Here is a 72,089-nt window from a genome sequence, read left to right as displayed (position 1 = left end):
CTCTTTTACCATTGAGATATTGCTATAGGGTACGCTCATCCTGACAATTCAGGGATGTCAATACCTAGTACTTGCAATCTACATAAAATCCACACATGTAGAAACACATATATACTAAACTAAATAGGAAATGATAGGAAGTGGTGCATCATGTAGATCCTAACTAGTAGGTGACTATGACTCCCTTCTTTAACCACATCAAAAACATCATACATAAAGAAAATATATACGCACACCATACACATGCAGTATGAGGTAAGTATCCATAAGAAAAAATGTATAATAATCCATCTAACTAATCATCATCAAATTACTGACTTCACTATAATAATCATCATCAAGGTATAATCATGCATACATGAAGTAAATAGTACCAAGTTGCTTAGAGAAAGCATGTTGCTTGACCACTAGGTAGTTTGGAGTAACATAAATAAAAATTCTAAGGGCTTCCTCCCAAGCAACCAAATTTCCTTATGAAGCAAAAATATTTTCATAGTGGTAAACAAAATCTTGCAGGATGTCAAGGAGAATGGAGAGAACAGAATTGCCTTGTTTGATCTTTTTAATCCCAAAATTGGTATCACAGGCTCTAAGAGGCTGGAAGAATTCTTTAGAAGACTTATTGCCAACCTCCAACCAATGGAGGTGAGCTTTGATCTAAGCCCCTTGGATAGCATAATTATCTGCAATCTGTTTGTCATAATGAAGCTTGGCAAGCTGGATTTACAAATCAACATCAAAAGGGTTAAGGGTGACAACTTCAGAAGCTTTCTTGAGAGTCATGGTAGTGAATTCATAAGACCATCATCTGAAAACTACCAACTCCCACCCGTAGATGGGAAAATATCTAGTAGTTATGGTAACAATATCAATCCACCATTGAATCCATCCTATTTGAGAATGCAGACGTGGCTCCAAATTCTAGAAATGTAGGATATGAACAACATTGGAAGTATGCATCAACACTAATGTGTTCATGAAAAATTACATTCTGATAGCTCGTTAGGCAGCTATGTGCCAAGAAATGGTAAAATAAATGGGATATTGGTTTGATAACATTACATCTAGCAGAGGAATGATAAGTAAATCTAGCTCTGTAGAAAAGGAGAAAAAATATTGTGCAATAATCATAGCACAATCTAGACATTTTAAAATGTGATAAAGGCTAGTTCAAAAGTTAGACCAAGTGTGCCTAACCCCACTATGCTAGCGACAATTAGTATTGAGATCATAAGGGCCCAATTCATTATGTATGTAGTACTAGGCTTCCCTTTCCCCAACTATCCAATGAAAAGGAAAAATGTCATCTTTGTCACATGCCAACTCAACTATATTGAAATCACCACACATAACCCAACTAGTTGGAGGCAAGTTGTCAGCCATCCATCCCCACAATTGAGATCTTTCCTAGCATCATTGGAAGCATTAACATTAACTACTCCAAATGAATTATTGTTGATAGAAAGAAAAAGGAAAATTATTCTATGCATGGGGTTATACCTACATGAAATAATAATAGAATGAAGATGAGGTGACAAAAGAGTAACTACATCACCTCTACCAGTTTTGTGTTGAGAAGAAAAAATAATGCCATCCGGCCAAATGATGTGATATGTAGAGGAAAGCATGAAATCAAAAATTTTAACCTCTTGGATGTAAAGAAAATCTAAGTTACCAATTCTATGATGGGTATCCCTGACATAGTACTTTCTGGAGAGGTCTGTAAGACTTCGCATGATCCATGATAAAGAAAATGTAAAAAATCTTCCATATCTTCTTCTTCCTTGAGAGAGGAGTAACTATTTTCCAAGAAAGTTCAAACTTGGTTGAAGCCAAAAGGAATCTCTTTTGGATTGATAGCTCATCATTTCTCCTCTAGTTTCTCAGCACATTTAGGATGACTGTTAGAATGTCGCACATTCTAAGTTGTAATGGAGGAAGTAGAAAAAGGAGTGTGAACTACAATAGAACTAGTAGCCCTTGTGGCCACTTTGATACCCTATGAGATACTAGGGTTTGAAACTTGAGAAACACCAGGGTTTGATTCTAAAAAGTTATAGTCGACCCTACAATGGTTGGGGTTTGCACTCTTGTTGAAATAGGAGGAATCAAAATAAAAACCACATATGACTATTTAGGAGTTGAGGGAGTCTTGCCCTTGCACCCAATAGTAGTCCATTCTTCTTTTTGTTTCCCTTTTTCTGATTTGGTAGAGGCCTCCTTAGGCAAGGGTTTAACCTTGGGCATAGCCAAAGGGCGATCCCTAATCTTGTGTTCCACTGACTAGCACCTATAACAAGTGTTGTGAAGGTTCAAATAGAGCACCTTCTGATAGAATGTTTGAGAACTAATTTTTATCTCCATGGAATCCATGAGATCCTTGGAGAGAACAACCTCAACACACATACGTTTCTAAGGATGAACATTGAAAAAATTATCATGTTCTTTGGTAATAACTTTGCCAAGAATATTGGAAATAGATTCAATAAATGGTCAACATTGATCTATAAACTAAGATTTAAAAGTTTTATAACTTAATCCAAAACATAGATTTAGTCTCTGATCTAGGCAGAAATTGTGTGGTATGTGCTTTAAACCATTGAAATTATAAGAAAATTTATGCCTTAAACACAATTAATCAATTACGTGTTAAATAAAAATGAAAACTTAAAGAATTAAGAGAATAAGAAAGAGAATAAGGAGACACAAAAAAATTGATATGGAGTTTGTTTGGGTAGGACTACATCTCTAGGTCAGCTTCTCAATCAAGGGACTTCTTTATAAATTTTGCCAAGCAAAACACTTTGTTACAGAATCCAAGCTTTGAGTCATCATAGTCTCTTTCTTCTTTTACAATTGTTGATGTAAAATAACACCTTGTAAAACTCTTGCAAAAACAATTCTCCTCAAAAATTACAATATTTCTCCTAGAAAAATCTTCAAACTCCAATGCCTTTACAAAGGGGCCATCTCCCATTTAAATACATAAAAATTAGCTAAATTAGGTGACACCAAATTAACAACCTTGTAACTCCCTTTATATTGCAATTTTTTTTAAATCTTATCCCCATCTTATAAATAAAGGTTAGTTTTAATGAGAACCCTTATTTAAATAAGCTTGGTGGCTAAACACTTTGAAATAAGACAAGACATCAAACAATAATTAAATTAAAAAATAGTGTAATGATAGAGTATAATTTTGTGAGTTGGATGTTTAGAGGTTTGACCCTCAATATAACATGTAATATTTTCCAAATAATAGCAAAATCTCTCATACACCAAATTTTGAAATGGTATTTAAATTAGTAGTGCCTGCCCTCATTCACATTCTCTTGGAGACATTGTTGCTATTATTATTAGACTATGTTAGACTAGTTTTATGTTGATGGATTAGTAGCATTGTTTTGAGACTATTAGACATTATGTTATGGATTCAGTTGATGTATGATGAGATTACTTAGACTCTACATTTCATATGTGCATGATGATTATTACATTACTTTTAGATGATGATTACTTAGATGGTTTATTATCTCATGTGTTTTATTATGGATACTTACCCCATACTTGCATGTGTATGGTGTGCATGTTTTTTCTTATGTATGGCGCTTATGATGTGGTTAAGGAAGGGAGTCGTAGTCACCTGCTAGTCGGGATCTACACAATGCACCACTTCCTGCCATTGCTTGTTTAGCTTAGCATTATATATATTGTATGTACATGCAGGGTTTTTATGCAAGTTGCAGGTACCAGGTATTGACTCCCCTAAATTTCCACAATGAGCGTACCCTATTACACTATCTCAATGGTAAGAGAAGGGAGATAAATTCTCAAGTCCAAATCCCAAACCCTTAAACCATTTTTCCTAGAGAGGTAGGACAAGTATCTGGATATTTTACCTTTCGAATGTGTCAGATGACATAATTCATGATTTTTAACCCTTTAGACTAATTTTTTATGGTTGTTCTATGATGGGTTTTCATATTTTATCTTGGAGGTTTATGGTGAATTTTCTATTAATTAAGTCTTAAATAAATAGATTTAATTAATAAATTAATTATTTGGGAAAAATTAATATAATATCATGATCTTTGATATTTTGATTATAAATAATTAAATGAGAATTAATTGAGAAAAAGAATTAAATAAAAGAAATTAAAATAAAATAAAATAATAAAGTAATAAGTAAATAATAATAATAGAAGTTATAAAAATTAAAATAAAAGGTATAAGCTTGCCTAGGAGTAAATGCACATTTTAATTTCACATTTGTCAACAACACAGGGGTTACCGCACAAATTAAGCACATGGTGTCTACAACCTTATGACTCATCTATAAGGTTGGAAAAAGCTCATGCTTAGTTGTCAACACCTTCTAGTTGTTTCTAGAGACATTCTAGGTGCTTCCTGAGAATTCTTTATATTTAGACACTCCTAGAGGCTTAGGGAGAGCATTTTTGGGAGCGTGGTTGGAGGACTCAGGAATGTGGGAGAAGGAAGGAGCTTGCTCTATGGATTCTAAGGAGAAGTGATTTAGCATCAGTGTCCAGGTAGACACTTGTGGTTTTGCTTATGTTATTTCCACATCTTGCACTTTCTATCTTCTTCGTGTCTTCTAAATGCTTTCTGAGGATTTTGCATATCTTGCTTGCATGTTGTTGACATGGGTAGTTAAATTTCATATAAGAAATTTTCATATGCATAGATCTGAGAAAATTATGCAGCTAGGGTTAAAATTTTATAGCCAAACTCATTAGAAAATTATTGGGTAAATTTAGAGAGCAAATATTTTATAGAAAATTCTTAAAATTGGAAGCCCTTTTTAGAAAAATAATAATTTGTGTATATACATGTTTATATGTATTTTCAGATCTGCATACATATATATACATATACATATACATATAAATATACATATACATACATACATACATACATACATACATACATACATACATACATACATACATACATACATACATACATACATACATACATACATATATATATATATATATATATACATTTATATATATACATACATATATATGTATTTATGTTGAAGTATAAATCTCTGCATGTATATATATATATATATACATATATACATTTAAATATAATTATATATATATATATATATATTGAAAAATCAAATGATATATCATAGTGAGAAACTTATAAAATCGCATTGCGATTCATATTGAGAAAATGTTTTGAAAAATGTTATTATTAAAAAAAAAGATAATAATATTGGGGCCACAATTTGTACCCCATACTCTTGCAGGAGGCAGAGGCTTGTCGTCGTAGGACTGCAACGACAGGGGTACTATGTACCCGTTGTCGGCACAGTGCCCGCGACCACAGGTACTGTGTACTACAGTAGGGGGTTTAATTTATATTTTGTTTGTGGGTATGAATTATGACTTTTTAATATTGCAATGATATTATTATTATTATATGGTTATAATTATATATATATATATATATATATATATATATATATATATATATATATATATATGTATGTATGTATATAAGTAAATGTATATATGTTATTAATAATAAATAATTAGTATATTTTTAAAAAAATATTTGAATTAATGGATCATTTTTTAAAAAAGTTAAATGATCTAAAAGTATTAATAATAGCTTGTCAATTAAAAGTGGAGAGATATTAATAATTAACTTAATTAAATTTAGTTTAATTAAGGATAATCATTAGAATATATTATAAATCAAAGTTTTTTATTATTTTGATAATATTGGGTTCATTAGAATTTCTAATTGATTATTGGAATTCGATGGGGGTCATTTTCAAATAACGTTGATATAAACAAAAACATTAGAATAATTGGAAAATTGATTCTATAGTTATGAGAAATTTTAAACTAGTACATGGGTTAAGTAATAATTTCTCCACTCAATATCTAAATTGGAAAACAAAAACTGAGACCTCCACACTTAGTTCAATTATAAGATTTTAGAAAACCAAAACATGTGCTTGCATTGTGTTTACTCTATGCTTCTTGTTTTGGGTTGACTAGTGTTGACCAGTTATAAGACATCTACTAGAGGCTCAAGGGTTATGATTGTGATGTTATGATGATGTCTTTTGATTATGATCTTTATAAACCCAACCATGGTTATGTGATGGTATGCTCTATGAGATGTTTGTATTTACTAATTGTTAATGCTTTCTACTATTCTTGTGTGAAGCTAAGATTTATATGTATGAGACACTTGACTTAACAATTTTGAGTCATCAATCAATTATACTTGGGTTACTTTCTAGTCATTTGATGGAATTGAATTGTTATTTGATATTGATGATGTCATGTTGTGACATGTTTTGACTCAACCATTTTGGAGTCTTCGATTAGTATTATTTGAGATGCTTTTTGGTTGCTTATTACGAACCAATGATTATTGTGATTATCAGGGATACCTACAGTTGCCAATATAGAACTGTTGTGGTCATGATTATCTATGGATGCTTTTCTTTTTCTCATGGAGATTTGATATTTATATTGTGGATTATCTTTTGTGATTTTGAGATTTATAATTCTATGAGCTTAGAGTAGGTTATCTACTTGTAGTGATGAGAAGTGGCTTGCAATGGGGGTCGGGGCCCTAAGAGGCTGCTAGCATAACTCATTGTAAGTTGTCTTAATAAGTGAAAACATTCACACCTAATATTGACTTAATGAACCTAAAAAGATAATTTTTTGTTCTCGCCCATGCCTTAAGTGCTAGTACAAACTAGGATGGGAGTAGAGAGAATTCTTGGTTGCAACCTTGCATTCCGTAGTATGCCTCGTCTGTATGAGAGGATACCTAGTGGCCACATAGGGATCACTAGCAGGTTAGGGTCTATTAAGAGACTACCAGGGTAACTCTAGCATGATCCTCCTTGCATAGTAGGTTTCCTACATGTCATTGTTGTGCCTCTAGGTTTAGATGTCAATTTTGTTATTGGAACCTTTGAGTTCGTATACTTTTAGGATTCTTGGATTTAGAGAGTATTTGTACTTTGTGATTTGTTAACTTGTTTGGGACTTGAGATTATTTCCTCAGCATGGTGGGTGTGGACCATTTAGGTTCCATGTGGTCGGGTGGTAGTTTTTTCCCACTCTTACCATTTGAGACTCATTTGAAGACGCCATGGCTGATGCATTCTTTATGATAGTGGATATGTATCCTTTAATTGATGATTTTCATATATTAGATGATGTTATCTTATGCTTTATGTTAGATTACTTTTTGCATATGATGTATTATGTTTAGGAGTGACATTCCTACTATGTTAATACTGATGATCTCTTCGGTGATTTGGAATGTTATGCATGGAGGGATGGCTAGGAGCCACGATGGTCTAATGATGCTATTAACAGTTGGGAGGAATCATGCACTTAGTTAATTATGTTTGTGATAAATGGTTATCTTTTATGATGATGTAGCATGTATGACATATGATTACCTTTACCTTGTTACATCATGGATTAGAATAGGATGATGTACTTTATTTCATATATGTATATTCTTTTAAGTCTTTCATACCCTGTGACATGTATAGTGGATGATTGAGCATTCAGAAATGTAATATATAAACATTGGACTTTTCATTATTATTTTATGTGGATGCAGTATTAGATGGATTCATTAATATTAGTTGATTTAAATGTAATTCTACGTTAAGGGATCTTTAAAGAATGTAACCTATTATGTATGTTTATGTTTACTTTTAGATGGATATTGCTATTGTTTTCATTACTATGTATATGTTGTAAATGGATTTACTTTCATGTAAAAAAAATAAAAAAAAATGCTACCAAACTTAGTGAGATCTTAGGTTAATTCTTTGGATCCCTTGGTGGGGTGTTACAAAATCTCAAAAATCAAGGCAACATAATAGACTAATGCATGAAATGGATGGTTTAGCTATCCTTGGTTGTAGCCAAAGTGATTCAAATGTTATTTATGAAATTTAGTTGCAATCTATGAAGTATTCGAAAGAATGACTTACTATGGGATTTCCCCAAATGATTCCTCTCTAACATATTCTATTATTTCTATTTATCTACAATCATGTTTAATTACATTTGATAACTTTTTTAGTAAACTAGGAGACATGAAGAAGTATTTGAATAGTGTAAAGAAATGATATTAAATCATTCTAAAGTATATGTTGATTCATGAATTATTCTCATTATTTCTTTTGAGTGTGGTGATATGTTAAATAATATTATAGGGAGGAAGAAGAGGATCCTAAAGTATATTCATTATCTCAAGAAAGAGCAAAAAACTGTTGAGATAGCTAAGCTTGTGTGAATAAACATCAATAGACATTACTTCAAAATCCACAAAACATGTCATCATAGAAGAGGTATCTCTCTGAATAAATCTGATCTTTCTCTTAACTAGGCTCTGATAACATGTTAAAGATCCCATGTAAGATAAGAGTTTTGATTATTCATTAAGTCTTAATTTTTTCTCCTACATTATGGTAAAATTATTTTTATGAGTGTAAGTACAAGAATCTTTATAAAATAATTGGAAAAATAGATCTTAACCATTCCTCAAACTTCATAACCCTAATACCACCAATCATTTGATACCACAATTTTTTTGAGTAGTCACCTCTTTCTTGGTGGCATATACACTCCTTAACTACTAGGGATGATTATCTTTTATTTAATTCTAATCTTTTTCCCCAATGAATTTAAATATAGAAATATTTGAAAATAAAACATGAAAACAATATATTGAATAGAAGAGATAGTGGGAGCACAATTCAAGAAAACATTACATTGAATGACGTTCCTTTCCAATATCACTTGATCAAAATTGTGTTCAATACAATAGAGAGATCTCAATCTAACAATAAGAAGGGGTTTGAGTTATAGCATGAGGATTCATAAGAAGTAGAATAAGAATGATGTAGATCTTGATGCCTTTGAACAAAATTGTGTTCAATATAACAATAGAGCACTTGATCTAATAATAAGGTTGGTTTAGAAGTGTAGAGTAATAGGGCAATGGATCTTGAAGACCATCATCAAGAATATCTTGAGATCAGTTCCAAGAGGTTTAAAGCAATTGGGAATATTTTATTATTACTTGATCTTCTTCTTCTTCACCATGTAGCCACTTCTTAATAATTGTAGCTAATTCTTTGATGGCATCAACACTTGCATTATATTCATTGTAGCCCATTATTTGATCATTCCCATCATTCACTTGTACCAGTTGTAGAAACATCATTTGATCTTGATAAAGATTCCAATAGACCATTCTTGTTCTTGAATCTTCACCAACTACAGAGAAATCAAAGTTGTTATTGTCACCACTAACTACTAATGCAGTTGCTTCATTGAAAAACATCTCATCTTCATTGGTATCATTTTCTTCTGCAAAGTAGGAATTCAAATTGTTGCTATCACCAACTACAACAACATGAGAACTCCATGTATTGCTTTTATCCCCCAAGTTTCTGGGATGGGGAGGATGGTAAGGGACAACAATTAGAATAAGGAAGTTGATAAAAGTATGAAAAAAATATTTTTTAATTCCAAAAAAAAAATTAATTAATTTTTTTACCTAATAGTTATTACAAGTTTCATATAGATGTAAAAATTTAATGAATGTGATCATTACTATATTCAAACATTATATAGATAATAATAATAGTAAATTATAGAGAGAGAATTCTAGTATGCATATTAAAGTCACTCTTAAACAAATTTTTAAATAGTTGTTAATGTCTTTGTCAAATCTAACATTGACTTAAACCAAGATCTCATCATGACTCATGTCTTGTCAATTAATTTCCCACACTTCAATTGATCATTTGCATGAATCTAAATTTGCACCTTTTCTTTAATTTAAACCCCTCAATTTCATTACAAGATGTCCTTGCACTTAAATAAGCATATCATGCCATCTTAGGGTTTTCCTAGCACCAAGTATTTTTCACTTTGTATTGCTAGGCTTCCCATTTTGTTATATTTTTAAGCTCCCAATGGGTCTTCTTTGTATTTCTTCTTAAAATTTATTTTTTTGTCATCTGCATTTGCTACTATTTCAATTGGTTTGAAAATGTGTTACAATGTTGAACAGTTTTTGAATTTAATTGTGTAAAGAATTTCTTTTTTATTAGAATGCAAGAGATATAAGGAGTTTAAAAAGTCAATTCCTTCATCTAAGTACAAAAGTCAAGATCAGCAGGTAGCAAACAAATTGTAATATAAAAAAAATCATTTTTTGGCCTGAAAGAAATAGGAGAGTTAGTTTATTCAATTATTAGTTTGATGTACTTATTTTTCTTCTAGTTTTGATTAATTTATATGTAATTAAAAGAAGGGAAAGATTTTTTGTTTTGTTCATTTCAGAATTATATTAGGCAATTGCAATATACTTTGATGTACTATTTTTTCTTCTAGCTCATTAATTCTGGGCAATTGCAATATCTATGAGGTTGTCATTGTGAGGACACTAACCATACATATATGGTTTTCTAGAATATTTTGGATAAGAAAAATAAGAAATATTTAGATCCTTCAAGGAAACTTGTAAAATATGGAATCCTGATCTTAAATATCATTTTTTGTATTTTTTGAAGAGAACTATTCACTGTAGAAGGGCTTTGCAATGATCTAAAGCATGAGGCACGCAATAATCTGAAGCAAGTATAGTTCATGATCAGTATGATTCAAAGCTATTTAAGGTTTTCTATGTGGCAGATGCAACCAGAATTTGTATTACATTTAGTTTCCCTTTTGGTAGTGTGTGTTCTACATATAGTTGTAACTTCTTTTTGTTTCATAGTGTACATGCCCTTTGGTCTCAGGATGTTTTCACATTCAACAATAATATCTCTAAGTAGAGGTCCATGACCATGTCTTTGGCTTCCATCATCATTCTCTTTTAAAATAAGGTTACTAATGTACCTGGGCCAATTTTGTGTTACATTAAACAAAATTTTAGGTATTGTTCCTATTACCTTAATTAGATGGTTAATTTCATGCTTCTAATCAATTCATCCTTCCATGTTGGCAAGTTGCATATGTTCCCTATTCAAAATTTGACATAACATACAAATTTAGGGTAGTTCAATAAGCACTTCCACTCTCGTGGGAGTTTCTGGTTTCCTAAAGCTAAATAGCTCAACTCATAAAAGATCTTAGCTTCTTCTTTGGTATAGTTTGCAATCAATAATTCTCTTATTAATGTTACACCTTCTATAGAGCCCAAGAAGTTTAAGCTTTCATCTTCATAGAGTTGTCTAACTTTAGCAATGGTAAAAGTGAATACAAAACTACAACCGAGTCAGTCAACTGCACTTTTTTATAATTCTTGTTTAAGAATAGTTTGATTAGTAATTGACATTAATACAAGCATAATGCAATCACTGTTGTAAATAAAAATATCATTATTTTTTCACCTCTTCTAGTTAAACCCAGTGACTACAATATTTGAATTGGACTATTGTAAGCATAATTGTTTTTCTATTTTGTGTCCATATGCCACAAAGTATGACACTTTGTCCCTATTTATGGCCCAATTGTAGAAAATTTTTGTGGTGGCCATCACAATCCGTCCTTCTCATCATTTTTTCATGAATATATCGATGGTATGGGGCATCCCACCTTGACATTAATTTAAATTTAATAGTTCAAAGTTGGCAAGCTATGCATAACATATGTGTTTTTTTTTATCTAAATAGATCCCTCCTTGCACTAGAACCCTCATTACACAAAAATATGCATTTACTTCAAAGAAGAAACAAATATGAATTGTGAAGATTTCCCTCTTTATATTATAGTAAAGAGGCCCTTTAGAAATATTTATAGAGGTTACACTTTCATTTATTCTACTACAATTCTGAGACTAATATATTATCATGTAGTGTATATGTCAAGTGAAGCATGACTTGTACTTGCTTTTGATCATTGCAATGCCTCATGCTTGTATGTTGCATGGGACAAATAAAAGTTCCCCAAGATTTTAAAAAAAAATACTTATCATGATGTTATTTTTTGGTAGACATGTCTCCATGATCTCTGATGATCTTATGGATGTACTCTGGTGGCTCTTCCTTCTACATTTTCACAAATTTTTTTCTTTTTCTTTTTGTTGTGTCTCTTAGAGATGACTTGCATCAACTTGGGGGTCTTCTTTTACAACAAAATTGACACATGGATAGCATTCAAAGGAAGGTTATGTGGGATTTGTGGCCTTCCATTTGGAAATGTAGTTGATGACATTCTCTTAGATAGTTTCATATGAGAGCTCATCATATAGGCCAATATATATTTTGAATTTTGATGAGGTAGGTGTATGTGGAACTTAAACTAAGCAGAGGTAAATTAATAATGTGGCTCTCATAGTATAAGAAACTTGAGATGATAAAATATAACATTATACCTACCAAACAATATTTACTCCTATTCCTATTCACACTTCTCCTTATAATATGAGTTAGAAATAAAATAAAAAATAAAAAATACATATATTGATATATTTCACCCCTCCTAAAACAACTTCTTTACATGGATGATTTTTTATCATATAAAAATAAATTGAACCTCGTGATCATTACATGAGTTGTAAAAAATGGTCACTTATTTTGAGTATTACTATATGTAACACACATTTCTATAGTTTGTTCAATTTCTTTTATGATATGTAATGTAGTTTTTCTAGATAGGGCATATTATGGTCATTTTCACCATATGAGTGGTAATATATGGTGTATAAAATTTGGAAAAATAGCTGCTACATAATTTTATAGTTAGCATAGTTGAAGTATAATTGATATGGAGATTGGTTTAGAAGATTTTTCCATTTGTAAACAAGCAAGATCTATAGTGTCCCATTTTTCATTCTTGCTAGTTTCTATTTTATCTAGAATGCACACCACTAGAATAGAAACTAAATGTAATAGATATTTTGGTTGCATCTACGACATAGAATACCTTAAATGAATCATACTGATCATGACTTGTACTTGCTTCAAATAATTGCAATGCCCCATACTTCAAATCGTTGTAATGCCCTTATATAATGAATAGTTCTCTTCAACAAATATAAACAATGGTATTTAAGATCAAAAAAAATATTCTGCAAGTGCCCTCAAAGGACTTGAATATTGCTTATTGTGCTTATCCAACATATTCCAATAAACCATATATGTATGATTAGTGTCCTCACAACCACAATATCACATATATTGCAATTGCCAGAACTAAAGAGCTAGAATAAAAATAAGTACATCAAAGTATATTGAAATTATCCATCTTCATTCCTATCAAATAATTTTAAAAAAAAATTTTGGTTGGTCATCTCAATTGTAACAGCCTACCCGATGGAACATTGTTGCACCACCAATGGTATTGTTGGATGCCCATCACACTTGTGACAAAATATTTTGATGAATTGCCTATCGAAAATTGGCTATATAGAGATATGTAAATGTTGTCATTAATGGAAAAACATGATGTATATACTTGTACTAAACCTACAAAATAAAGGTACTTAGCATTTTGGTACTCGAAAAATTGTCTAAGTATGAAAATGGTTTATAGCAGTACATTGTTTTATGTGTAAAATGTTTATGACATCATATTATGACTAACAAACTTAGATGGACATAGTATACATGTTGGTGATGATTATGTGTATAACCTCAAACATCAACATGGATAGTATGAAAGAATGATAATTAAGATGTATAGAACATCGAAATGAAAGGTAAAAAAAATATTTTATTTACAAAATAATTACTTGGCCAATTAGGGCTGACATTCTACATGTTTACTCTAGGTTAGAAAAGTATATTGTGGTCTTAGCCAACCTAACCACAATTTGTGAAAAGACATGGTATTTATGCAAAGGGCATCTTATGATAATTAAGTGTGTATTTTTAATGTGAAAGTGATATGAAAACTCTTTATGAAGTGATATATGCAAAGCTTTTGATCGAGCTAAGGTCAAAGATCAGCTAAGAAGAAGTTACATCATCTATAGTTCTATATTTGAGGAACTTAAAATTTAGTTACTTGTTTGGGCAGTGATCTCTTCTTGTAATTGAAAGTGCATGTTTGGGTAGTGAGATCTTCTTGCATACATTATACTGCAACTCCTAATAGGGTTAGAATATCCTAATAGCAATTCAAAGTACCCTAATAAGAACTCTATATACTAAATTTTCTTACTAACTCCTAATAGGGTCCATCCTCTAACAAGGAACATATATATCAATATATCTATTGGAAGCATGAATGCTGATGATATTCCTATGGGGGAATATTATAGAAACATGATTAAATCATTATCATGATGATATGTTACACTCATGACTTTTTTTGTCATTGATGTAAACATAATAGTTTTCTATGGTATTCAATGAAAGAACAATGGAAAGAGCAAGTTGGTATAGATAGATAGTCGAGCATTTTCACTAAGTGAGGCTGAAGAGAGATTGTACTATGTGCCTAGTATACACAACCAACATTGGAAGCATAAGATAATAATTTTGGAAGAAGTTATGCAAGTTTTGGTGAAGATTGTTCTGAGATAGATTTACAAAGGAATGTTCTAGTAAACTTGTTATATCTCTTAGTAGATTTGTTGTTCTAAGAAGCCAAAGTTGAAGATGTGAAAAGACATGTTGATGATGACATAGTTAAGCTTTCTCATCATAATGTCACATGTACAGAAAGGTATTTAAGTTGCAAGGCACAAGACTAATATTATTGCTAAGTGTAACATGTTCTTAATGTGGTCCTATTATAATAATTAATTGAGAAGGTGTAACAACCAACTTAAGAAATTATTTTATAGATTTGGTATAAAGGAACAACATTTTCCTTTATCATGAAGTATGGAATAAAAGTTATTGTAAGAAGCATGAAAAGCAGAATGAAAAGTTGAGTAGAGTAGAGAAAAGGTGAAGAAAACTTCATTGTTGAGATTTTATTATGTGATCCAAAGTTGGATACTTGGATTTGAGGTTTGTGACATGACCTATAAAGATTGACAATGATTGGTATAGTTTACAAGATAGAAGAGAGAAGTTAAAATAACAATACATACAATTATTCTGCAAGGAATTGTTGAGAGATCAGTTGGATAGTGAGTTTTTTGAACTTGCCCCAAAAGTTATTTTGACAATGAGTCCTTCTATCTTCTACAACTCCTAACAGGGTTGGAATCTTCTAACACGGATTCAAACTCTCTTAATAGGGACACATATGTACTAAATTTTGTAAAAGACTCCTAACAAGGTCCATCCTCTAACAAGGAATATTTATATTAGTACAACATCTTGTTGGCATCATTTCCACTAAAGTTTTCCCTTTGATCAAGGGTTTCCCTAGTTAACATATATAGTATAATTATGTACGAATATCTTTGTATGGTTGTTTACTTTAGTTGAATGGTTAAGTTTAATTATGGTAGATAAATGTTTTAATTATTGGATGAATGATTCACCCCCCTCCCCCCAGTTATCTTGGTGGACTATTTTTACTAACAATATCTTTGTGGGCATCATTCCCACTGGGGTTTTCCCTTGGCCAAAGTTTCCCTAGTTAACAAAATATGGTGTTATGAGTTCTCTTTGTATATGGTTATTTATACTATTCAACATTTTTTTTCTTAATTTCTCATACATGGTTCAAAGAAATTAATAATATCTAGTTGGTGACAAAAGTTTGTAGTATACTAATTCACTCTGCCCCCCACCCAATATTCCCTATTTCTAATAATTAGTATTAGAGCACAGTTACTCAGAAGAGGTTTAATAGTTTGAGTAAGATCCTTATGGATATGGAAAAGTTCATGAAGAACCTTGAAGAGGCTCTTGAAAAAATTGATCTCCTTATTGAAGAAAGAGATAAGGTGAAGGATAGATATGAAGATTCCAAAGTATATATTGGACAACTGAAGGACAAGATTGAACATCTCAAATCCAAGCCTGAATCTACTAAATCTAAAACCAATGATGATGAATATTCAAAGCTAAAAATGGAGTGCAAGATCTTGAAGCATGAGTTGAAGATTACTAATCTAAAGTTAAGTTTGAAGAGTGATCTTAACAAAGTTGAATTTGAATTGAAGATTGAAAATTTAGATCTTAGAGTGAATCTAGCAAAGTTCACATCTGATCTTGAAGCATTAAGAGAAGATTATGAAGAACTTAAAAAGTACAAAACTATTATGAAAAGTGAACTAACTCAAAGTAAGCTACATCTTGAAAAGCTTTATTCTAGTAGAGAAAATCATGATGAATCTATGTCAATACAAAGACCCACTTATGATAAGACTGGTCTTGGTTACCTATTTAATATGTCCACAAAGAAACTTGAAAGTGGATCCAATCTAACAAAAAAAGATAAATTTGATGATAAGATTGAATCTAGTCAATCTTTTGATAAATCTAAAGAAGTTGGACCAAAGAAGGAAACTGAGAAATTGGATGAACCCAAGCAAGTGGAATTTCCTAAGGAAACTAGGTATGAATTTAGAGGTACTTTTTTTCATGTAATAAGATAGGTCATATGAAAAGAAATTATACAAATAAGTCATTTAATCATGTTATGAATTTTTATTATCATGGTATGGGTCATAAACAAATTTATTGTAAGAAGCCAAAATATGATAATGATAAAAGGAATAGAAAAATGTCTGGATATACTAACCCTACATATAGAAGAAGATTTAATGAGAGGACATAAAAAGAAATAAGATATTTTTTTGAAAGAAATTAGATCATGTGTTATAATTCTAACAAATTTAGCCACATAGCTCAGAATTGTCAAGCACTTATTGATCAATAGAATCTTAGAAGAACCCTAGTACATGTCATTTATGCAACAACTTCAGACATACAATTTTTTTTATAGAATCTACAAAAGAAAAAATGGAATAAACTTAATAAATCATAGAAGGAATCATGGAAGAAACTTTGGGAACAAAAGAAACAATGGAAGAAACTTTGGAAATGATAGAAGGAATCATGAAAGAAACTCTAGAACTAAGAAAGACAATGAAGATCGAAAAAATATAGTTAGTGAACTTTGAGAAGAACTTGATGATGTATTTTTAAAAGGGTTAAATATTCATAAGGAAAAGTTAGATGATGTAGAGATAGAAATATTGAAGTTAGAATTGAGTTTGATTCAAATAAATTGAATTAAGCTTGCACTTGAACTTGGAACTCCAAGTAGAGATAGAATTGTGAGCAGCGAGGTTAGGAAAAGGTGTATCTAGATGATTCTATTCCATGCCCCCTTTTCAAATAATTAAAAAATAATAATATTTTCTAAGGCAGGCAGGCCCAAAAAGGTGAAGTTTCAGAAAAAGGGGATAATCTTTGGAAGTGAATGGACTAATAAATAAAAATTATTATTAAAATATGTTTTATTAACCCCTCTTGGATGTGAGTTAGGGTTATGTCCTCTTTTAAGGGGTTTGGAGGCATTCTGGGCTCATTCTAGAACTTGATTTTTGCTCATTTCTTTGTTATTCTTCAGAGGCTGCCAAATCTGTAGAGAAGTAGACCCAAGAACGGGAGTTTGCAAATTTCCAGGGAGACCCAAGAATGGGAGTTTGAAGGTTTCCAAGAAGATAAGGATGGGAGTTTGAAGCCATTCCATGTGCATGCTCATACAGAGTTTGCCTTTGTGTTGAACAGTGCAGATTTGTGGGTTTTCGGGTGTGTTTTTTGGTATGACTTTGGTGTTTTCAGTTGAGTATTTCATATCAGTTTGGATTACTGATTTATTTCAGACTTTAAGATGTTAAAATAGAGCTGAATATATGTATTGGGATGTGATTAAAATTTTGAGATAGATTATTAGTATTTTTGTGGTGTTTTCGGGCATTTTTGTGTTAATTTCGGGAGCCCGATGAGCATAGTTTTTGCCCTACTTTTGTGAGCTGTTGTGTAAAGGATATATAGATCTGGAAATTTCATTTTGTAGATTTTTATGCTGCTGAAATTTCATTAAAAATGTCCATTTTCAGATTTATTAATAATTTATGAAGTTGTGAAGTTTTTTAGGCACTATTTCGGACATACCCGATTTGGGTTTATTTGAGAAATTGGTGGATCTTTGAAAGATTGGTCATTTGATCTGAAAGATCTGATTTGAGGCTTGAAATATCATGTAAAATAAGAAAAGGGACATTTCAATGGTATCAGAGCCATGATCTCACCAGCCTGAGGGTTTGTAGAAGTTTGCATGTGAGTTTTGACAACTACCCACATCTTGCATGTCAGTTTTGACAACTACCCAGATCTTGCATGTCAGTTTTGATAACTATCCAAATTTTTCATGTCATAATTTATGGTTGCATGTTGCTTCCAATCAGCTAGATGTCAAAATTTATGGTTGCATTCTACTTCTAATCATTTTCATGTTAGTTCTTGGTGAATTTGGTGGTTGCATGTTGCTTCTAATCAGTTGCATGTCAAAATTTATGGTTGCATGCAACTAAGTGAAAGAGAAAAGAGATATTTACAGCGAGAAAAGAATAAAGAAATTTTGATCAAACCTCCAGTTGAAAGTAAATGTATAAAATCCAAGGAAGGGAAAAGTATGGCTGATCCAGATGAGATGGCAAAGAAATTCTTCCAAGACATCCAAAATACTCAGAAGCAAACAGTGGATAGTTTGGCAGAAACTAGAGAGGCTTTGCGAATATTGATAGAAAAACTAAAAGGATTTGCATCTATTAATGAGAAAGGGAGCACTTCAGAGGAACCAAGAAATCTGAAATCCACACCATCTAAATCAACCAAAACTATTTTCTTGCCTGCAGATGAGCCACTAGTACCAAATCCAGCCATTAATCCTATGGAAGAGGTTATAGGTAACTTGATTACATTAAGAGCTACTTACAATGGCTTAGATGATGACTTTCATAGTTTGGTTCCTTTTAGAGAATATGTGGATATGATGAACACTTTGATGCCCAAGAAAGAGTACAAAAGGGAGCATGACATAAGTGGAAGAGAGCTCAAAAATAAAGTAAGCAAGTTTATAGCACCTACTTTTGATGGAACAAATAAAATTTCAGCTAGAGCATGGCTACAAAAATTACAGACCTTCTTCACACTTAAACCCATGAAGGAGAGCGATGCTATTCAAATTGCAAGTCTACACTTGGAAGATGCAGCCTATGATTGGTGGTATCATGGAATGAATACTCAAGATCATGATCAGGTAACTACATTTGATGATTTTAGTCAAAGAGTGATAGATAGATTTTACCTCAAGGATGATGATTATGAGGATGTTGTTGTGCATGATGGTGAGATACCTGGTGGAGATGAGCAGACATGGAGCATTCATGAATTTTCTGAGGGAGAGTACTAGGCACAATTAGATGCTTCATCACATGAGGTTGAGGCTAGTAGTACTTCACATGATTTATCTTGCTAGCTAAAGGTGAGTGAAGATAGTATTGTGACTACATTATCTCATCATGATAGGTATGTGGAGTTAGTTGGTATTGGTCATATTACTCAAGTGAGGATTTTGCTTGAGTTACCAGCTGATTCTAGTTTACAGATATGGACTCAAGATTGTTATATTGGCATTTGGGATTCAATTGACTGTAAATTTTTAACACTTTTTGGTAGCAGTGATTATTTGGTTGCTATCATGGATTTGATTAGCAGATTGCACGGTGTTGTCTTTTCTTGTGCAGTGTGTATAGATGAGTCCCAAGATCATATTGGCATTGATGACATCCAGGAGGATGCAGTGGGCAGTTTTGAAGACTTAGTTTCCTTGGGCACAGAGGAGTTAGATAGTAGTGCTATAATTTTTGATACTCTGTATGTTGATATGAGCTTTAGAGTTGATTCATAGGATATGGATGGTAATACTCTAGAGACTAGTAACTTTGAGGATACTCCTTTAGATAGTGCATCAGAAGAGGTTGGTAGGAGACAGTCAAGCTAGTGTCATCATGTGTCTAATCAGTTGAGAGTTAGTGACTGAGACATTGCTATCACTTGCCAGCATTTCGATGCTACTTGTCAGTTGTTATTAGTTTATGGATGGGGTTCTCTTACTAGTGATGAGCAGGGAGGTAGTTATCTTTCCTTGACAGAGTTCCACTCTTTATGGGAGGCTATCCAGATTTTGAGACAGGATTATATGCAGTTGGTAGATGATAGAGATTATCTTATGGAGTGGGGCAGTACAATATACGATGCATTGTTGGCCAAGGAAGATAAGGTGAGTGAGCTTACTCAGCAGCTTGTGGTGACTTCTGAGATTCTTGAGAGTACATAGTTGGCTTTCAAGGAGTCACAATTTCATTTGGCTAAGGTGACCATGGAGTTAGAGCAACTACAGTCTTTACCAAATTCTATACAGTCATAAGCAGTGGTGTCTGATGATCTTAGGATGTCCATGGTTGATATTGTCAAAGATAGTGGAGATGGGGATGCATCCATCCTTGATACTAACATTGGCATATCAAGTTCATCCCCACTAGAGTCAGGTTTAGTTGAGTTGGGTGCTGCAGCAAATTACTGTGGTATGCCTGACATGGTGGTGACCTCTAGTACTAATGGCACAAAGACTAGAGATGTTGTATCAAAGACCATGTGTGATGTTGGTGAGCTAACAGTTGGCATGGTTCTTGCTAGTAATACTACTCCCTTGGTAATGTCTTCAGAGGTAGTAGTCAGTTCCAACTTGGTTAGTGATCGATTGCAGTTAGTTACATCTAGATTGTAGTTTGAGTCACTGACTGAGATTGGTGCATTCTATCGACATTACACTGCGATGTATACTCATCAATCTACCTTTGATGACCATGTTAATGAGATGATGATAAAGTGATGTACTTTGGTTCCTAGTGCTTATCATCAGTTATGGGACAGTTTGATGCCTTAAGATGAGAGTTGTGATGGGCATGACATGGTGATAGGTTTGTAGTTGACAGCTTGATAATATGTGACTTAGACCAGGAGTTTGGGAGTGATGCTTCAATGGGTTTTTTTATTGATTCTACTCCTTTGGCTATGACATCTCTTGACTTAGCTAGTGATCAATCACAGTGGGTTGTATCACTTGTTCATGGTGAGCTATTGACTAAGGTTGGTTTTTTTAATCAACATTATATTGCAGGGTATGTACATCAGTTAGCATTTGATCCTTGTGTTAAGGAGTTGATGGCAGGAAAATTTGGTTTGGGTTCCATTTCTTGCTATTTATCTTGTGCTGGCTTTTCACCATTAGGGGTGCATGGGAGTTATGGTTATGAGATAGTGGTTGATGATCTATAGAGTTGTGTTGACTGTAGGAGTTGTACAATGTGTGGATTCTCCATACTTGGTATAGTTTTATTTGAGAGTGTTCACCATTGTTGCAGAGTTGGATTGTACATTTTGTATAGGCTAGTGGGATGCGTTGATGGTATTTATTGTGTTGGTAGTTTGATTTGTCCACTTTACTTGGGTTCTGATGTTCTAAGAGTTTGTGTCTCATGTGTTTCTAATTGTGGTAGTGGTGATTTTGGATTTTGGTTGAGCTGTAATTGTCAATTTGATTATGGATTCCTCTTGGTCATATTGCAGAGGTTATTGCAGGAGCCTATGTTATTTGGCAGTAGTATAGTTCATGACTACATTTGGGATCTAGGTGGATTGATTGGTTTATTGTTTAGCCATTGCTTGAGGACAAGAAATATTTGGGAGGGGAGGAATTGTCATATCCCCTTTTCAAATAATTAAAAGATAATAATATTTTCTAAGGCAGGCAAGCCCAAAAAGGTGAAGTTTCAGAAAAAGGGGATAATCTTTGGAAGCGAATGGACTAATAAATAAAAATTATTATTAAAATATGTTTTATTAACCCCTTTTGGACGTGAGTTAGGGTTATGCCCTCTTTTAAGGGGTTTGGAGGCATTCTGGGCTTTTTCCAGAACTTGATTTTTGCTCATTTCTTTGTTATTCTTCAAAGGCTGCCAAACCTGTGGAGAAGGAGACCTAAGAACATGAGTTTGCAGGTTTCCAGGGAGACCCAAGAATTGACGTTTGCAGGTTTCCAAGAAGGCTAAGGATGGGAGTTTGAAGCCATTCTATGTGCATGCTCATACATAGTTTTCCTTTGTGCTGAACAGTGCAGATTTGTGGGTTTTTGGGTGTGTTTTTTGGTATGAGTTTGGTGTTTTCAGTTGAGTATTTCATATCAGTTTGGGTTACTACTGTATTTCATACTTTAAGATGTTAAAATAGAGCTGAATATATGTATTGGGACATGATTAAACTTCTGAGATAGATTATTAGTGTTTTTGTGGTGTTTCTGGGCATTTTTGTGTTAATTTCGGGAGCCCGATGAGCATAGTTTTTGTCCTACTTTTGTGAGCTGTTGTGTAAAGGCTATATAGATCTAGAAATGTCATTTTGTAGGCTTTTATGCTGCTGAAATTTCTGTAAAAATTTCCATTTTCAGATTTATTAATAATTTATGAAGTTGTGAAGTTTTTTTGGCACTATTTCGAACATACCCGATTTGGGTTTATTTGAGAAATTGGTGGATCTTTGAAAGATTGGTCATTTGATCTTAAAGATCTGATTTGAGGCTTGAAATATCATGTAAAATTAGAAAAGGCACATTTCATTCTAGACTATGGCTAAGATTTCTTGGAATTTGGATCTTTTTATGAAGGAAATAAGAGTTATTGTTGTAAACAAAGAAGGTTAATTCTATAATAGTAGATGGAATCTATATTTTGACAACAAATTTTGTGAAGAAAAGTTTTGTGGAGAATTTTTATGATGGATGGAAGCTATAGTTAACCTCGGGTAGCATTTGAAGATCGGATAGATGATCTTAAGTAGATATTTGATTTCATAATGTAATTAACATCTTTTTCAAGTTAGCAAAGTACATAATTAATGCAAGTTCAAGGTTGATAAATGAAGTACGAACATAATTATTTTCACATTGAAAATAATTTCAAAAAATTAGAGCATACAAAAGTGATTTGTAAAGGTGACTTCAAGAAAAACTCTACTTTAGAAGAAATATTTTTATCATTTTTCACCCAAAATATGTTGGATAAATTTATATTTTGTGTAATTATGGATATTTCAATAGTTGAGACTATTGATAGACCCAAAATGAAGGTTGTTCCTATAACCTTAGAGGAAAACCCTAATTTAGCTATATCTATTACTCTGAACAATGTAGTATATTTGGAAGATGTAGGAAACTACTTGTCTAGTAGATTTGAGACTTTTGGAAGTGAATTCATGAAAAAAGATATGGAATTTTTTTTAATCATGATATGACTGTAAAATTTAGATATGAGCATATGAAGGATTTAGAATTAGTTAGATATTAATTTTACCATGAACTTGATACTAAAGAGTGGACTTATATTATATTAAGTAGAACTCACAATGGAAATATTAAGATGGGAAAAGATGTAGTTGATATTTCTATCAACCTTATACATAACATTACTAGTCTTAGTAAACAAGGAAGTGTACCTATTGGTGAGAAACTAGTTAAGAAGAAGGTGGAACTTAACAACAAAGTAGTTTATAATGGTAAGGTAATGGTGATCAGCACTATCAAACAACATGATGTGAGATTCTTGAGTAGAATCATTGCACATTCCATTTGTGCAAGTTCCAAAAGTGATGAGTTGTTAGTAGGTTTCATTTATGTAGCTTATAATATTTGTGTTGAGAAAGAGCAAGTGAATTTGACTGAGATTTTGAGAGTAAAACTCCTTGAGAATTTGGAGAAGATTAAGAGGCCTAAGAATGGTGTATCTAGATTATAGTCTCTGATCAATAACATTTTCTTTCATGTACTTAAGAGATTTCTATTTCTATCAGTTATTAATATTATGAGTAGTGAAAGATGCACTATGGACAAGATAAGAAATGTGTGCAGAAGGCATCCTACAGAGAAAATCTTGGACAACAAAAATCTGATTACAAGGACATTTAAAAATGAAATAAAACTAAGATCCAAAATTGCCCCTGGAATTGTTGATAGATTTAAGAATGATATACGTTTTATGGTAGATACAGATCTAACTTATATTGAAGTAGTAGACCCAAGGGAAACATTTCTTGAGTCATTAGTTTATGAGTGATGATGTAGCTACTAGTTACATTGATTTAATGTTGAAATCTAAAATAGATCAAGCTTCATACATATTTGCAACTTATGAGGAGGTAACCTAGTCAGCCTACTAGGCATCATTAGAGAAGGAATCTCATAAGAAAGTTCAAACTATGGTGAGGAAAGCACCAAGTGAGGCCAATATGACAAAAATGATTGAAAAGAAGTAAGCCAAATGATCTCTAAACTAAAACATATTGGTAAACAAGGTGTGATGTATGTGACACCCCTATCATTTGGTGGAGCATCTAGTGTATCTATTGCAAAAAATCTTGTAGATCGAAGCTTTCCATGTGCTATTATATCAGTAGAGAAACTTAATAAACCTAAGAGGAAGTTTGAGAGGCTAGTAGAAGTTGAGACTCACAAGGCAAAGAGATTCAAGCAACAAGTTATTGGACCTAGCAAAAGGAACAAATAATTGTTGACAATTGAGGATTCCAACAAAGAAGAAGTAGAAGAAAAAGAAGTCAAACATCCAAAAAAGTTACTATTTTCAAGTAGTCAATAGGTAAAAAAGAAGGAAACCATGGAAACCAAAGATAGAGAAGATAAAAATGGCCATTTTTAATGAAGGAAACTTTGTGTAGATAAATAAATTCTACAATTTATACAATGATATTGAGAATGAATAGATAGATATCTCTACTTCGAGATATATGATTCTTAATGACTTGAAACTTGAGAGTATTAAAGGCATGATGAATAAAAAATTCTATGACAAACTTATAGCTAAGAAGGTACCAGTTCATGAAGAATACATGGAACATTAGAAGTCAATGATGAGAACTATGTGCAAGATAGATGATAAAGAAGAAATAAAAAAATTGATGAAGAGACTAGCATCTAAATTGTGAAGTAAGATGAAGCCATTTTTGTTAATGGGAGGAGAAAAGAATGTTATAAGAAGTGAAACTACAAAAACCATCAATCAAATGATGAGTGAGTTAAAGGTAGAAGCTACAACTATAGAGAAAACTTTAGAAGTATTAGTAAGTGATGATACTATGTAGATTGATTAGAGAAATGTTGCTATTAGCATTGATGAATATCCTTTCAATCACCCTGAATCTTATTTAGAAGATATTCAAAATCAATTGAGACTAATTGAAGAAGAGAAAATGCAATTAGAAGAAGAAAATAAAAACATTGAAGAAACCAAGTTGAAATTGCTTGAAGAGGAGAAGAAGCATAAAGAAGAAGAAAAGAGGAGAAAAGAAGAAATAGAAAATAAATTGGAAGAAGGAAAGAAAGAAAAGGGAAAAAAAAAAGACAGGAGAAAGAAGAAGCAGAGAGACAATCAAAGAAGATAGCTAAGAAGAAACAAGAGGAAGATAATGTGAAAGAATCTACCTCATCCACTCCTATATCTATTTCTAACCTTATAGGTGATGATGATGATCATAATTACTTGATATCATCTTTGACAAAGTTGATTGAGAAGAATGAAAAAGTCAAGAGTTTTCAAAGAGCATTAAAGGAGGTGACTAACAGATTGCACAACACCCTTAGAGCCAAACATACTAAAGTAGACCCCAAACATAGAGCTTAAGAAGTTGCAAAATCATTTGATGGTAAGTTAACAATTTTTTTGAATGTTACTAAGTCTAAGGCTCAAATTTCACATGATGCTAATCTTTTTTGGCACCATTTGTCATAATATTTAGAATGATTTGATGAGTCTTGATACTTGTATCAAGGAACTTTGGAATTGTCAACAAGTTGGCAAGGTATTGTACATCAAATATACTTTATGTCATAAGTTGACAATAGAGTTGGATAACAAGATTCAAGGGAAGCTAGACCTAGAAACTCTAACTAGTCAGATACAACAACCCTCTTGCAAAATTGATGAATTTGAAGGATAAGTTGTCAATGTTCACTCAGACATTAGAAAATCATGATTTGATAAAGAATAAATTTTGAGAAGACTATTAGAATTTAGAGAAACTGTTATTCTAAAGACATCAACTATTGAGAGACAATCAGAGGAATGTGTCAAAGAAAAGGACACTTATTCAAATTTTACATACTCCTAACTTAATGTAGTTGAGATTGCATCATATGCCTTATGTGTAATGCTCACTTCTACCAAAGAAGAAAAAGACATAACGGAAAAAGGTATGAGAAATTTGAAGATAAATTTTGATAATTACATGAAGATTATCTACACATGTGTTTTCAAAGTCATAGAATAGAGCATTAAAGTGTTCAAAAAGTAATGAACCCCATGTCTTGCATGTTTTGAGATTGTGCATTTTGGCACATCTTGGACTTCTCTCTTTTCATGCAAAGTAGGACCATTTAAAATACATGATGCATGTACTAAAAGTTGTTAGCAAGATCATCCGCAACAACCTAGGAATGATTCTAGCAAGTTCATCCATGTCTGGGAAGTGCTTCCCCTTTGGTGAGAAGCTCAAATTGGTAAAAAGTCTAGCTAGTATATAAATGAGGGGAAATGTAAACTTTCTCACTCTATCTCTTAAGTTTGAGTGACATGTTTCTAGGGGTAGCTCAAGATGGGAAACCTTTCTCACAATTTTAGCATGTTTGGAATAGATTCTTAAGTGGATTAGAACCAATAAAAACTATTTAAGAGACTCCATAGACCCATTTACAACCCTCTTAGTCAAAAGTATCTCACTTTTATCCATGGTATGTTCATTCATGGTGCAAGGGAAACAACATCCCCCAAGATTGCTCACCATTTTGTTCCCCTGGTAGAGGCATAAGGCCACTTGGGTTTCATTTCCAAGGGTCATTATTCTCCTAGAAGGGGAACTTCTATTTTCCATGCCTTGAAGATTATTTGATGTGTATGCTTTTGTCGATCAACTCATGTATCAACTCACCTCTTCAATTAAAGGGAAATATTGCACTAGAATTAGGAGACACCAAGTTGTGGGCCATTGAATAGTATATTTCAATCAAAAATTTGACCTTGGGATAAAGTGTGTGTTTGAACTATCTTACTTGTACTCAAAACCTATGAAAAACATTTTTTGAACATACAAAATTTAGTGGTTATTATCAAAAATCCTTTTGCTAAAGAGATCAACTATTTTCATTTCTCAAAGTTTCTTTGTCCTTTGAGAAATTGTTTTCTCATAAATCCCCATATAAGAATAGAAGTTTCACCTTTGTTATCTCAAGCAATAGTTGTTAGCAAGTCCATTTGCAACAACTTCTTGCCTCATTGGACTAATTTTTCCCCTTGTCTCAAAAGTTATCCTTGTAGATTCTAGTTACTAATCCTCTTTTTCCTTGTTCCAAAGTTTTGCTCAAAAGTACTTTGCCACCTATCCTACTTGACAAAAAATATCCCATTTGGAAGACCTCACCTTCCCATATGAAAAATGGTTTTTAGTAAGCTCACTTGCAACACCATCTTTTCATCTTCGTTTACCTTTACCTACACTTGTTACCTAGAAGCCCACAAGCATACCTAGCAAAGTCTAGTCACCGATTTTTTTTTTTTCTCTAAAGATCCAAAAGTTGCTCTTTTCAAAATACCTTTTTACTACCAACCTACTTGACCAAAAATGTCACATTTTACCGTTGCCTAGAAGATAGTTATCCAAACTAATCTTGAAGTCCAAAACTTGCTATTTCTCGATTGATTTATGTTCCAACCTAAGGTCTAAAAGGTACACTTGGCATAGTCACTACCTCCAAAACCCCATAGTTGTGATCAAAATCCTTTGGAAATATCTCATGTTAGGCCATCCTAAGACTAAGTTTAAGAAGGCCAAGCTTCATCAAATATTAGTTTAAGGAAATTGAACTAGAGCATAAGAAGCACACCCCCAACCGGAGGATTACCAAATTAGATCAAATTGAGAAAGACAGAGCAGAGGTAGCATTGCAAACTAAATGGGACTAAAAAATCCAAAACCTAACCCTACAACATGGTGTTAATCAGAGCCTTATCAAAAACTCTACTATTAATCATTCTGATTAGGTCCCCCCTTTGTCCACACACACTTGTGCACTTATAGGTTAGACACTCACTTAGAAATTTCACTATCCCCCAAAAGCATTTGATGTTACACCATCTCCTCCCATCTTAGGTTGTTAAAGAAAAGTCCTCCACATTCATTGTTAAAATATTAGCATCTCCCCATTATTCCCTTATTCACTTAGAAACCTTTAGCATCATATATTTCATCATCCTAGGTGTCCTTGAAACACAACATTTTCTAGAAATAGGTTGTCATTTGTGTCCTGCATCACCTTGAGCCAAAGGTTAGGACCACACATTTCACATCACCATCACATTCCCACACTCATATTTTTAGGGAAAACACAACCACCATCACCATCACCATCACATAGGAAAATCATCTCTTTCATGCCACCCACCACATGCTTTGGTAGGAACACACAAAAAGAGAAGGACATGTATCCTAATCATAGTGGTAATGCATCTAGAGCTTAGCCCTAACTTGCAATCTCTATGGCATCATAAGACCTACCACCACAAATTCTAGAGGAGCTAGGTTCATCCACAGATATTGAGGCTTTCATGAACCAACCTGGTCATGCTACCATTGTAAACTCCATCATAGATCGCAACAAGGAAACCATCATGGAAAATTTCTTGAGAGATAACATTGGCATCTTTGAGTTTGGACATCCACCACCTATTGACATAATAGATCCTACTCACCCATTGTTTGGATGGAAACCACCTCAAGTAGAACTAGCAGACCTAAATATACCCTTGACCCAGGTGCCAGTTCCCATTCTGCAAAACACCCATCCCATTTTCACTCAACCATTAGTACATACTACATCTCAACCAACCCTGAGTATACCATCTGCATCTATTTACACCATTCATTTTTTTGCTCCACCAAATCATCCATTTGCATCTAGCAACACTACCTTTTCACTTCTAACCCAAATCATATCTAGTCCATCTACTGCTTACATACTACCACTAGGGTCCAATACTTCATCTTCCATCCAATCTAACATCACTATCAACCCCTTTGTAACTAGCCAAAGTTCTTTAGCTACATTTCCTTTGGAACCATGGAATGTTACCACAATGTAGGGTCCTATCACTAGTATTCCCTCTAGCACTATAGTCATGTCTGCACCTTAGGCACTATCATCTATCACATAGTTATTCCTTACCACCTCTTACCAACTATTTCTCCATGCCACCTTTAAGAAATAGACAAAACCCACCACCACTACAGTTCCCTATGATGAATACTTTACCACAGATCAATTACCTTGTACCTATACATCATTAGCAATACTCTCAAGTAGGTGCACAACTGACCTATATTGGAAATGGAACATATTCCCAAAGCATGGAAATGTCATTACTAGCATTACCACCCTTTCAGGTGCAGTCTTCATGCCAATAGTCTGTCCAAGCACCCATGCAGAACTACCTAGAGAAACAACCTTATAATTACTTTCCACACCAACCATCTCTACAATAGATGCAGCAGTATGCACAACCCGCATTCCAACAACCCATGGCATCCACTCCACTATTTGTGCAACCTATTTTTCCATAGACATCATATGGTCATTAGGATTTCCCATATCACACTTCAGATTCTAGCATGTATCCTACACTAGGGGAACTCACTCCCCCACCTATAAAATCTAAATGGGAAGAGATGAAAAATTTTCTCAAGGCCCTCAAGGATGGGGAAGACTTCAAAATTTTCAAATTTGAGAATGATTTCCCATACCCATTTGAAAAAACTATCACAATGATGTTGTTCCCTAAACATTTTGAGATCCCCAAGTTTGACAAATTTAGGGAGAAAAGTGATACTGTCACACCTGTTAAGGAATTCTATATGCATTGTCAAGAGGTGGCCTACAATGATGTTTTTCTTATGTGGCTCTTTCCCAAGAGCTTAGGAGGTCCAACCTTAGAATGGTTGTGCCATATCCCTCAAGGCTCTATTAAAACTTTTGCAGATCTTTCTAAAGCCTTCATTTCTTAGTACACCCATCTTGTTGAAAGTGAACTATCTATAGTGGACTTAGTCCATACTAAACAAAAAGGATGAGAGAGCTTTGCAGAGTATCTACAATTGGCAGATTCTCACAACCAAGATTTCTTGTACCATCCTTGAGCATTATCTTGTTAAGATGTTCATAAACAATGTACAACCTAGCCTTTCCCATCATATGGTTATGAACTGCTTGCAAATGTACAAAGACATCAAAGGAAAAGGGATGAGCCTCAAACAAGGCCTCATTAAGGATGGTGCCATTAGACTATACAAGGAAAACACCTAGGACTGAGGTCTGAGCAATGACAAAACTCACTATTGGAACAAGAACAAGAAAAAAATGATAGATGGCACCATCAACACCCAAAAAGTTCATATTGTTGGAGTGGCTACCATGTTCCCACCACATTTTTTCAATAATAGACTTATTAGCAACAAAACCTTGGGTATCACAAGTAACCCGTGTAGACTAATCAACAAGTACCTCCTCATCATAATCAAACTAATTCTATAAAACTTGTATTAGGTTCTAAACCTCATGTTTAGAGGCAAAAATGCACATATACACCATTGGGGGAGCCTCTTGATGTTATCTTTAAAAAGTTAGTCAAAGATAACCTTGTTCGGTATCCACAAATGCAACCACTGGAGCCCAATCAATCTAGAGCATCCTGCTACAAGGATAACAAATATTGCAAATTCCATCATGTCAAAGGACACACTACCCTTAAATGCATGCAACTTAAGGATTATGTACAGGATCTCATTGACTAGAAGGAAATCACAATGGGGGAACAACCCTCACCTAATGCAATATTAATGATGTATCAAAATTCTTTTCCTCCTCATAACATGAACTCGAGAAAAGCATCTACAAACCCTCTTGTCAACAAACCTAACAATGCTCTAGGTAAACAAGGTGACAACTAAGATGTCTTAGAATTATACCTCAGCATACTTAGACTATGGTAGCCTTATTGGTTTCATATCATGAGTTGAGTTTTTTGTCAATGTAATAAATATCAAGGACCCAGACACCTAGTGTGTAGTCACTACCCATCGAACATGACTAAATATAGCTAGCCCACTTGTATTTGTACCATCATGACCACCTCCATCTTGAGCATCTCCATCATAATCACCTTTATTAGGGCCATAGTATAACATCTTAGAACACCTTAGAAACATGTCATCCCATATCTCCATCCTAGATCTCTTACGCACAAGACCACTCTTTCAAGAGATCCTTGAGAGCACTCTACATGAGTCATGTGTCCCCTCTGACATTAATGCTATTGAGTTTCACAACTTGGTTGGCCATCTTTTGGCCTCATGTGCCTTATCCTTAAAAACCACTAATCTCCCAATAGTTGAACTAGATCATATCCTCCCACTTCACATGGCTATCATGGTTTCTAACTTTGTAGTTAAATGTTTCATGATAGATAATGGATCAAATTTAAATCTATGTACTCTAAAGTTCACAAAATAGGTAGGATATATTGAGGTAGATATCATCAATGAAGTGATCATGATCAAGGCATATGACAATTTGGTGCAGACCACTGAAGGAACCATCTTGCTCCCTATCAGAGTCGACCTAGCCACTCAAGAAACACTCTATCATATAGTTGATCTTAACCTTCCATATAACATCCTCCTCAGTTGCCCATGGATTCACACCATGAAGGCCATTCCATCCATATATCATTAGTGCATAAAATTTTTGCATAATGGCACTAAGATAACCATTCACACAAATCCTAAACCCTTTGCTTATTGCAATGCAGTTGAAGCTTCATACACCAATCACTATCCTAGAATCAAAATTGGCACCACCACAGCCAATTCCTCTAGCATCTACCATGATCAAAACACCATTTTAGCCTCCACTCTTTCCATGGTTAAAATCAACTATCAAGGTTTTGGCGAGTATATTCTTATAGAAGCTTTTGCTATTGGTGCTCTATCACTTGATCCACATACTCAAGGGTGCCTGACACATCATGAGCCTAAATCAGAAACCACTTCTCAACTCCACCAAATGGATTCTACCACATTTGTTACCCACAATATCCTTGATGGAGCAAAAAATGTGCCAGACATTAACACATGGCTATACAAAGAGCCACCTCCTAAAAGTGAAGCACTTCTTGATCACTTTAAACAAAAATATGCTTCGTCACATCACTTGGCAATAGAGCAGTAGGATTATCAAGGAGGTGGTTTAGGCCAATAGGAATCAGGTATGAGACATCCTATTGAAGCATGTGAAGTATAGAAAAAAAAGGCTTAGGACATGGACTCCTTGCAATTGGGGGCATTACAATGGAAGGCCACGCCTTCAAAAACATCGAAAACACTCTCATTGAGGTTGAAGACATTCCTAAGGAAGTTGAAAAGAAGGATTACAATGATATTTTCCTTGATGAAATAATCCTTGGAGCCTATGTGCTTTTTCAACTATCCTTGAACCTCATATACCTCCCCCTCACTCACCTTGAACTCATAGATTAGGACCAACCAAGTTTCATTCATCTTGATGAGTTCTTTACTGAGCATGCACTCTTTAAGTTCATGGGGGTAAAAATGCCACATAAATGGCCACCACCACCATCGGTGTATGTCTACAAGCTAGATCTAATAGGTTACTTCAAGGAAGAGGAAATATTTAGTTGCAAAACTGAAATTAAAAAAGAAACAAAAAAGAAAAAAAACAAAAGAAAAACATTCTCTGGTGAAAACTCCTCTGGAGTGCCATTGGATGACTCAAAAAATAAAACAAAAATAAAGGACATATCTAATGGTGAAAAACTCTCAGAGGCATCTAAGGATGGAGATATCATCCTCCCCCCACAAGAACATGGACATCCTATATCTTATGTTTTGATAGAAGAAACTTGGCTTGTAAATATCAGCTTGACAGAGACACCACATATCACATACATCGCAACCTCTCTATCACTTGAGCAGGAAAATTTCTCATTGAGGTTCTCTATAAGAATGTGGGTCATTTTTCATGTTCATATCAAGACATGCTGAAATTGGACCCCAAACTAGTAGTGCACCATTTGGCAATAGATCCAAGGGCCAAGCCGGTCAAGCAGAAACTTCATAAAATGCACCCCAAGGTGGCTTTAGTAGTCAAGGCAAAGCTAGAAAAGTAGATAGAGGCCAAAATAATTCAACCAATAGACTATTCTGAATCGATTTCTAATATGGTACCTATTATCAAGCCTTTTGGTGATATTAGAATCTACACAAATTTTAGGGATCTTAATAAAGCTTGTCCAAAAGATGACTTTCCATTACCAAATATCGATATGATTATGGATCTCACCACAGGTCATGAACTCTTGTCACTAATGGATGGTTTCTCTAGGTATAATCAAATTCATATTACAGAGGAAAATCAGCATAAAATGACATTCACTACACCTTGGGGCACATTCTACTACAACATGATGCCATTTGGGTTGAAGAAAGCTAGGGCAACCTATCAACACACAATGATAGTCATCTTCCATGACCTAATCCATAAGATCTTAGAGGATTACATGGACAATATCTTGGTCAAGTCCCTTAATGCTCTGGACCAATTATCTCACCTCAAGGAGGTGTTTAATTGACTTGCAAAATATCGCCTCATGTTAAATCCAAAGAAATGTGTCTTTGACCTTACTTCAGGGAAGCTCATAGGCTTCATTGTATCATGGTGTGGTATTAAGATTGACCATAAAAAGGTTAAATCCATCATTGATATGGCTCCTCCTAGGACACTCAAGCACCTTCATTCTTTGTAGGGAAAACTCCAATCAGTTTGGTGGTTCATTTCTCAGCTTGCTGATAAATATCAACCCTTCACAAAACTGCTTAAGAAGGATTAGAAATTTAGATGGGACCTAGCTTGCTAGCACAACTTTGAGCTCATCAAATACTTAGCTAATCTTCCTATTCTGGTTCCTCCAGTTGCAAGTTGCCTACTCATATTGTATATCACAGCTACTCCCATAACATTGGGTGCTCTTCTAGCACAACTTGATGATGCAAGAAAGGAAAGAGCTATTTATTACATTAGCCAAACATTAGTGGGCTATTAGCTCAACTACATGCTAATGGAGAAGGATTTCTTAGTAGTGGTATTTGTCACCCAAAAGTTACATCATTACATGTTGATTCATACTGTGCAACTGATATAAAAGATTGATCCATTGAAATACATGCTCTCTTGCATAGTACTCATCAAACACTTGGCAAAGTGGGTTATGCTTCTTAGTGAATTTGACATTCAATATATTGATAGAAAGGCCATCAAAGGCTAGGCTATTGTAGATAACTTGGCAGATGTACCCTTGGTTGTAGATCACCCACTCATCATGGAGTTTCTAAATGAACATCTCTATTTGATAGAAGAGTAATCACCCTAGAAGTTATATTTTAATGGCTCCTATACATCTCATGGCTCTAGTCTAGGCATACTCTTGGTTACACCTCAAGGAAATTATATTCCTAAATCTTTCAAGCTATAGTTCTGGTGTACCAATAAGATTGTAGAGTATGAAACCCTTATTTTAGGACTCAAAATTTCCATTGAATGGAATATCATTGAGCTATAGGTCTATGGTGACTCTCAGCTTATTATCAAACAAGTCTTGAATGAATATCAAACCAAGGATGACAAGCTACTACCTTAAAAGGATTTTGGTTGATCAATTCAAGGAACATTTTACCTAGATCCAGTTCATACAAGTACCTAGACTCCAAAATAAGGCAGTTGATGCCATGGCCATTATTGGGTCTCTCTTGGAAATGCCGCATGAAGCTACAAAATACAAATTCTTGGTTGAGCAGCTGCATGAACCCACATATGAGAATGATGAATCAATATGGGTCTGTGTCTTGGTTGGTCCCCAATCCCCATGGTACCAAGAAATCCATGCTTACTTACTAAATGGTATCATATCTCCTCACCTCACATGAACCCAACACCAAAACCTTATTTGTAGAGCTTCCCATTACACTATCATCACTCAAACCCTATATTGTCATGGTTATCATGATACTCTCTCCCTATGTTTAGACCAAAATGAGGTTGTGATGGCTCTCAACGAGGTACATGTTGAACTTTGTGGTGCTCATAAGAGTGGGATAGTGCTAGCAAAGTAGATCCTTTAGGCTAGATATTATTGGCCTACTCTAGAGCATGATGCATGCAAGTTTTTGAAATGATGTCTACCTTGTCAATAGCATGCTAATTTGATCCAAACTCAAGCACATGACTTGCAACAAATTGCACCACCATGGCCTTTTTCTTGCTAGTGGTTTGATCTCATTGGCCTTATTGCACCACTTTCTTTAGAAGGGAAAAATCACTACCACTAATTATTTCACTAAGTGGGTCAAAGTAGTTCCCCTCTTTATTTCCATGGGAGTTCAAGTGTCCAAATTTATCTTGTATGATATCATATGTCACTTTGGCATCCCAGCTACCATTTTCATAGACCATGGAGGAAATTTTGAAAACATAAATATGGAGGAATTATGCACTTCACTTCACATCCATCACCTCTTTTCTAGCCCATATTTTTCACAAGCTAATGGTTAGGAAGAGGCAACTAATAAAATCTTACTTAGAATCCTCAAGAAGGTTGTCAATGACTTTGACTATGAGTAGCATTTGCAAATTAATCCTACCCTATGGGCATACCACACTTCATTCCCTATAGCCACTACCACAACTACATACTCCTTGGTCTATGGTGATGAAGTAGTCCTACCTATTGAGGTTGAACTCCCATCTCCCCAGATTTCTCTATGAGGTAAGATATTTGATGAAGAGTATCGAGTGGCTCAACTTACTCAGCTTGATCTACTTGATGAGAAAAGGCAATAGGCCTACAACCACCTCAAGGTCTATCAAAGTTTCCTCAAGTGCAATTTCAATAGGAAAGTCCATCTCTGCAATTTTTAGGAAGGTGACATGGTCCTTAAAGAGAACATGAAGGTTTAGGCTAACAAAGAAAAGAAAGGTAAGTTTGAGCCCACATGGCTTAGTCCTTATGTGGTCATGACATCGTTTGGCTCAAGAGCCTATAAATTATCTACCCTTGAAGGTGAAGTCTTAAATGATCCTACCAACATTATTCACCTCAAGAAATTCTATGCCTAAAGAAAAAATTCTCAAATAAAAAATAGACAAAGAAAAAGAAGCATCCAATGGTGAAAACTTGAAAATTCAAGCACCTTGGATAGGTCCCTAGTGAAAACCTAGAAAATAGGCACCAAGTATACTATATCTTTTTTATTATCTATCATTGACATGCACCCACCCACATCACCACTCCATATTATATCACTCATCTCCCTGCTTTTCCAAGGTGTTCCTCATTTTTTTACTACTCACTATGCTCTGCATCATCCTCTAGCACCTCAGCATCCCACCTCACTCCTTTATAGTAGCATCCCATGTATCATACCCAATGTATTTTACCATTGTATTCCACCACATGTATCTTATCGAGTGCTTCTCATCCTTGTACTTTACCATATATATGCTATTGGACACATAGAACTTTGTGTATCATACCCCCTGCATTGATCCTTATATCATATATACCATACTATATAAATACAATAGAATCTTGACCCTTGTATATAAATTGTGCTTTTACATATCCCCCCTATAACTAAGATGTATCATAACAATGCTATCTCCTCATCTTGATATTTCCCTCATCATGCATACACCTACTATTTTTCTTTGTCATCTAGTCTACAGTTCCCATGTCATTGTATAGTCATGCTTGTATATCCTATTTAGGTCTTGCTATGACACCTTGTGTCCCTAGCCTATCCATATCCCATCAGTTGATCTCTTTAGAAAAAGGTTACCTTTTTGCACTTGGGTTCTTTTGTTGAAAAATATTTGGTTTTTTGTACATTTTTTACTGATGGCTTCCTTGTTTCTTTCATTTTTTCCTCCTCATGATCGCCATAATCATTTCATATCATGTTGTGTTTTGACTAGGGAAACTTAGTGGCATGGTTTTGATCATAGTCTTTTTTTTCTTGTGAGTCAATCAGATATCATCCTTGCATATTTCAAACATGTTTTCATCTTTTGGTAAATATGGTGCACTTGGGTGATAGCATTTTCTTGTGGATCAACCAGCATCGTTCCCACACTCATCCCTCAAAGACTCATGTGTGATGTTAGGGAAATCCTTGAGTGCCTTTTTGATTGAGCCCTATGGAATCTTAGGGAAAAGGCCTTGACATTCTTAGTAACCTTGGTAGATCCCTAAAAATCCTATATCAAATAAAATTCTTACACTACATAGTGGTACTTCCTCCCGAAGTACCCCATGCTCAAACTTCCCCTATACCTCACATTTATTTTCATAACTCCTAGTATCCTCCTCCTTTTCATCATCTCTCTCCCTTTAACTTTCACTCTTTCCACCATTAGAATCATTTGATTTAGATCATCAACCATCAACTCTTATTCATTCTCATCATGATGTAATCCCTATCATAAGTCACTATCCTAGCTCTAATCTCTACTATCATTCGGACTATGAGTTTGTTGGTCACTCATTTTCCAACATCATTTTCCTTAGAGTCAGTATCTCTTATGATCACTTTTTATATATCATAGGTCACTATCATAAGCCTTACATTAGTTATCCTATTCTACGATAATCATTTATCTCGTATCTCCTAGGCTCTATTATGTTGCATTATCATAGTTTTTATCTTGTTATCATATCTTAGAATATCATAGCATTTACTCTTTTATGTTTCTCTCACATACTTATCGTAAAGGTGCAGATATATCTTTTTAGTTTGTCACTATTTTTAGCATATCATAAATCTATCGACCTCTCCTTTTGTTTGTCTAAATTTTAGCATCATCATTTATCACTTTTTAAAGCATTATAAGTTCATCATTTAGATTGCAAATGCATTTTTTTTTGCAATGTCAGTTCATCATTAGATTAGGATTCATCATTTTTATTGTCAAATCAGCCTTAGATTCTCATTCATTATTAGCATTTCACATCCATCATTTAATTAGATTTCATTTTTTGTAAGTTTATCATTTCATCATTAGCATTTCACATCCATCATTTAATTAGATTTCATTTGTTGTAAAGTTCATAATTTCATTAGCATTTCACATCCATCATTTAAGTAGATTTCATTAATTGTAAGTTCATCACTCCATTAGCATATGACGTGCATCATTTAAATATGAATTCATTTGTAAATTCATCATTTCATTAGGGTTCATTTTAACTTTTGTTCTTCGTCCTTTTTTAATACCATTGAGTTTATTTTTCCATATCATAAATTTATTATTTATCATTTAATTGATGTTATTTTTACATTTACCACTTATCTTTTAGTTTGTATTTATCATCATATGGAGATATCATGTATGGAAGTTGCTCTTTGTCCTCTGCCCATGGCCCCAGGCCCATGTATGGTTGCCACACCGCTATAACTATCTCATCAATGTAGACTATCTAGTAGTCCATTGAATCTATGTGGTGGTATGTCAATAGCTTGACCCAACTATATGTCACTGGCTCCTCCACTTTTCACTCTCTCCACAAAAGAGGCCTGAGCAAAGCAATATGTTCCCATGCCCATACCTATAGCAGTGTCAAAAAACCAATACTCCTCCCTTGCTAACAACCAACCTGGTATACTATCTAATGAAGGTCCCTATACAGCTTGGCCAATATCAAGGACCCCCATGTAGCTAGAAGTTCCACATCCACTATTTGCATCACAACTAGAATCAACACTAGAGTGACCCCTATCCCACCAATATGGCGTAATGTACCCAAAAACTAGCTGCAACACATAAAATTAAATCCACCTCTTCGACACCACACAATCTAGATGCTCATCTAAGGAAAACTATCCTCACTAGATCTTGAACTCAACTTTGGGTCCCATCAATCCCTATATAGCCACCTTCACTATCATCTCTTTACTCACCATCACTGGCATCCCCCATATCGATAGTCTGAATATCTGATACACATCCTCTAAGGTCATCATCATCTCCCTAGTCGATAGATGGAAAGTCACTGTCTAACTATGTCATCGCTCACACAAGGCTATGACCATCTCCATGTATGTGTAGGTATGGGGCAACCTCGCTAGGTAGCCTAGTCCAATAGCCTCAATCCTTGCCCAGTCTACAGGTGTCAACATCTCACTTGTGCACAACACCAGCGCTCATCGCTCCACTGTACACCACAAAATTGATCTAGATGTCAGTTTTCTATGTCAAATTATAATCCTTAACCCCTCATTTTTCCCAACCCTAGCTTTTTCTTCTTTTTTGGCACAAACCCACATTCTTGCAAAAATGCATTCTCGTGAAGCACGATGCTCACGTTCTCGCAAAAGCATATTCTCATGGGATCGCACCATTGACCTTACCTAGTTCAACTCTATTTGACAAAAAAATTTGTGATAGTGTTCTCATAGCTATAGAATCACATTCTTACTGGTGCATCCCCCTATAGGATTACAACTTTGACTTACCCTCCATCCTAGTTTGACTTGCATTCTTGTAAACGCATATTCGCACACCCAAACTCTGACATTCTCATGAATCTATCTTCTGACAAGATCATGCCTTTGACTTTGGCCCACACTTGACCTTTTCACCCCATTCCTACCTATACATTCTTGTGCTAGCTAAAAGTGGCAATCCTATAGATCCTTGATCCCACAGGATCACATTTTTCCCTTTTCCTACCCCAATCAGCCAACCCCCATCCTCACTTTGACCCCTCCAACTATGAGATCACATTGCCATAGAAGCAATTACATTCCTTCTAGTAGGAATGAAATCCTACCTAATTACTTTTATTCCTACATAAAAACCCACCCTAGGATCACTATCCCACAAAAATTGAAATAAACTATGAACATCTCAATTGTCTAAGCTACTTTTGTAGGATCATGATCTCGTCGATCCCACTCGCATTCCCCCTAACCTGTGTCCATGGGATTGTGTTTCCACTTTCATGGGAATGCCATAAAAACTATAAAACAAAAATTCATAAAGAGGTTTTAGACCCTATCAATCGATTGAGCATCCCCCATACTCATACTCGTCGCACTATGTTTGCTCGATGATCTAGTTACCCAATATCTGCCATCATAATATCCAATGCAAAGCTCTTGAAAACAATATCTCCTCCTCAATTTGAATGCAAATGACCCTTTCTAGCCCGCTTCTAGCCACTTATAGCCCTTGTAGGTGCCCTAGCTGCCCCTGTGGGTCATCCAGCACTCCAATTTTTCCTCCCACTCTTGCTTTTTAACCCTATTTTTATTTCCTTTTTTAACCTATTTTTCATCTTCTATGTCTTTTAGGCCCCTACCAGCTTACTATATCTTTTGAAGAAGCTTTCATGCCTTATTTTCTTTCCCTACCACCTTCTTGAGGGGGCAACAATGTTGCTTCAAAAAGTCTTCTTTGTGTCATTTATATTCAAACTTCTTTGAAATAATGTTGTTTCAACACTATGTCAAATAGGGGCAAAACGTAGACACCTAAATCTGATTACATCAATAAGTAATCATATTTAATTTTCTCCTCGAACATTATTGATTAAATATTTACTATTTAATTAATTAATCATCATCCCCTAGTTAACTAATTTATTTAATTAACTATAGTCCAATTGAAAAAATCAAATGATCACTCAAAATCAATTTATCAATTAAATCCCTATTCCTCTATTAAATTGAATAAATCATCAAATCTATTCAATCTAATTCCATACCCTCATTTTATTGAATAAGACATTTAATAAAATATCCAAAATCCCGAAAAGCCTTCCTAAAACCTTATCCTAACCCCTAATCCAACCCATTCACCCATTCTAACCTCACTTACCCACCTAACTAACCCATCCCATCAAAGCCAAATCACTCATTGCTTAACCTCTCTCATAAGCTAATCCTAATCCCCCCTCTAATCATGTGCACAATTATAAACATGGGTTAAGACTTGCTAACCCAAGCCAAAGTCAAAAAGTTCAACCCCATCTCTTACATCCTCATAAATGATCCTTACACATCCCTTACACCTCTCCCATCCTCACTCATGACTCTTACATCCCTCTTACATACTCAACCACCCTCATCAAGCCCTTCACCAACCCATTTCCTATCCTCTCATATGCATTCTCCTTGTGACACTTGTCACCTTCCCATTGGTGCTAAACAAGCACAATTGTTGTGCTCCCCTTTGAGTGCATCCTGACCCTCCCTCAACATCTGATCATCTTGACATCATGACCATCCATTCTTCCAACCCCTAGCCTATAAATTGAACCATATCCCTTCATAAAGATAATCCACCTTCTTTGCAATCTTAATAGATCTATCAAACCCTACCTTATTTTAGGAGACAACTATTGTCACAAAGGTTTGCACCCTTGTCCAAAGTCTTACCTAAGGACAACTTTGTGAAACATGGAAACAACCTCCAAGTTGTGGGACTTGAACTGTGAGGTTGAATCTCTAGAGAAGGTCAGCTTCCTCTTACTATCAGGGTGCACCTAACTATTCTTGGAGAGAAAAAGGGAGGAGAACATAGAATAAAATCTACCTATTCTAATCTAAGGAGGTGATGCACCAAAATAGAGTGTTCAAACCAATCTCTACCCACACATGCACTATTCAACCATCATGACACCAAAGGATATACACATTCAGACTTGTTTTAATCTAACAATCACATGCAGATCAAAAAACTAGAATGAATGACACAAGAAAAGAGAGCTTCACTTATATATCATTCACAGGTCAAAGATATACAATCATGTAGATCATAGATTTCTACAAAACATCAATGAGAGGTAAAAGATTCTTTCACTTTCAAACCAATGGCTGAAGGAGATAAGCGGGATGTCATTTAGTTTAGAGGCAAAAGGAATTTTACACTAAAGATTTGCAGAGCAATATTAAAGAAATCAAAGAAGGTTCAACCTTAACAAAATCTATGAAAATTTCCTTTATAGTTCAGGCATAACTGAGATATTTCTCTACTAAAATTACTCTACAACTACTACCATTAAGTCTTATAGAGAATAATCATGGAGATCTAGATGCAATGATATCTGATCTTATTGGAACAGAGTCTTGAGAAGATAGAAACAACACCATTAAATCATCTAACCAAGTAGATGGATTAGATCAGAGGTGGTGGAGTGTTCTCCTATGGGTAGCATTCATTCTAGAGTGGTTGGCATTGATCACAAGGATTAGATCACATGGGAAAACTTGATCTCCCTTGTTCTAGCTTGTGGATCAAAAAAGTCAGCAAGTCAAATGAATCCTGTAAGTAGAATGAGCCATGTGGGCCAATGGTCTTTTATCTTTCTACCACCTTGCAAGGTCTTATCACAGTTGACCACATCCAATTGAATAACTACACCACCTCCCAACTTATCTGCAATGGTCACATTAACTATTAGCACCTAATTATCAATACCTAGCCACCTAGGCATCACTGAACTACTAGCCCCTTAATCAATCATGCAATTGTGGACTAGTTTATCCCCTATAATTAGAGAAACATAGAATGGAGGAGGTCTGAACTTTTTACTTGTTTTTATCTGCTTTGATGGTTGTATTAGGCTTGTGGCACTTTCCATACTAGGCATTTGATCCTTTGGTTCAATATTTTCTAATTCCTATTGCAGAAACCTCTTTTGCATGGGTATGATAGCAATAGCATCCCACATAGAAATATTCATATTTTTTTTCTTCATTTGTTCTACCACACTGAATGGGATAGGAGGTTCTTTTGTAGAAACCTTGGGAGCTACATTTGTAGGAGGTTGAGGTTGAACAACCTTAGGATCACTTACATTCTTTCTGCCATTATTTTGCCTTTGTTGCTGATAGGTATTTGATTGATCATCTACTTTTGATTTCTCATGAGGTGTTACATTTGAAGTTGAGGCCTAATTGGGCAGAGGAGGGGCAACATCTTCAATAGCTCTTCTTTTTCTCCTAGTATTGTGAGCAATGGAATCCTTGTTTACACTACAATGTTCCTCCACCTGATGATTCATAAAGGAACAATCACCTTGCCCTTGCATATATGAGGGATCTTTAAACCAGTCTTCCTTGTATGATTATCCTACTATAGGCTCTTGGATGGTCAAAGCCAAACAAGTTTTAGCCTTTTGACACATGCAATGGGCATAGGAGTAGTTACAAGAGGGACATAAATCTTGATCATGGGCCATGTTATTTTGAGGGACTATGGCCCTACTTTGATTTACATTTGAGGTTGAAGCATGACTACCCTGTCTATTCTGATCAAAAGAATTGTTCCCATTATTATGATTTAGAGATCTACCATTGTTCATAGTTTGATTCTGCAACTGATGAGCCTTACTACTTTAAGCTTGTTGTCTTTCTAAAGTCACCACCTTTTTGCTCATTTTCTACATCATAGAGAAGCTATCCTGCAACTTATTTTCTTGGCCTTGAAATCTCTTATCTAGGTTTTGCATCATAGATTGCATCATCTCTTTGATTTCATCTATCCCATTTGAAGATGTGGAAGCTTGAAGGACTGGGGCAAGGGATTGTGATATGGAAGTTGTGTGGAGAGGAGCCATTGCTGGTTGATGGTTTGGGACATCAGGGAAAAAGGGCATAAGAGGCCTTGGAGCTAACTTGCCTCCTTGTATCAATATATTTTTTGCCCTTATTGCTATGTCATAAGCATTAAGCAAGGTATCCCCCCCCATAGTTTGGATTGTAGTGTCAATGTCACTATTAAAGGCTCTGAGGTAATGCAAGAAGGCATTACTAGGGGTAGGTTTTACTAGAGTAGGTATTCTATCCCATGTCTTTTGAAATCTATAGCTGAAATTAGTTATACATTAATGGCGGGCTCTTTTTATGGTAGCCAACTACTCCAAAAGTGATAGATGATCACTTTTTTGCTCAAAGTGTTTGCATAGTCTTGGTCCCAATCCATCCCAATCTATTATAGAACCATGAGCCAAACCTCTATACCACTGTAGTGCTTTTCCTTTTAGGGATGAGGCTAGAAACCTAATTGCAACATCATCTTCTGTAATACCATGGATATTATAGACATTTGAAACTTCTTGGATGTGCTAAGAGGAAGAGATAGAAGTTTCACCAGTAAACTTTGGTATACTCTTGAGTGCAACTATTGGCATGTCATGTCTTTGGGCCAACAAGAGAGGACTCCCACCATTAAAGGTGGAAAAAGCATGAGCTCAAGGCTGCACCATATAAACAAGTGATCTATTGATATGTGTTGACAACAATCTAGGTCAAGATCTAATAGCAAGAGGAGTAGAGATGGATCTTGCAGGTGTACTTGTTACTATTGCACTCCTAACTGGTGATAAAGATACTCTAGTCCTCCTTCTTCTAGGATATGAAAGTGAAAGCTCATGGTATTGAAAATTACTTCTAGAATATTCCCTTGTTTCAGCTCTAGGCATGAATTAATACAACTTTGGTCTAGAACTAGATGTATTTGAAGCTTAGAGTCACCAATAACTTAAAGAATGAGCCTCTTGAAGGCTTGAACACCGAAGCCAATACTATCTCCTCAGTACTAATCTCAAAATCTTTCTTCTTGAAACCAGTAGACTTGAAATCTTTTGATATATGTCCCATCAGGCATGCCAAAAATTGTTGTCACAGAGGTTTGCACCCTTGTCCAAAATCTTACCTAAGGACAACCTCGTGAAACATGGAAACAACCTCCAAGCTATGAGACTTGAATTGTGAGGTTGAATCTTCGAAGAAGGCTAGCTTCCTCTTACTATCAAGGTGCACCTAACTATTCTTGGAGAGAAAAAGGAAGAAGGAGAGCATGGAAGCAAATCTATCTATTCTAATCTAAGGAGGTGATGCACCAAAATAGAGTGTTCAAACCAATCATTGCTTACACATGCACTATTGAACCATCATGAAACCAAAAGATATACACATTTAGACTTTCTTTAATCTAACAATCACATGTAGATTAGAAAACTAGAATTAATGACACAAGAAAAGAGATATTCAATTATATATCATTCACAGGTCAAAGAGATACAGTCATGTAGATCATAGATTTCTACAAAACATCAATAAGAGGCAAAAGATTCTTGCACTTTCGCATCAATGGCTAAAGGAGATAAGCATGATGTCATTTAGATCAGAGGCAAAGGGAATTTTACATTAAATATTTTTAGAGCAATATCAAAGAAATTAGAGAAGGTTCAAACTTAAGAAAATCTACAAAAATTTCCTTTATAGTTTAGGCATAGCTAAGATATTTCTCTACTAAAATTACTCTACAACTATTGCCATTAAGTCTTATAGAGCATAATCATGGAGATCTAGATGCAATGATATCTGATCTTGTTGGAATAGAGTCCTAAGAAGATAGAAACAACACAATTCAATCATCTAACCAAGTAGATGGATTGAATCAGAGGTGGTGGAGTGTTCTCCTAGAGGTAGCATTCATTCCAGAGTGGTTGCAATTGATCACAAGGATCAGATCACATAGGAAAAATTGATCTCCCCTATTCTAGCTTGTGGATCAACAAAGTTAGTAGGTCAAACAAATCTTGTAAGTAGAATGAGCCATGTGGTCCAATGGTCTTTTATCCTTCTTCCACCTTGCAAGGGCTTCCCATGGTTGACCACATCCAACTGACTAACTGTGTCGCCTCTCAACTTATCCAAAATGGTCACATTAACTACTACTGCCTAACTATAAATACTTAGTTGCAACATATCTCCCCAAGCCTGCAAGGACATGTGTCCTTTAGGTTCTTTCCCACAATGTTTAATCACCATGCAATTCCATATTGCAGGCAAGTGTTGATTGTTGATCTAAAAAAGATCAACGATCAGGAAAGATTCTTTGTATACTACGCTTTCTCTTCAAAATTTTGGACCCATGAAACACTTTGTAGCTAACTCAACAACTGCCCTGGTAGCATCTTGGCAACCCACACAAGAAATAGGCGCCACAGAGACACGTGGTAGTGAAGCGCTTGCCCAAATTTCTTAAACTCTTTGCATCTTGATAATGTGGCAAATCCTCGACCATGGATCTGTGAAGATCTGATGGTTGGAGGTACAAATGGGAACATGGGACATCATGGGATAGGTGTCACAAGGGGGCATGCCCGCATTCCTTAACTTCTTCATGGCTTTATCTTGCAAGCATGCGCCAACTATTGATCTAATTTGAATCTATAATGATCAAAACCCTATAGAACTGAATACCTAGTCAGTTGGATGGTCCAATGAGATCTACCTTCATACTTTGACTCACCTGACCACTACCATGAAGGACGAGCTATTGTTACTCTCTAAGAAAAGAGGGCTCATGATGTCACACTAGCCATGTGTCACAAGGGGGCATGCCCGCTTTGTTAACCTTCTTTGCATCTTGTTCTTGCTGGCATGCATCAACTGTTGATCTTGGGAGATCTGACAGTGCTCATAACTCACACATCCTGTACCTCTATGGATATTCATCATCATTTCATTTGAACACATGTTTCCAAAGTGCTTCCTTGCATTGTTAGAAGGTCTGACAAGGCTCAAAATGTCAAAAAGTGGGCACCAATTGAATTGCTAGCTCATCAGCCACTTGTCCACCCTTTGTGGCCCACAAGAGAAATGGACCCATCTACCACATGTCACAAAGGGGCTTTCCTATAATGTTTAAAGATTGTGCATTTGGAGAATGCAAGAAAGTGTCTGCCATTAGATTTGGCTTGATCTGATGATGAAGAAATTTGTAGGCTGATGGAACAAAACATAAGGTTTTATCATTTTATTATTTTTGATATTTCTTGGGCACTAAAATAATACTAAAATATGGAAGATGACTGTTGGGTGGGGCAAGCAATTAAAGTTCAAATTATGGCGGGAGGCAAAATGGATAACAACAACTTCTTGCCAATATATACCTTCTTAGGTATTTCTTCAGTTCCTAAATTTACCTCATCTAGGTCTTTAGCATTATATTCACTAGTATCCATTTGGAATCTATCTTGGTTGTCAAAAATAGTTTCCAAAATAATTAAACTCCTTGAGATGTTGTTTTTTTTCAATTGTACAACTTCATGCCCAAAAACAATATCTTTCCAATCTATATTTTCTACATAGGCTATAGATCAATTTCTTGCCCTAACAACATATTTTCACAATTTAAAAATCTTAGAATGCCTTTGTCATCCTCAAATACTTGCCAATTCTAGACATTATCAGCAACAAAAGGCCTAGTTTGAATCTCAACTTTGGATATACCAGAAAATGTAATGTCATTTGATTTTATTGATATGTTTTCCAACAAATCTGCCATCTTGTTGTTAGTCTTATCTTTCCAAACTATCCCAAATGCATCAAAATATTCAACCATATCCCATACAATATTTATGTGTGGTTTTAATCTTTTCTTTTATGACACATAAACATTTCTTACTTGGGATATAACCAATTCAAAATCCCCTATAATAGGTAAACATTTAATCCCATTCTTGTGAGATAATCTGAGCCCTAATAATAAGGTGTCATATTCTATTATATTTTTAGTACAAGGGAAAATGAATGTAAAAGATAATTTGTATGTGACTCTAGCAAGAGATATCAATAAAATACCTGCACTAAATCCATCCTTGCAGCAAGCACCATCAAAAAACATAGCCCATAGATCACCTTTGTCTATTTCTGTGTTAGCATCTATTTCCATCTAAGATTTATGGTTGCCTTTCTTCAAAGTTAGAACCTCAACTCGGAATGCATTGAAATCTATATCCACAAATTTTTTCATATCATATTCTATCTCTTCTTCTATCATATATATATACTCTTAGGCTTTCTATTTATTTTTATCAAATTCCCATCAATGTTGAAAGTAGCAAATGATAGATCACATTGTAACTTCCTCCCATGGTAGCACTCCAATTTCCAAATAACAACATATCAAATTGAGGGTGACTATCAACAATCAACACACTCATAGTAAGCTCTTTGTCTCGACAAGCTATCAATCTATATGGTAAAGCATTAATAGTGCCTATGACTGTCACTTCTCTTTTATCCATGGCACAACATCTTCCCTGAGTAGTATTAAACTTTAGGCCTAATTCCTTCTTTATTTTAAAAGGCATAATAGTATTGGAAACACTAGAATCAATCATGTAATTTTTTAATGTTTTACCATTTATTAAGATACTCAAGAAAAATGGCTCCACACTTCCTAAACATTGATTTATAGAGCTATACTAATAATTTAAACAAACAAACATTAACAGTGATTTGTGATAAAATAGTAAGCATATCTATAGAAGAATATAAGGGACCATCAATAATCATGTTCTTTTTCTCATTATGTTTATCCAAAATTTTTACAACACCTTGATGATTCTTGTCATTTATAGTGATCAGTTTTAGTATCTTCTCATTTAAATTCTTGGGAACATTATTTGGGAGCTCAAAACCTTGGGATTGTCCATCTTCCTTGGTTCCCATTTCTTATTGGAAAATTTAAACTTCACAGTACAGATTTCTTTAGGTTTCACAACCTCCCCTTTTTTAAGATCAATCCCTTTTATACACATACTAGCCACCTTTTCATTTCCCTCTTTTTAAGTCATGTTTCTACTCTATACTTGAGCTATCATATTGGTAGTAATTTGATCAATCTCTTCCCTAGATAGCTTCCTTAATGTCACTTCTTCTTTGGTACTTACCATATTACTCACAATGTCTTCAATATCACTCTCATCAAAAAATACTTGCTATTGTATTTCATTCTAAAACTACCTTTTCTTATTTACTTCTATATCGTAATCTTCATAGTTAGAACAATCATAATGTGACTCAAACATATTACATCCTACATCATAATTATTTTCTTCATGTTCTTGACCTTCTTCTACTATAATCTGATTTCCTAGGAAGGACAAGGCTATTACACCAGATTTAGGAGCATGGGGTAATTGACACACAAAGCACCATGTAGGCTCATTAGTGAACTCAACATCATCCACCAAATTTATAGAATTTTTAGATAAGGGATCAGCGGTCACCTTGATGTTGGTGTTCTTAGGGGGAGGGCCACTAGGCTAACCATCCTTCCAAGTGGTGTTATAAGGGAAATTTTGCAACCTATTCTATCTATTGAAATTTGATTGATAAGGGACCCTATTTTTAGTGGGACTTTTATCATTCTTAACCTAAGGAAAGTTTAGACTCTTTATAGCATTTAAAACTTGACTTATCTCACTAGGTTCTTTTTTTTTTTCCACCTACAACTTTGTGATCTTCCTTTCTATTTCCCCTACTCCCAAACAACCTAGAGTCATCTCTTTTACTTTCCAATCTCCCTAATATTCTCAAATTATTCTCTACATTTATAGAAATTTTGAAAGCATCTCTTAAAGTCTTAGGTTCTTTATTCCTAAGCCAGTATACCATTTTTCCATCAAAAGCATTCAAGTAAGTAATCAAACATATCTTGTCATCAACTTGCATGGTTTGCATCAGCTTATACATCCTTTTTTGAAATCAATTATTGAATTTGGTGACAAACTCATTGGATAGCCTCTTAATGTTATTCAATTCACTTAAGATATAGCTTTGGTTCTACTTGTGACCATACTACTCTTTGAAACAATACTCAATATATTTCCAATCAACAATGGATAATTCAGGAAGTCTCTTGAACCATTCTCTAGCATCTTCAGTTAAAGACTGAACAAATAACTTCATAATAACATCTTCAGCTTCAAACTCACAATCACTCATCATATAAAGAAAACTCCTTAAATGGTCTTCACAAGTGATAGCATTGTTCCCAACAAATTTAGTCAACCTTTTTCTCATTTCTTGTGTGATAGTGTTAGGGAAACTAGGGATTCCATCAAAACATATTTTCTTATAAACCTCTAACTAGAAAGGTCTCCTTTTTAGGTCAATCTTGGGGTGACTAGACACATTTCTCTTACTATTATCTAAGGTATTACTAGTACTAGCATCATGAATAGATTTATTAAGATATATTTTCTATGAAAATGTAGATAAGAAAGAAATAGGTACCTTAGTAATATTTTGGATTTGCATCATTAGATGCACCATCATCTTTAGGCATAGCTACAAACTACTTCCTAGCATTTCTAGAAATTTAATCTTATTGTTCATCTCAGCTATGACTGCTTCATTTTCTACAATCTCCAATTTCTTAGCCAAAGCATCCCTTTCTTTCCTTTTCTTCTCCAATTCAATATTGGAAGGTGACATGGAATCATGGATCTAAACAATCCTTGTTGGTTCTTTAATCTTAACACCAATCTCCTTCTATTTTCCTTTATCCTTAGCATCAACAACATGCTCTACATCTTTAGCTTTACTTTTGTCGACTTCTAGTGCACTATAGTTCTTAATATATTGTAATATAGGTCCTTCTAGATTCATGTTCTAAGTTTCCAACAAATTTTTCTCTTCTATCTTAAGCTATTCAAATTGACCTATAATTTTTTATTGCTAACCACTAATTTGTATCTCATTTTTCTTCTTTAGGGCAGAAATTTGGCTAAGTATTGTTTTCTTTTCTTCAAAAGTCTTCATGATTATTTCTTTGCTTTCCTTTTGAAATCTCTTATTTATGGCTTATCGCTCAACAAGCTACATTCTTAGGATCTCAATTTCATCAAGATCAGGGATAGTAAACTTAGAACTAGTAGTTTTTTCATCATTAAAACTCTCAGGGTCTAAGTGTTTTTTTCCTATCTCTTCTTGAGAACAATCAGACAAGAAAGGGTTCCTACTTCATTGAAAGAGATTATTACTATTTCTTTTATCCAAGCTGGGTGCATTTTTCCACCTATATTCTCTTGAGATATTACTTTGGGAGTGCTAAATAAGTCATCACCAGATAATTTGGGATGGGATCTAGAACTTCAACAAGATGATTCCCTTTCCATAGTAGAAAAATGAGCATTCTCTCACCTTATTACTTGCTCTTGGGAGTAGTCTTCTCTTTTCATATGAGGCCTTTTCACAGCCCAATTCTATCTTCCCCTAGGAGGAAGATCTATTTGTAATTTAATTCTTGCATTTTTCTCACATTTACCTGTGTGTTCTTATTTTCCATAATTTGAGACAACTAATTTCTAAATCTTGACACTAATTAAAACCTTCTAAGTCACTACCCACCCTATTAGAATGGGAATAATTTCTAGATAAATCACAATTACTTCACTAATAATCTCAAGAAAAATTCAAACAACCCCCAAAACCATGGAAATTTTCATGTGAAATACCTACCTCAAACCCTACCCAAGGGAGACACAAATCTTAGATGATATACTAGTTTATGACAATACTAAGTGTATTCCCCAGTGGAGTCGCCATTTTGTTGGTGTTTAAAACTATTGAACAACAAAATGCTCAATACCAAAATGATAATACTCACATAACCTAAGGATTAGCCACATCCTATTAAGAATTATATGTGCAAACCACTTGGGTCCAACTTCAACAAAACCAAGGATTATTTTCTACTCTTTAGGCTCTGCAAAACCAAGGTGGGTATACCTAGGGTATGATTCAAGTGACTACTACTATATGAGAATTATATTACTTTCATTCTAATTCTCATCTCTTATTCCTAACACATACATAGATTATCCAATTCTTGATATTTTCATATTTATATACATCCCTCATAAGAAGATTTGGTCATAATCCTCCTAATGTTCACAAATATTTTTGGAAATAGCAGCTACCTAAGACTCAAAAATTAGATATAAATGAGTGGTGACCAGCATTTATAACCTAGAACAAAATGGAATGAAAATGATTTTGATTTTATAATTGATTTGATATGTAGTGGTAGAATTCACTCTCACTCACTTATGATTTATGTGACCAGTGCCTTATCCATTGGGAAAAAGGTTAACAATTTTGAGGAGATTTAGTTCAAATAACTTTTAAATAGATCTATCAATTGTAGTCACCCATTTCCATTCTTATGAAATATGCCTTTTATTAACTAATAAACTCTATTTATTTACTAAAGCACTTCAATAACTCCTTTAATTAAGAGCAACAATAAAACTAGCATACAACCCATCCAAATTGCATTTAGTCAATTAAACTTTATTTAAATGACCTCAAAGTAAACAAACTCATAAAATGGAGATAGAAATTGATAACATAGATATAGTGTAAGTACCCCTTTGTATTATCCTTTTAGAAGATTGATACAATGACCAATAAAAACTCAATGCCAAACCCAAAATATCTTATTGATTCTATCATTTCTATCTATTATCAAAAAGTACAAAATTGAAAGTAAACACAATTGAAAGTAAACCTTTTAAAAAATAGCTACAATATATGGACCGACTATACTTTTCTTTGATAAAAAAAAAAAGTTATACAAGCCTTCAGACCCATCAAAATGCCTTGAAAAATCATTTATATAAGCATGAGTTGCAACAAAAAAAGGACAAAATGTGATTGACGTATGTTCTTTTACAACAAGGAAAACAAAAAACTTTTTAAAATATCCTTGAATCCTCAACACAAAAAGAAACAATAGAAATAGTTGCACATGGTAGCTAGAGCATCAAATCTTCAAATTTTGTCCTCCTCTTCAACTGCCCCTTATTCGTAAAGCCTTTATTTCCATGATTGCCTCCCAAATGATGAATTCTATTTTTGTTGGCCACTCACATGCTTTTACTATTGTTAATTCACCAACAAACTTTTGCCACTTGGCATCTGTGATTTCCTTCTCTTCTGTTATGAATTTAGTTTCAACCCTGAATAGAGTATCAATGAGTTTATTGAAAGAAAACTCATCAGTGTCACCTTCAAAAATTGATACCACCTATGATAAAATTACAATATGGTCAAAAGAACTAGACCATTCATTCCAATCTTTTACTTGGCTGTCAAAATTAAATATAGAAATGATTAAGGAATAAAACCCATTGATCAACACTTTCATCTTATTCTGAATTATTGTCAATTTTCCTAGAAAGAATTGTAGTAAATATTTTACTTTATCCATACCCTCTTTAACATAAATGACCTTATTAGGAAGGTCTATCTTCTTAGCTAATAGAGGTATCAATCTATCAAAAAAATTCATCTATGGTCCCCATTGCTAGAAAATAGGGTCAAGCCAAATTACTACTTCTTTGCACATTTTTCTCAATAGCTTCTAGGTTGGTGAATGAATTATATGCATCTTTAGATATGCTCTTCAAGATGCCTATACTGTGATTCAACATATTCATCATTACACCCCTTTTTGGTGCACCATTAGATTGAGGAACCTCACCTTCCATATTTACAATTGGTACTTGCATAGTTACCCCTATGGGTATATCCTTTGTTTGGAATTTTACTTCAACAATGTGCCTAACCTCTTCCACACTCCCTTGTGCATGTTCTACCTCTATTGCAGTTCTAAGTTGGTCCTTCAAAGATGTAACTTGCTCTTCTAGACTCTAAATTTTTCCCTCCAACTTTTCTATCCTATATTTTTGGACATAGCTTACTTTGAGCTCTTCCTCATATAATTTCCTAACATCCAAGCATTCTTTATAGGAAGTAGAAAGCCTATCCTCAATCTGATCCATCTTTGCCTCATTCATGCATGCAAAATGTTTAACTATACTAGAGATCTCTTTTCCTATGGTGCTATCCAATGTCCAAAAAATCATGTTTCCCTAAGTAGTCCCCTCTACATTCATCATTCTAGGCTTTTTAGTGTTAGGGGCAATACTCCAGACAGAAAGGGTTTTAGTGTCTATATTGAAACCTAATCCTCTCTTCAAACCCTAAGTACTAGTGGCTTCATAACCTATTTCCTTGTCTTGCCCTCTGATTTGGTCAAGTACAAAGGCCCTTTCAATGTTTCAGCCTTGCACTAAAATCATGCCACTTCTATGTACCAACTCCCTAGTTTCTACAGGGGTCATTATCTCACTTTCTGGATCATATGCCAGTAGTTTATCCACTGGTTCTTTATTCTTCTTAGGATCTTCTCCTACCATAAGGCTCAATGTGAGCTCATTTTTCTTAATTCTATGTAAAAAAAACTTAAATTCAGATGATATAATGAAATTATCATCTTGCATGAATTTCTTAGATTGGATGCATTTATCATCTAATTTGAAGGCTATAATTTGTAAATTAGTTGAAGCTCTGCCTACCTCTATTGCCCTCTCAATCAAGTAGTTCTACTAATATCAAAAAAATACGAATCATTTCTTGGTATGACTTGTAGGGCTCTACTCACCACCCTCTCTAGGATATGCATGGTTTTATGTCTCTTGTTTCCTTTATCCACCCATGTAGAATATGATTGTGGTTCCTTCTCATCAACATCAATTTCCAACTAGACAATACTTTCCTAGTAACTCTTTAGACTCCCCTATTGCCACTATATTTTTGCAATCAAATCTTCCACAGGGATGGGTTTACTAGGAGGTAGAATAGAACCCCTGATAGCCTCTATCTCATTGGTTACAAAGTTGTCTAGGTCATACATTCTATAGGGTCCAATGAAAAATTTATATAGGGTTAAATATTTACTAAGTTCTTCATCAGTATTCTTCCTAATTATAAAATCTCCTACTTTAAAGCATCTACAGACAAATGTAGGTTTATGTAGCAAAGGTGGAATCATCTCTTTGTTCATCAATAAAAATTGCTAAACAAATCAATAATAGCTAACCTAGGAGGCAAATATTTGGGTAATATATGAGGTGGTTATGGGCATGCATAAACCCTCATTAAGATACACTCCTTAAAAAAAAAATATCACCCCAATTATGGTCTAGTTTCATTTTTTCATCCAAAAAGGAAGGCTTGAGTAATGTTTTCAAAACATTGGGGACCCTAAAAAGGTATGATCTACCATTCTCATGATCACAGAACTAAATAAATTGAAAAATACAATTGTATTTGAATAATGAAATTTTTAATCCCAAATGCAAGTCCATAATTACATAGGAAACTCACCAAATTCATTAGATGTTTGATCAATGAAATTCTGACTAATATAACCAATGTTCTTATATAGGATCAGGTGCATTAACAATGAGTAATGATGAAATTTGAAGTCCTTTAGCTCTCCTTTCTTGGCATTCACAATCTGATGGTGCATAGTGTCAATAATGAACCCCACATAATCATATTCCCTATTGTGGAAAGGGATGTGTATGGCACATGCTATTAAAAACAATAAACCATATACATAATCTTGTGTAATCCATACACTATATTCTTGAAGTAGTTTTTGAATCTACTTAGTGGAAAATGATCTTCTACCTTCTTCAGTATCTACCTTGCCTTCTTAACATTGTAGGGGATATGGGGTAGCATCACATTATTTAAATAATTAATTTTATTTCTCCCAAATTTACCTTGTAAATCCTCAATATCTATGGGCACATCCATCTATCCCTCCAAACTGAAAGTCTCTATGAAAGAAGTCCTATCAAGTGTGCATAAAATACTCCCATTATGTCTATGGAATGACCTCATGACTGGACTATACAAGTTTATCAATACCCTCAAAAAATTCACATCAATAAATACCTCAAGAAATATTAATTTTTCCATGTTCCTATTCCATGGGTTGCATACTAGCACATTCTGAGTTCTATTTTGGTAGAAATACATGAATAGATTAAACCCATCGATCTTAGGGAGCATTGCATCTCTACATAAGTAAGGATCTTTGAAAACATGGTCATTAGCTGAAATTGCATTGGATGACCATTGGAGCATCCTCATCCATTCTTCTACATGTTTACTTGGCTTTTGGACCCTAGTTTTCTTTTCAGCTTTAACTATTCCCTTCTTCTTCTTTCTTTTTGTTGTCACTTCAACAACATCTTATCCTTCCTCTTCAACCTCTACTTCATCAACAAGTATTTCTTCCACATCAATGTCAGCCATTATTTTTTGCAAATTTATATCTCAAACTCTTACAAAAATAGCATAGAAAATCACAAAGCTACAGACACCTAAAGAATTTTTAGAATGGAAAATACTCTAAACTTTCAATCAAATCTTTATACTTTAATCATGCAATATACCAGCTTTTATAAATTTTTCATGCACAAGCTTTAATACCATACTTGTAGGTTGTTAGCAAACAATTTCAACCATGTAATTCAATCTTGAAGTACCATTTTTATTTTTGGTTTACTTGGCTACGGTGAACTTGTCCTTTTTCTTAACTGGCATGACACCTCAACTGATTTCTTTTTTCAAACTTGGTCCTCCACTTATATGCTAAGCCCAAACCCTTCAACCTTCATAACTTCATAGATGCAACTATCATACTCTTACAATAATGCTTTAGAAAACTTCAAGCATAGAAGCATTAACATTCTCTAAGCATGGCTTTAAAAAAAATTATACCCCTACGAGGCCATATTTATTGTAAGATCTCAAACCCTTTCAACATACCCTTATCTATTTACACTTAAAGCATCTCATACTAGTGTAAAGAATTCATTCCACTTTACATTTTATCTTTTACACTCTTATGCTGAAATGCGCCTTGTATCCATGGAGAAAGACATGAAGTAGCTCTTTGTCCAGACGGTATACTTGCAAATGTCAGAACATAAGGGAAAAATTTTCTTTTAGCAAATCAATGATCCAAATTAGATCTTAGAAAAAACATCACCATTGATTTAGGCACATGTAAAATTCATGACTTAAGTTATGTTCCATGTGGGTCGGGCCCATCTGACACATGTGACATGTCACAACTTGATTCACTCTTCTGAAGACCCAAGTGGCAATTTGTTAGGTCCCACATGACACATTCCTCCTTATGAAACCACTTTATGGTTGTCCACAAACAAAAATAGTGGAAGCACATAGATGAAATAAAACCTTTCTTTTCTCTTACAAGCTTCCCCTATTCGTATAATTATAAAACCCATTTGAAATTTTTGTGATACACCTTTTATGCCATAACAAAATGTAAGTGCATGAACCAAAGTCATCCACCCTTTCGCCTATCTGCTCAACTAGGCACTCATATCCTCGTAAGTCAATAAACATGACTATTTAAAACCCATTATACTCATACACCAAAAAGGAGAATGTATAGCTAGAGGTATCCTGATGTTAGGCTTTTTTTGATATAGTTTAACTCATCACTATGGAAATATAAAACAAACTTACAAAGTATAAAAAAACCTTTTATGCACCTTTGCTCAAGGATCAATTGTATGATCGAGAGGCTCCAAAGTTCATTGCTTCACTATTATGAGATACAAAACCATATATCTATAAATTGGGAATTCCTTTACATCCTTATCCTATAACATTGAAACAATTCTTGTACATGAAGTTCAAACACTATAAGACCGTAAGAGAAAAGAACTAAAAAAATTTGCAAATCCTTTCAAAAAATTCAAGATAAAACTAGGGTTTTAACATAATTAGGACATTTTGAAGACTATGTTGATGAAAAACCTTGAGAATTTAATAAAATTCAAACAACATAGAAATTAGGGCATAACTAGGGTAACACAAGATTTTGACAAATGATAAGAGGAGAAACCCTAATATGTAGGACACAAGGTGTTGGCTCCTAATTTAATAGTTTTGGAAATAACCAAGAAACCAAAAAAATACATCTAAGGTTAGCAACTTCTTATGATGTATGTACTTGATTTTAGTCTTGGGCCAACTATAAGGATAAATCCTTCTTCTTCAGGCTCTGTTAGACCTAGGTGGGTGGACCTCAGATTCCTTATATGGTACTAGTGTAAAAGAATACAACTGAATTTGGAAAATAGATAAAATCCCTTAATATTCTATGTTTATGCAAGCATTGATGGATGAAATAGCTAATAATAAAGCACATGAACTTGATAAACTAAGTGGGGAAAAACTATTTTTACTCTTAAACACAAAAATGAAATATATTCAATTAAGATTTGTATCTCAACATAACCCAGGTATGCAACAATAGAAAACATGTATCCTTTAAGCTGACTAGTCCCTTATCCATTGGGAAATTAACTAAACTTTAACACATAGATGGCTACCTAAAATATACTCATATAGTCAGGCTTTTGATCTATCTATGTGACTTGTAGATAGACACTAATATTCATTAAAACTCTCGTGCTTATGAGGAAATCCTTCTAATGAAACCTACAACCCTATCAGCATAAACAAGCATTTACTTGGATCCTTGATCCAATAGAAAATCTATTCTGATATACAACTTTATTGCAAATGGGCTCAAGACTTTAGTACTCAAACACAAAACATTGCAAGTAACAAAAGTAGGAGATAAGAATCATAATGAAACCAAGAACCTTTGAAACTCTTGTATTAATTTGATTGAAAAGAATACAAAATTTGCACATCAAAACTCAGAAAATACACAAGGAATGACTGTGAAATAACTATGCCTCAAAAAAGATATAGTATGTTGTTCATAATATGAAAGCAATGAGAAAATTGGTATCACAACTATGAGAAAACTCGGGAAATCAGAACTAGACTTGTGGTCTCTCAATATACCTAAAATCTTCAAAGAATTGGAATCCCTTTAAAGAGTAGAAGAGGGAGATATATAGGAGAAGATATCTCAAGAAATGTAAGCTGAATTTGACATCTATCCCACTGAGAATGCCTTCAATTCTAGAGTTGTTGAAACTTATCATCCTTCATCTACCTGCACTTGATCAACCATAAATGATGCACAAAATATCTGATATAATTCCATTTTAAAATATGCAAATATCTCATAGAAAGACATGAATAAATCATCAAAAATCTATACCAAGGCCCAATAAATTTGATTTCAACTTTCTTTGCTATGAAAATCAAATGTTGCTGATGCCAAAAATAATAACTACTCCAACTACAATTAGAAACTGTAGAAGTTGAGAAATCCAACTTCACAGACCCTCAAGAACACTTACATGCAAATATTCTACAATGAAGAAAAACCAGAAAATGGAAAAAGTAGAGCTTAGAAGTTCATGATCAAAAAAGTAACTTTCAACCTTCTCACTTGCACAAAACTAAGATCTAGGTTCAACAACTTCAAATTTTGAAACATTAGTTACATCATCGCACATATAATTATCATGAGAAGAACCTACTACTATAACTAAACCTTGATTCATAAAATCATGATAATGTTGAACCCTATCAAAGTTTGAGATATATCCTACTACATCACGAACATATGAGTCTCTGTTTGTAATAAACTCACTCTTCTCTACACACACATTTTGATCTAAATTTTCAATCCGATCATACATTATAGTAGGGGTGTTGACATTATGATTTGAGACTGAAACATCAACACTATGTTCATCATTTCTTTCATAACAATTATACTAGCAATCATACATAGAAAAATGACCTCTAGTGAATCCGCATTTCAAATTATTTTCAATATCTCTAACAGTCATAAAAGCCTATTATCCCTTAGTAGATAATTCATTTTCTTGTCAAATGCATCAAAATAAACTGTTGAAGACATTTGATCATTGGGTCTATAACTCTCAAGGATTTCATTCAAAACTCTTGCAAATCTGATGTTAAATTGAGGGACAAGTTCATCACTCTGAATATGAATCTTCAAGAACTTATCCTAAGAATCAGATATGCTTACCCATTCTGCAAATTGCTACATGAATGCAGAATGAAACTCACTCCAAGATGAAATAGAACATGCTAGTAGAAAAGAAAACCAGTCTCTAGCATCACCTTCCAATGTTTGAACAAATAACTTCATGTGTACATCCTCATGAGCAATTTCACAGTCACCCATCAAATTGTTGCACAATTCAACATGATGACTAGTTGAAATGGTATGGTTCCCATTAAACTTGGGCAATTTATTTCAAACATCATTAGGAATGACATTCAGGAAACCATGAATACCATTGAAACTTAATGGCATATATCTCTTGGTAGAAATGAATCTAGGAACTTTACTAGTTGGCTGCATACTAGGTGAAATAAAACTTGACATTCTTTCCAAAATATGAAAATCATTCACCCATAATAAATTCTGATTTATAACTTGCAGGAGATCTACACACTTTCTACCAAATGAACACTTTAAACTATACACTTCACAAACTTATCATAACAAGCTGAAACTTGATCTAGTGAAGTGTATAAAACCATAAAACTATTCTCCTCTTCTTAGTGATAAAATTCACTTAATGGAGAACACATGTGTAAAACTTACTTTCTTTCATGACAAGAAAAACATCATGAAAATGAAATACCTCAAGTGTTGCTGCATGAAACCACTGATATGTTGATTGGATTGGTGTTGATCTCAATTCCTCACACCACTGATCATATCCTTTATAGAGTCGCGATCTCCTTAGGAGAAAAATTAAATCACAAAAGTGATTCATATTTAAAATTAAAAATTCTTATGACAGAAAATCAAAAGCACTCTGAAACTTATTAGTCAGAAATTCATATACTCTCCTTTTCTGTTTAAAATTTGACACAACTTTCAGATCTGTCTGATTCTATTGAAAACTCTTGAAAGTAATTTTATGTAACCAATCTACACTAGTTCAAAGATCCTTTTAGAGAAAGTCACCACTCAAGATTGTGAGAAATATTTTAAAACATGATTCATAACATGATAGGTCTAAACTAGATTGTCAACTTGCAGAACTTTGCAAATCTTTAAACATTTAAAAGAGAGAAAACACTTTAAAAAAAATTCCAACTCTAAATTACAACAGTACCTTGAAAAAAAAGAATTGACTGAATTGATTAAAGATAAAACTTAGTGACAACAATCTGCATTCAATCCTTCAAAATTACTGCTACAAATGGATAAAACTTCATTGGGGTGCATGATTTGGAGTAAGAAAACTAGAAAGAAAATTAGAGAAATTACTCTTGCAACATTTCCATGCACATCTTCCTATTGTATTGAATCCCTTCTTAAATTCTCAAGGTTTTTCTATCATTTTAATTCAATACACTCCCCAACAGAGTTGCCATCTTGTTGGTGACTCTGATGGAAAAAATCTAACTAATAATAGGAATAAAATATTCAACTTATACACTAGAGATTCTTGTCCTTTTAACAAGATGTATTGCCATCTTATCTCCCTAGCAGAGTCACCATCTTGTTGGTGTTTGAAAATGTTGGAGGGTTTTCAATTATCCCATTGAGAAACTAACATATCTAGGGGTAGCTAACTCCCATTTTCAACATGCCACTTCTGACAACAGGTCAACTATAGGGCATAACCCTTCTTCTACTTCAGGCTATGATAAACCTAGGCTGGTAGACCTCAAATTCAAATGATATTGTACCAATACAAAAACATATCCCTAAATATATTAAGAAGATTTTACCCTTATTTCTCCTAATAGCTCATGAAATAACATCAATCTACAGTAGCTAAATGAAGATCTATGAATCTCAAAAGCTGAGTGAGGGTTAAACATTTAGGTCCTTCAACATGAAAGGGAAAGAATGTTTGATTAATAATGTTGAATTTAGCAAAAACCTCAAATATGCAACAGTAAGACCTAGTGATCCTATAAATGATCAGTGCCTTAATCATTGGGAAAATCCATGAATCACAAACATACATATGAATATCTGAGACACATGTGCATCTTTAGATATCTGATCTATCTATTCAACTTGTAAATAGACATTTATGTTCAGTTTAAATCTCATTCTTACCTAATATCCTCCTCAATAAATTTGCAACCCTATTGATTTCTATGAAGCATTTACATAATTCCTTGAATTATCAACAACAATGAAACAACCTACAACCTTAAGGGACTACAACTATGACCTAGGCTCTTTGTTTAAAGGTCATAAAACATTATAACTCGCTGAGAATGGAGACAAGATTCAACTAAAACTCAATCATCTGCTACTCCTTGTATTATTTCGTTGAAATTATACAATCGTATGCATGAAATGAAAGACATGAAACAACCTAACAGATTTGAACTCTCTATGTATTCCTTCCTACTATTGTTCATACAAGAAAGAATATGTTGAAGAATGAAGGTGCAATCATACTTCTGGATCAAAATAAATAGTCTCACAGAACGACTGAGAAATTCCTACCAACAATGGTCTCACAATGAAAAAATTGGAACCCCTACAATGTGGAAAAGAAAAGAAGATATAGGAGAAGAGTTAATTCCCAGATCTGATCAAAACATGACATCTGTCCATCTAGAAAACCTTCTCAATAGGTTAAAAAATCTTTCTAATATCTCCCCTCAACTAGCGAATCAAATCTTCATCATTTAACCTCCACCATCACAAAATACCATGACAAAATATCTCAGATATTTTAAGAATAAGTGATTTGATTTCTGATTTTAACTCATAACAATAGCATAAAATCAGTTAAAATTGAACTCCAGAAGGATGAAAACTTTTCTAGAATTTTTTTGGCATCAAAAGACTCCAATACATGTTCCCCAACTGATTCTGACACTTCATGATGAATTCTACCTCTTTTATTGAGCATGCCCCATAAATTAGAACTCTGCTTATAACATGAACTAGTGAATAACTGTGCAAAAATTGATCCCAAATCTGGAAAATTCAGCTTCTCCCAGTTCCAACAGTATATGATAAGGCATAATTCAGATAAAAAATGCCCCTATTATGGCCATTTGAAAAACTCAGGTCTGGACTGTGAATAGCATTAAAATTCAAAAATTTAAAAAATTTACATAGTTGAACTATATAAACTTTTTTATTTATTCAAATTCTTCATTTGAAAAATTCATATATTCAAATCACCTTTGAATTTTATATTCACTTTAATAACTCCCCTTGCCACTTGTCACAATCTAATCAACTGTGCACCATTTGAGACATTTTAAATTAATTAATACTTTAATATTAATTAATTTCCTAATTCCTTCCCCGTAGCACAGGAGGCATTCATTTTTCACTTTACATTGTTATGCTCATCCCATTTTTGTAAGAGCAATGAATTTTGAGATTTGCCTCACATTCTCATGCTCAACCTCTTACTTTATGTCCTTGCGCTCATGCGTATCACCAGAGATGTCAAAAATTTGATTCATGCTCCTACAAGGACCCTTTCCTTCCTGTAGCATCGAGAGACCTTTGAAATTTTCTTTACGAACATTCAGACTGAGTGTAACATCTGAGCATAATATTGTAATGCTTTTGAAGTGGTCTTACGCTCATACATGTTCACATAACATTAGAGCCCTTTGAAAAAAAAATTATGACTACACACATGCTTTGAACCTAGGTGAGTCAAAACATATTGACTGGGTGCATTAACTGGATGGGCCCCTCCACATGCATGCCTCTAAAAAGACCATTCTCTTTTAGACATGTTAAAATAGAGGAATTGGAGTATTTAAACAATTAATTGTTCCTCACCATAGTAAATGTGGGACAATATCTAAAACTATTTTGCCTATGCTTTGAATTCAATGGCTTTCCTCGCGGCTTCATCCAATTACTATGGTGAAATGCAACTAGTTCTTCTTTTCTTTGCATTTCAAAATGCCTTTCTTTGACTATAGTCTATGTCTCTTTATCTCTACCCTTACATTGAATGCTCCCTTTTTTGCTGAAATGTGGCTCTTTCCTCACTTCAAATGCTAGTTTCTTCTCTCCAATGCATTGGTTGTGTCTTTTCCTTATTCATGGGTTCCTCTGGATGTGTTGTGGCTTTACCTTCATGTCCTACCAGGTGTAGTCCTTTTCTTTATATGTGGAGACATTTTCAACTGGTGCCTTCCTTTGTGTAGGGTCCCTCTTCACTGTTGTGTGGTCTCTCTTTGGAGCTAACATGATCGGCTTTGTTAATGTGATGTCTTGGGGGCCTTTTTGATATGTGGACCTCCTTTTAAAATGATTGCTCCCTTCTTTTCAATGCTGGTTGTTCATTCTCACAAGCATGGAAGCTCCTTAGTCTACTACCTTTATGAAAATGCTTGTTCATTTCAACTACATGGGTTTCCTTTAGAAAACACCTTCCTCTCCATTCACGTAGAACATTTCCTCCTACCTACTATGCATGTCTCCACCTTGAATGCCTTGCGTGGGTAGTCACAAATGTAATTCTCTTCTTGCTGTGCCATAGGATTCTTGTGTAATTTGCTCTCTTTTTATATGTCTTAGCCGTGAGTTTTTATGTTGTTGTTGCAGGTCTCTAGTCAACGTGTGGGCTTCTTTTTGTTCAGCATGGATAGTTCCTTTATATGACATCTTCTACTCCTTTAAATGTTTAGCCTTAGTTCTTCTTGCGGGTTTCCATAATGTATCTTCTAGAATTTTTCCTCTAGAGAGTTACAAAATGCCAAGTACAACAAAAGTCAATCCAAGAAGTTGTGAATTGTGCTTGTCTCCAGTAAAGATGGTTCAAAGCTCTTCTTGCAATGTATTGTTTAAAACATATGATTTGACCTTAGTTCTGCTTTTTTGTTTACTATGAGTGAGATTGTCATTTAAAGATCGAAAACACTGTAGTTCCTTTATTTATTAGCCAAAGATGCTTGCAAATTTCTTTTGAGCCTCCTGAAAATTTAACCTTTGATGATAGTTCACTTCTTGCTTTTGACTGTGTGAGGTTTTTAACATTGGGCTATGTCTACTCTGTTTTGTTAACCTCTGTCATGATTTTCTCTTTTGACCATGGCTTTATTCCCCTTTTATGCTTCATTGACCCTATCAATTCTATGGCTTCGCCCCTAATGCTTGTCAACTTAAAGGCTATTAATGAGAGGTCAACCTTGTATTAAATACTTGTGATGCCTCCTTTTTAATATGATTGCTCTCTCCTTTACAAACTAGTATTTGAGCATAAAATTTCTTAGCGTTATAACCACAAATGTCTAATCCAAACATAAAACTATAAGTTATCTCTTCATTGAGTGTCTTCAATATTCAATGATAATACATATGATCAATGGGAGCAGAAGAAGGTGGCTCCTTATACTTCTTTTCTTGTGCGTGATTTGGTGGTTGTACATACTCTTCATTTGTTGCTTTGTCTTCCCCCTCTTTCCAATTTGGTTTAACTAGCTTATCTTCAGCATCAACACTAGATTATTTCTCCTCTAGAATTTCAGAGGTAGTAAGTCTAGAAATGTCATTCAGTGGAATTTTAGAGATTTTTTATGGATTTTTTTTTTTTGAAATGACAAGCTTGTGAACTACAGATATAGTATTAGGTAGGGCTTCTTTGTGCTAGCAACTATTCCTTATTTCCATATAGTAATTTTGAATTACCCCTTGTGCATATGATCATACTTATTCCACAATTCCAAAGTTTAAATATAGAAGCCATCTTTAAAGTCTTATCAACTATCACAAATCTGATGAATTTAGCCAGGCCTCGAAGTGGGTTTGGCTAAAAAAAAAAATTGTTTTTAGAAAACTAAACAGTCAAATTGACCCACCGACCTTTTCAAACTGACTCAAATCTAGGTCAAGCACTAACTGATTCTTAAAAACTACTTTTTTGTTAATTTTCAACTTGTCAATTTTACTCTAGGAGGTTCATTGAGTGGCCTTAAAAATTGACGCAAACACCTGACCAAGCTCTAAAAATTGGAGCATTGATTCTTTGTACCACACACTTGCACCCTATCAAATCTTATCTAATGAAAAATTCCTAGTCAAAATATATTGACTGTCAAAGTTGACCTCTTAGAATTACCTGCAAGAAAACATGTGAGAAAGTAGTAAATTGGGTTCAAATTTGGCTCAAAAAATTGGTCAAATGAGCACATGGGGAAATGAAATTTGGGGTGTTGATTCTCTATCATGAGGAGAGTATGGATCTGCAATTTGGGCTCATGAAAAATAATAGGGCACCAATGGCAAGCGGTCAAAGTGGGCTACTTGAATTTTGCAAACTGGAAAAATTGACAAAAAACATTTTTTGTGAATGCAATTGACTTGGAAAAGTGTGCAAATGGATTCATCACGACCTGAAACTAGAATCACTTAAAGTATTTTTAGTGGAAAACATGATGGTATAATCCATTCAATCTTACCAATCATGGATCTCAAGATATGACATCCCGAACAGGGGTACCAAACAATCTGCAAATACGAACACCAATAAAAAGTTTTAAATTGCATTTGGAATCACATTTGAAAACTGATCAAATGGATTCGTCATAAGCTCAAACTTGAAACATAATAATTCTATGACATCTAAAATGCAACACAAAAGGAAATTCAATATGTAGGTCAACTGATAAAAAGTTATTACACATGAAACAGGGCTTCCCAAAATTTTGAATTAATTGCAAAAGCATGAAAACATTAAACTACCAATTTTGAGGGATTCAAAATCTAGATAAAAAAATTTGAAAGGACTCAAAATCTGAAACATAGGTTATCAGGTATGGATATTAGACATTCTCAAAGCAGCAAGTAATGACACAATTCTGGGTGCAAGATATTTAGGTGCAAACATAGCCTCCTATTGTTGTTTGACACTCAGGGTAAAATGTAGATTTGGAACTAAATCAAAACAAGACTTCATGAAATGAGTTGGAATGATGATTTAATTTCATGGAATGCTTAGGCAGACTAAATGAAAGGTGCTAGAAACATTAAACACCTCATGGGGCTCTCAAGTACAACTAGGTACAAATGCATTAAAAAGTGTTTATAGGGCTCAATTTCTTCAATAGTGCCCAAAATTTGAGCTAAAATTTTGAGTGCCAATAGGCATAAAATAAGATTTCTTACCTGTTTCCTTGTACTCCTTGTAGTTTTTGAATTCCTTCTTGCCTTTGTACTTATTTCCATTTTTTTTCATCCTTGTCTTCTTTGTTTGGGCACCTTGCAGTAATTTGACCAAATTCTTCAGAAGAAAAATAGATTAAAGGAATCTTATCTTTGTACTTTTGTCTACCTTAGGAATATTTCCTTGCAAGTAGGGCTTCAAAAACTTTAAGAACATTGTCTAAACTTTCTTCTTTTGCATCACTTTTTGATTGACTAGCCTTTGATTTCTTACCCCTTTTTTGAGTGAAAGCTTGGCTTCAAATGCAAGCTCAATGCCTTTCAAACTAGGGACATAGTTATCATAGTTATCTAACTCAAAAAATATCAATCTTCCAACTAGAGTATCCAAAGTTTTTTTTCTATTTGGATCACATCTGATCTCTTGAATTCCAAACACTTTGATTTCATAGATAGGAAACAGGGTTCTGTATACCTTGTTTACAACTATTTTGTCATCAATGTCTCCTCTAGATGTTTTGACTACGCTCACACTTTCTTTAATTATCTCAACATATTTTGTAATATTTTCATCTTCTCTCATCTTCATTTGATAAAATTTCCCTCTAATACTTTTAGCTTTAGCTCCTCTTACATTATCATGTCCTCCATAGATATCTTTTAGTTTGATCCACATATCATAAGTTGTAGTACAATTTTTGACTTCATCAAATTCAACATAATTAAGAGAAAAAGCAATGTCAACATCATGATTTTATGATTTTTCTTTTTAGCAATATCTTCAACTGATAATGTTCTAGTCAGAGTCTTGTATTTATTATCAAGATACTTAAAAATTGAATCATTGGTAGTTTCCAAATATAACCTCATAAGTCCTTGCCATTTTGCAAAGTTATCTCAGTTTAACTTGAGAATCTCTCTTCTGTAAGACATCCTACTCTTTATCTTTAGTCCTTAAAACCTTATCTACAAGCATGAGATGCTCTAATATCAATTGTTAGAAATATAAGAGGAGTAACTGAGAGGGAAAGGGTGAATTAGTTATCACTAAAATAAATCTTAGATCCCTTAGATGTCAATACAAAACAAACTCTGTGAAAACTCAATTTTGTTAAAGCTTGGCAAAAACATAGACAAAATGTTGTAACTTGATAAATACTGAAATAGCTCAATAAATTCTTAACATGAGTATTTTAAGATATTATATGTGATTATTTCTACTTTAACTTAGTTGCATACAAATAAGAGAAACATCATGAACAAACTTGACACCAAGATTTAATGTGAAAATTCAATTTGGGAAAAACTATAACTTGTAACTAGTTATTGATTTTTACTCTTTTGAAGTGAGCCCTATTACGAGCTAATCTTGTTAAAGGTTACAAAACACATTGTTAAGTGTGACCCTATTAGAGGATTTAATCACCCTATTAGGACTGGACTTGTTAGAGGTCTTTAGACAATTTAAAACAAATTCCACCTTGTTAGAGGATTTATAAATAGCTATTACGCTAATTTTGTTAAGAGATTTAGATCACTACTACAATGGTTAGAGAGTAACAATGAGATGACTTGACTCCTGATGCATCTAAATTACTAATTACAGATCTCAATTCTAGCTTGTTTACTTGATCCTTCTTAATTGAATGTATCGTTTCATTTCATCAAGGATATTCTACTTATCCTTCTAATTCATTTCCTCTTGGTATCATCAAATCTTCAATTATGTTCCACTATACTTTTTTTTTAATCCTCAACTTGACCTTATATTTATATCTTTAATATTGGCAAGATAGCTTGAATACAACTTAGAATAATTAATATTCATCTTATCAATCAGTTAGAACCAACAGACAAATTAGTTGAACTCGATATGCCAAAATAATAAAATCCTTCAGTAGCCAACCTTGCTTGATAGACACTAACTCTGAAATGATTTTTCTATGTTAACCAAGTGAACTCAGTTAACACTGCATATTCACAAAGTTCCTTTGGTAACCTAGTGAGCTCGGTTAAAGTTAGTTGCATCCAAAGTTTCCTTCATGAATGGAGTGAGCTTGGTTAATAGACAACTTTTGCAAAGTTTCCTTCAATGCTTGAGCGAACTTGGTAGACACTATCTTACAAACTCTGGAATGCTCAAAAGATACAAAAAACTATCTTCAATGCTTGAGTGAGCTCGGCATACATTGACTAGAAATGATATGAAATTTTGTGTAACATCAAAGATAATATATAATTAATCAATTTTATTCAACAATATGATGATGATCAGATAGAACTAATCTCATATCTTAGAAAAATAATAGAGAAGAATAGGAAATTAAAAATTATTTAGGCCACTTTGATGGAAGCTACATAAAGACTTGAGAAACATTTCCCTACAAAATTGATAGAATCTGATCCCCACGATAGAGAAAATGTAGTAATACAAGGATTTGATATAAGATTCACAAGTATATTAGACATTGGAGTGTGCAAGCACAAGAAAACCATGATTCATAGTTGTTCAACACCATTTGCTAGAATATCAAAAATGATTTAGGAAATATTGATGTGTGTATCAAAGAAATAATATGTGAATAGGAAGGAAAGAAAGTGTACCTACATGTGCATTGACATTTAGGTTCACTAAAAATAAATATGGTGAGGTGAATAAGAAAAATGAAGCACCTAAATCATTGCTAAATCAGTTTTAGCAACCAAGTCAAAGATTTGAGGATATTGAGACACAAATTGTGAATATCTATGATGAGATGTACTAGTGTGAATGATGATGGTATTCCTTTGGGTGAGTATCCTAATAATTGGAGAGCATATGGTAGTGTTAACATGTTGCATTCATGGCTATGTTTGTCATTGAGGTCAACATAGTAGTAATTGTGTAAAGACTAGAAGAGTAGTAGATAGATGTCATGATTTTATAGACAAATTCTTGATCTACAAGTGATGCTTGAATAAATAAATGTTCCACACTATATTATAAGTTATTTACAAAGAAAAGTGTAGAAGCAGAGTACCTAAGAAGCATTTTCTAGTCATCATATTATATATTCTAATAGAGGTATAATCTAGAGATGGACACTTAGTCAGTGATAGAAGATAGTCTAGTAATGACATAAGCAAGTGTGCAAGCTCTAAAGTTCTACATATGAAGAATTTGTATAGACTATGAGTTGATGATGCTATATGGTTGTGAAATAACTAATTATCTTAATGGAGTCCTATTATAATTAATTATCTAAGGGATCTAAGGGATAATTGGATACAAATTAGTTGCATATCAGTAGTAGAAGGAGCAAAAGTCTAGTTGATAGGACCGAGAAAGAAAAAGGAGAAATATAGTTTAGAATCCATTATTCTATAAGGAATAATATAGAGATCACTTGAGCAGTAGGTTAATTTTGTCTTGCCCTTGAAGTTGTTTGGACAGTGGGCCCATCTACCTTCTACAACTCCTAATAGGGTTGGCACAACTCCTAAAATGTTTTAAATCTCCTAATAGGGATTCAAAGTATTGTACCAAGGACTAATATTTATCGAATGTATTTCATAGACTCCTAACAAGATTTATCCTCCAAGAAGGAATATTTATATTAGTACATCATCTTGTGGGTACCATCCTCACTGGGGTTTTCCCTCTAATTGAGGGTTTCCTTAGTTAAAATTGTTGGATATAATTGTTTAATTGTGTATTGTCTTTGATGTTACAATAATGTCATATTAGTTGACAATCAATGCTTACCAAACTCACTTGGTCAACAAGACAATTTTTTTTGTCTATCGAGCGTTCCTGAGTTTATTATATGAAGATGGTGTCTATCAAGCTCTCTCAAGCATTAAAGGAAATTTAGGTAGAAAAGAGTGTTAATCAAGATCACTTGGTTAACAAAGATAAATTTGGATAGAGTTAGTGCTAATTGAGTTCACTCAATTACCAAAGGATTTTCACAATTTTGTAGTGCTAACTGAGCCTCTGTTGGTTAACACAAAAAATCATCTCGGAACTAGTGTTTATCGAGCATGGTTGAATAATGAAGGATTTTTTTATTTTGGTATATGAAGCTTAATTATTTTAAGTATTGGTTCTAGCCAACTATGGTAATGACTATTGATCATTCTAATTTGTATTTATTCAACTTGACAATCAGGATGATATAAATATAAGGTCAAGTTTTGATTTTCAAATGTGTGTGCAAGTGTGTTGATTGAATTGAAAAGAAAAGCAAGGAAGCAAACTTGAAGGATAAGAAGATATACTTGTGAAGAAAATTTTTTATGTTCGATTAGGAAGGATCAAATTTAAGTTGAATAAAGATCTAGATTTAGTAATTTAGTTGCATCACAATCAAGTCATTTCATTGTTACTCTCTAACTATTGTAGCAATGATCTCAAATCTCTTAACAAAGTTGGTTTAATAGCCAGTTGTAAATCCTCTAACAAGGTAGCAATTGCATTGAATTTTTTAAGGACCTCTTTCATGGCCACTCCTAGCAAGGTGATTGAATCCTCTAACAAGGTCACACCTAACAGTGTATTTTGTAACCTTTTAGCGATTGGCTCCTAACAGGGTTCAATTTAGAAGAGTGAAAAATAGTAACTAGTTACATTGGTGGTTTTTCCCAAATTGGGTTTGCATGTTAAATTCTAGTGTCTCATGTGTTCATATTTTTTTTCTTATGTTTGCAAGTTAATTACTGATAATATTTTAAGATCTGCTAAAGGAACACACACTCTACATTTATCGAGTTACAACAATTTATGTTTGTTTACTGAGCATTAGTAGTATTTAGTTTTGTGAGTCTAACTTTTAAGTTGACATCTAAGGGATCTAGGATATATTTTTACCCCCACCCCCCCCCCCGCATCTTAATTACTCCTCTCATATTTCCAACAGTTGAGAGATTCCAAAGCTAAATAGAGATAACTTTTTGGTATGGAAGGAACTCATGAGACTTCATCTAGCTACCATAAGTGATTCATGTTGAAAATATCTTGGTGAGGAATATAAAACTCCTACTGGTACATTATCTGCTATAGATCTTGCTAAAAAAAGAATCATAACATTATGATGATTGACATTGCAT

Source organism: Cupressus sempervirens, chromosome 7 (assembly GCF_028749045.1).
Source record: "Cupressus sempervirens isolate cs-2001-9-10 chromosome 7, ASM2874904v1, whole genome shotgun sequence".
Classification (NCBI taxonomy): Eukaryota; Viridiplantae; Streptophyta; class Pinopsida; order Cupressales; family Cupressaceae; genus Cupressus; species Cupressus sempervirens.
This window is presented reverse-complemented; position numbering follows the sequence as displayed.